Source organism: Corticium candelabrum, chromosome 14 (assembly GCF_963422355.1).
Source record: "Corticium candelabrum chromosome 14, ooCorCand1.1, whole genome shotgun sequence".
Lineage (NCBI taxonomy): Eukaryota > Metazoa > Porifera > Homoscleromorpha > Homosclerophorida > Plakinidae > Corticium > Corticium candelabrum.
In genome coordinates this window covers 224,920-282,453 of record NC_085098.1, presented here as the reverse complement: position 1 = coordinate 282,453, position 57,534 = coordinate 224,920, and the positions used below count along the sequence as shown (strand labels likewise).

Sequence of the window (57,534 nt, the reverse complement as noted above, 5' to 3'; positions counted from 1 at the left end):
GCAACGAGTTGTTCAGACGATTCTCCGTATGTACACAAAGTCTTACTCTCTCGAAGCAAATACTTTAGGTTTAACCATACCAAGTGCTCCTAACACACCCAAAATTCAGTGAGACATGATCTATTAACTAATATAAGAAGGGTCTTCTTCTGAGGTTGTATTGGCACAGTCAATACTTGCGTGATAACTTTGGGGTCCCAGTTTGCTTTAGTCAATAAATCACAACTTGACACCATATGTCTCACAATCCTTACCTTGAAATGTGCACAGGTATCAGTCTTCCTTGCTAACCAACAATCAGAGGTACGCTCATGCCACATACGGGTACTAAACACGCCCACGCAGGTAATTTCAATGCTTTATTTCTTCGTTACGGTAAACTTCTGCAGTAACGATTGCAAAGGGTTGTATCATGAAGTGACAGCTTTCATCTGAGAGATGGTTGATTTTGGTGAGAGTTCCCCTTTAATATCTAGGTAAGTATTGTGGCGATTTTTAAAACGTGCTTTTTTTTGAGATATTAAAGAGACGGCACCTGTAGAGGGGTGCACATGCGGTTGTAAATCTTTACAAAACGATCGCCATTTCATAAATATTTTTCAGTTACAGTCAAGAAAACAACCAAAAAGGTACACAGAACCTAGAATCTAAAAACTAATCAAAACAACTAAGGATCGAAACGCCTGAAAAACAACAAGACTGAGCATCATTCGGTCTTCTCTATTGAGAGTGACAACCCAGTCGTCAAAACAGTCCTGAAGGTCCTCATCTAAGATTTCCTTGTCTGGTAAAGTTGCCCGAGCTCACAAGAACTGGCAGAAATTTCTTTTGGGTCTTTCACAAAGTCAGACATCAGTGAAGAAGACGCTAACCCGTCATTCCCAAAATGGAGACGCTTCTCTGGGTCAACAGGAACACTCATTCACTTCCGTCTAACCTCGTTCAAAACACTTCTTCTGTTTCTGAACTGCTGTTGCTCACTCTGACGCATGGCAAAGAAGATAGGTGCAAGAGTATGACGAAGTTGCTGTGCGACCGCATAGCATTACAACAGTGAAAGGCAGAGCTAATTTTTGCAACCAATCAGTAACAGGCAACGCCCTAATGACAGCTGATCACCATCTTGTATTACTTTCTTCTATAAGGTTCTGTGACATAATTATTACATTACCAGAAAGCGCGCATCAAGGACCATGGCATCTAATTAGCTATCTCGTACGACCTCGGGAGCCTGCGCTAGGCCGCGCCATAGTTGTCGGCATTTATGCATGGAGCTACTGTACAGTTATTCCCTTGTGTGACTAATTGCTTGTATTGAGATGTGGATCAAGACATCTGTTGTGTATGGAATGCTATTTTGCCAAAGCTGCGAAAACCTGACATGACAGCTCTCAATTTCTGGACCTGCAGGTTGTAAAGGTGATTTTTCAGATTTAGTAAATGGCAGTAGGCCACACATGACAGGCGGTGTGTAGTTGGGCATTAAACCTAAACAGCTAAAGTCGCAAAGCAGAAATGACATCATCTTTAATGTTATAACTTAGTTAGCATTGGAATGTGTCATGCTTTAGGCCAGTTCACCTTAAGGGGAACTCCAACGGAAATACAACCTGATCTCAAAATGTAGGCTTTATCGTGAAACTTCTTCATGCTGCGCTACTTTGAGGCCATCCGTCGCTTTGGTAGCGGAGAAAACACGTGTTATGTACAGAGCACGAGCCAAGCTGACACGTCATTAATGCTAAGCTCCGCCTACACCAAATGAATTGCCTCCGTAGCTTAGCTATCTTGCCAGTAAACTACATGCAAACTAAAAGGAATGGTAGCTATAGAGGGACCTTGTGTTTTAAGGCCTTAGAAGAGCTCTATGTAACAAAAGTAGGATGCTAGAGGCCGTGTTTTCCTAGCAGACTTGACCCTCTCCTCTCACAGAAGGTAACGGTGGCACGATAAACTCAACGGTAATTAACGTCAGCTTTCACTCTGTTGACATACGATGAGAAACACGCATAAGGTTCAAGTATGTCAAGGAAGCATAGATGTTCTCTTCGAGACACCTTCGTAGACAGACACGCCCCTCCTTGTTGTTCTCTAGTCCTACGTCCACATGCTCAGCGTGGCTTCTATATGCCTCATGAGCTGCGATCAGAGGATTGAGTATCCGGGAATGACGAAGGGGCGGTATATTGTGATGGTCACGAGTCTACACACTGTGCAGGGTGAAACAACTTAGTACTACAGTACTAGCTACACAGTCTACATCATTGTGCTCAGGTAAAACTCTAAGGCTCAATCAAAGCCATTCTGCACCTCTAACACTTTGCCAAGACGCTGTTTGAAAGGGGCATGTCTGCTTACTCAGATTTCTCCAAGAGAACCTCATATTTGAATTCTCTGAATTAATAGAACGAAGGCTAACGCTAATTATTGTTGAGTTTATTGTGCTAGCCTCCTCTTCGGTGAGAGGAGAGGGTCAAGTGTGCTGGGAGAAAACGGTGTCTAGCATGTTACATTTGTTGCAGAGAGCTCTTGTAAGGCCTTAAAACACAAAATCCCTTTATAGTTACCATTCTCATTAGTTTTCGTGTAGTTTACTGGCAAGATAACTGAGCTACGCAGGCAATTAATTTGGTGTAGGCGGAGCTTAGCACCAATGACGTAACAGCCTGGTGCATGCTCCGTACATAACTCGTGTTTTCTTTGCTACCAAAGTGTCTGTTAGCCTGATAGTAGCAGAGCACGAAGTTTCACGATAAAGCCTACATTTTGATGTCAGGTTGTATTTCCGTTGGAGTTCCCCTTTAAAGTGGTTCAGTTACAGCAAGTATTGGTTGTTTGTCTATTGTTTGTGGTTGTCGTGACGTGAACACTCAGACAACCAATCTTGAACTGCCAAATTTTCATGACACGTCTTTTCATGAGAACAGTCTAATGCATGCTTACAAATCACAGGGCATTGTAGGAATGCACAATTGAAACATACGCATCTGCAACAGCCAATACAAAAGTACTGTTTTTCCTCACTCATTAAATTATTATATGGAAAGTTAACATTGGAATAGCTAGGGGTAACATCTATCTAACTTATGTTTTGAATCTTGTCATTTGACTAGGACAACCAATTTTAGTCATGTTATGGAATTTTATTGTCACATGACAGTTACTTTGTAGAGTTTGCAAGTAGCAAGCTTGGAAGGAAAATTGTGTCTAAATTAGGAATACTTTACGACAAGTACATTGTTTTTTGGAGAGTTTGTAGCTGTGAAAGTTAGGGTGAAACATGGCTTCATTAGTATTTCAGAACAGGCATGTTAATATCTACTTGTTTCTGTAGCTGATTGTGTGTGGAGACTTGTTTAGTAATTGTACATGTCTGTTTTGTAGATGGCTCGGTATTGCTCACCGTTTCATCAACTAAAGATTCAGTATGGCACAAATAAAGGCAAAAACTACACTGAAGATGAAGATCGTTTTTTGGTAAAAATTTGTTATTATGCATGGCTTAAAGGGTAACTGCAATGCAAAAATCAAAAATTCTTTTATGCTGGAAATTGATAGTTCTAGTTGCATACATGACAGGAAAAATGGTTTTAGACTTTTAAGTTAAGTCTTCGCTGAGATATAGCAGGTCAAAGTTGCTTCTGGTTCTTCAAGTTCCAGTAACGAGTTATAATGGGCATGGTGTAGTGTACACGTCACAGTGGGGAGATTCCACGCTAGCGTGTATTGTATACAAAGGAACTTGTGGCAAAAAAAAGAATAGTTTGGTGTTGCGTGGTTGCAGGATGCACCAATTTGCTCAAGTCATACGCAAGCGTGTTTCGATTTCCGAAGATCCCCAAGCTAAGAAGAGGGGAATCGTAAATAAGGAGGACAATTGCAGAGACGTTTGTGTTGTCCGGGCGACTAGTACTGAGTACGACGCATCCTACTGAGTGGACAGGAGTCTGTAGTAGCCACTTTAGCCTGATTTGCTTAGAGATACGTACAGCCAGGTCTATTCAAGAGCTTGGTCTGTGTTGTAGAAGAGCGAAATTAAGGCCACCATTTGTCATCTACCTGCCTTCACACTTCAAGATCGCAGCACTCTTGGAACCTTCGCAAAAGAAAATGAGAGCCACATTTTAGAAGCGGGAAAAATGAGGGTAAAGCAGACTCTCGTGCAGGACTATAAGTGCTGCAAATGGCTAGGAGAGGTCAGACTCTTAATGACTCTATAGACTTGCGTCTATAGTGCTTGATCGTCATGTGTAGTGAATGCAGTTGTATGCATTACAGTATACTGTACAGTGAAGTCAAACCTTGCATCAATGTGAATTCAACGGACGGACTTTAACTCATTTTGTTCTCTTTCTCACTGCAATAACTAAAGTTTTGCATGAACTCACCAGTACACTGTACCACTATTGTCACTAGTATATGATATTATTACCGCGTCATTATTTGAGACAACCTCAAATACACTTTGACAGCACACCCGCACTCCACACGAGTACGTATCCATCATCTCACAACGACCGCAGCTGCACCTGTGATGGTTGTTTACTTACCCGGATGTGCATTGATTACGTTTGCTACTCCTACTTCTACTTGCAATGGTGACAGGCTATCGGGTAGCCTGTCTTCTTCCTCGTCCACTTCCAAGGCAGCAGGCGGTCTCAAAGCTTCAGAGACAGTGTCTCTGAACTCGAACCTGTGTGGCCTAGTCACTTTAATGGCTTCCAGCAGATCTGCTTCATCCTGCGATTCATGCGATGAGGGAACGTTATCATCACCTAGAAACCTCCAGAGGGCTTTTCAGAAGAATAGCAGTTGGTGTCATTGCCTCTACCCTAGCAGCGTTGCCTTGGATCTGAAGATGTAGTCATTTTACAGTCCGCTGACTATACAGATGACACGCGTCTCCTCTCTGTGACGTGTACTACACCACGCTCGTTACCGGAACTTGAAGAACCAGAAGCAACTTTGACTTGGTATTTCTCAGCAAAGACTAAATAACTTACAAATCTAAAACAATTTTTGCTGTCGTGTATGCAACTAGAACTATTGATTTCCAACATAAAAGAATTTTTGATTTTTGGGTTGCAGTTACCTTTTAAGTTTTTTATATTGACATTTTGGTTATGTCTTGGATGTGTTGTTCCTTATATGTCTGTCTGTCTGTCTGTGTTAACATAGCTTGTGTTTATTCAAACAGTTGATTGTGTTTCTTGTTTGCTTACTCTTTAGATCTGTATGCTCTATCACCTAGGACTAGAGAAGGAGAATGTTTATGATGAGCTACGATCTGCTGTTCGGCGTGCACCACAGTTTCGTTTTGACTGGTTTCTCAAGTCACGGACAGCAATGGTCAGTAAGCTAGACTATGGGTTTTGTAAACAGACCAATACAAAAGGGATGCATCAACTCTGATTGAGATGTGCAGAGCAAGCACGTTTGTGTTTTAACTTTATAAACTCATATTTAACCAGAAATCATATGTCAATCACACATATGCTAATACAGTATGTGGTGCAGTGTTGTCGCCAGCGATCTCAAGGCGTGGTGCGCCCTGCTACGCCTTAGGTGAAAAAGTGGGCGTGGGCGCTATGCTTGGAACATGAAGCCCAAACACAAAACGCTAGTGAGTGTTTGTCATCTTTTGTTACAGGTCACAAATTTTGTTGGCAGATTAGTCTCGTGTAGCCAGACCCTTTCCCGCCATGTAATAATTCCGTCATCAAAGTGAATACCAAGCTGTAATGGTTCTTAATGTGTTAATGGTGAACTAAAGAGTTAAAAGATCGGATTCAGTTTCTTAATTGCCTTAACAAAAGACCAGATCGGTATGCACGGCGTGGATACTCTTTCACTTATCTTGTCTTGTTTCGTACATGGTAGTCATCTACGAAGAGACCACTTCTACTCAAAAACTGCAGATTTATTGCTGTTAGTGCATGAAACCTGCATGTCTATGGCAGACAAAGCAACCACAGGAGCGTTGACGTCGATAGGATTTGATCTCGTGCAGTCATGATCAATGTCAGCCTTCTGACTGCATGTGTGCGTATAGGGTTGTGCGCTAGCTGTACTCTCGTTTTACAGCGGAAACTGGATGCATACGTTCTCAATGCCGTTTGACATCCAAAGCGACCTCAAACATTCCAGAGTGGTAGATATCTGGAATAGCTTGAAACAAGATGATGCATGCATACCGATCTGGTCGTTAGTGAAACCAAATCTCTGCATTGTTTAAGCATGCAGTCTCGCTTGCTACGAACAAGATGAGCTTATAACTAGCGGTTTGGAAACTGCTTATACACGCGTCCATTCCTAAAAGTTTTATTTCTTGTTGATATTAACTAAACTTGATTTAATTACTGACATCATTTCATTATGCCTTGAAAAATTCTGGCGACTACCCTGATGTGGTGTTAGACTACCCATGTCAGATGCACTTCACTTTAGTGATTTTGGGATATCCATGATGCTAACTCTAGCATTCCATTTGAGTGAACTTGATAATGTTCTTAGCACCTCTTAGTGTGTGTGTGTGTGTGTGTGTGTGTGTGTGTGTGTGTGTGTGTGTGTGTGTGTGTGTGTGTGTGTGTGTTTTAATTGTGAGGGAGTTCCATTTCAGTGGAAATGTTCGTGGCCTTTTGATTTTAAGTTCATGTTTGGCTGTAGTTTCCTTGGGCAGGGAACTTACTCGCAAATGTCTCCCTCGACTTAGGAGAGGGTAAATGAGTACGTGGTCCATGACTAGGGTGATAGAATCACTGACTGTGGCAGTGCTGTCACAAACTTAGATTCGTAATGTTGGAGTTACACTTGTGGCCAATGCCGCTACGAGTACCTAGCCAAGATTCAAGTGTGTTGCTAGCACTGACCTTAGTTCTCTTAGTGCAGGAGAACTTGTCTTATGATAAGGGTGTCATCTTCTGGAACAGAAGGGATCCATAATCTATCCATACTTTAATGTGCATGTGTTTGTATGATTGTGTGTGAGTGAGTAGTTACTGTAATTGTCATATTATATTGTATTTTACGTATAAGGAAGGGTCACCATATTTGATGTAGGATGTTTCTACAGCAGCAGCAATGACAGCAGTGTTGAATGCATAGAGCAATGCTCATAGGGACATTAGCATGTTTGTTGCATAATGATAAGGTTTTGACACTTTGGACTGACGTTTAACTGTAGCAATAGCTCTTGCTGTTGTACTAATAGTATATGAAGTGGTAGTCTGTATATGCACCAGGTGTTTAGAGACACCATTTTGCATGTTGAGACTGGTGCATGATGAAGTTGGTCTATACAATATTAGAGAATTTGTCAGTTTGTGTCTGCTACAATTGATTTTAGCATTATTAAAGGGAGGCTGCCACAGTCCCAACACGATATGAGATTTCTCTTTAGATGTGTTCTTTCTAGTGTAATGTGCCTGTTTGCAATTTTTCAGAATTTTCTTACGTCATCTTAGCATTATAATAGTGACCTCTCTTTCGCTTCCAGTCAAAGCGAGGATATCTTCTTCCGGTTTCTATTCTTGACGTCACAAGGGGAGCGGAAACAATAGCGAGATGCTGCCGATCTACAGCATAGGGTAGTTAGTAGTACAAATGTTACAATGATCAACATGAGGAACATTACTCAATCATGAAAGCCTAATTCTTGAATTCTGGATGCGTGAGAGAGTTTTGTTTTGCCTATGTCATGAAATATGCAATATTGTACATGTGCACATATTGTTGTGATGATTATCAAACAGAAACAAGTAGCACATAGAGTTCACAACCCCTTCAGATCAGTTGGTGAGTCGTTCCTCTTTATACTTTTTCCAGACCGGTTGACCTTGCTCTCGCAATTCTGTCATGGACATGAATCAGAACAAAAGGCATCAAAGAGACAGTTGACTGCATCCACTCGTGAAGATACCACCTCGTGCAAAAAAAGCGAGGAGCCTATGAGAAAAGGGAAAGATCCAGAGTACGTGCAACCAATAATTATATATGTATTAGCATGTGTAACATCAAGCCATGCACAAAAACCATGCAAGTGATATTATGTGCTTGAACTTGTCTAGTTATTAAGAACAACTGACCTATACTCAACGCCTAGATTCTGCAAGACCTACTTACCCCTGGTAAACGGACACATCAGCAGATGGCAATGAGAGTAGGGACAGTGAAATTGACAATGAAAGTGACAATATCAGTCACAGAACAGTCGGCATCTAGGCTACTCCTTAGAGAAGGAATGTTCGAATTCAGGTCAAGCCCAAAGTGTATTGCACATGCAAGTAATATGAAAGATCATTTCATTCATTGATCAGAGGATTGACTCACACTTTGATCAATTATGTAAGGATCCAAGCCACACCATTATACCGAGACGTAGCAATCCAGTGTGAAATTCTAAGTGCCTTTAAGACCTCTACTCTATCAAAAGCGAAAGACCATTCTCCATTTCACTTGGGCATTTCTGATGTTGAAGAACCATTCAGCTGTGATGACTCATTTCAAAGCTTTGATAGCTATTGTCCAAAACTACCGAGGAGCCAAGTGTAAGCAGTTCCTAAACATAGCTCAAAGGCCCAAATGTGAGAAGTCGAAGCACTTCATGTCTTGTCATTTGAACACTGCAAACCTGAAAAGCATTGTGTTATTGTGTTAACAGTAAAATAGTGAGGAAGAGCAAAGAAATTTTCTTGTTTTTGAAGACTGTCTCAGAGTTTGTCTTGCGTGTCGCCAATTGACTACCAATATACAGAAAAAGTGGTTGGATCCTTTGTACAGATCACACAATCTTGTTGTAATTGTGGCCACCTACACTTATGGGAAAGTGAGCCATTTGTTGGCGACGTACCTGCTGGCAATTTATTGACATCAGCAGCCATTCTATTTAGTGGCTCCATGCCACCAAAAGCACTCCGGATGTTCGAAATTATGAAATGCTATACTATAAGGAGGCGCACATTTGTCCATCACCAGAATGTCTATCTCCAGCATGGTATTGCCGCCACATAGGAGAAGCAACAAGCAGATTTGGTAAACAAGTTACATCAAGGTGGGAAAACTCTTGTACTTGGAGGAGATGGAAGGTGTGACAGCCCAGGTCATTCAGCCATGTATGGAGTCTACTCTGCCATTGAGCTGACATCAAAGTAAGTACTAGACTTTAAACTTGTTCAGGCATGTTTTAGTACTAAATCTTTCTCTACCACAAACAGAGCATGAGGTTGGTGGAAGCTACCACATGGAGAAAGAGGGTCTCTTGCAAGTGATGCAATATTTACAGGATCACAACTTGAGAAATTAAATGCTTGTTACTGACAGTCACAGACATCCTCAAATTGCTAAATGGATGAGAGACAATTATCCCACAGTAAAGCATAGGTTTGATTATGGCATGTCTCTAAGGTTAGGTTCCATGTTATCATAGGTGTATGCTCTTTAATTTTGACTTGATTTTACTACTTTTGGGGACACGGTTAAGAAAGAATATACAAGCTCAATCCAAGCAGAAAGATTGCCATCTTATTGCTAAGTATGAGGAAAGCACTATAAACCACTTGTACTGGTGCGTTGCCTTAACACCAGATGGTGACTCTGATGTCATCAAGGCCAAGTGGCTATCTCTTCGCAGACATGTCCATAATATACACAGTAGTTATGACCAGTACTTCCCCACTTGTTCCCATCCCCCACTGCAAGGTGCTGAAAAATGGTTCAAACGTCATAAGTAGTATAAGTGTTGTTGTTCCCTAGTTACTACACATGCGTCTACAGACACCAGAGCTACTGAAAAGTTTTTCTTCTTTGGTAACAGACAGCAGACTAGTAAAAGGCATATCTCAGCTGTCAACAATTCACCAAACTGCAGCCCTGGAAGCATACCACAGTGTCATCATTCATCTTGCTCCAAAGTCAGTCTCCTTTTCGCACATTGGAATGCTATGTAGGTAAGATTATGAACAATTAGATTTAGAATTCACAATTTACTAGACTTATCTATATGATCGTCTTCATTGTCAGACTACAATGCATTTTAGTGAAAATGCAGCCAGAGAACAAGCTGTGACAAAGGACGGTCAACAACGATATGATATAGTGTTAAGTACAAGAAAGGAGGTCACCTTATTCGACGAGTAGCTGTTGATCCTACTTATGGTGAGGCAAATGCAAGTCTTCTGTTCTTACTGCAGAATAGAGACCACTGACATTACAAAATTCAGACAACTGCTAAGTTATAAGTATCACATCTTCTCCTCTATCTTTGGCAGGGTACGTCGAGTAAGCTGTTCAGAGAACCTTCAAATTCTGCCAACAAAAGGAGTCCTATGAATCTGTCTTATCACTGCCTCCACCAGTATGCAGTACTTATGAAAGACCAGACTAGGAAAGAGCCATTCAAGAGCATAGAACTCAATTTGGGCAAGAATCATCGTAAAGCATTTCATGTATATTATGAGAAAATGGACTTGCAACGCCTATGAGTGTAATTTGAGCAACACTGCCAAAAATTAGTACCTATATCCAACATAATCTTCAGACGGTAATGCTTCCTTTATTCGTACCACTGCACAGCTGGACAGAGCAACTCTCACTGTCCTCCCAAATTGCCTGTAATCCACAGATACAGCAGTTAATTATGTTAGTGTTGTTTTGCATGACAGCTAGCACATTGATGATCTTTTTAGATCTAGCTATATAGCTATAGCTATGTGATAATGTCTGGAACTCACCAATTTTCTGACATTGCGTCTGCATTATTTTCGTACTGTTATCGGTATTGGAGTACGCTGTAATTCGGCAGTGTCCTGAACTACACAGGCCTATACGATGCGAAACTACGAGGTGCAAAATCTAACATCTGACAGCAGTAGCCAATCCAAGTTATCAAGTTTCCATCATTGTCTGACTCTTCATCTGACTCATGTGCCTCTTCTCCTTCTCTCGTACCCCCGGAGGCTCGTATTTGTAAGGTTCAACAACATGAATTGGCGGGAGTCTTTCGTGAACAACATTGCTATATCTTCCGGATCTAGTGGAACTTTCTTGAACTTCTCGAACGAAGAGCTGTCATATGAAAGTCTCAGTGTTGCACTTGATTGGCTGCGGGTATCATGGTAACCACCAAACTCTGCTAGACTGTAGGACATGTGCAGTCTGTGCAGCCTATGTGAGTTTTCCGTGATTGCTACATATATACACTTACGTTTTAGGCTCAAATGCTATTCCAATAGGTATAGTCAAGTGCCATGTAAAGATTCATTGGCAGGTAACCTGTCAAATCCCGATTACCCTGAACATGGTGTGTACTACGGTCTATAGCAAAAATGTATGTTTTACTTGTGTTGCCCGCATTGCTAATTTGCTGTGTAGATGTCAAGTTCAAGTCAAAAGTGCAAGTTTCTTTCCGAAGTTTCGCATTTACTTCGAAACTTCTGCAAATTGAAGAGCGTTGCTGTTGTTTTTCTTTCCCTTGTGACATCAAGGGTAGAAACCGGAAGAAGATATTCGACTTTGACTGGAAGCGAAAAGATGTCACTATTGTAACACAAAAATAACGTAAGAAAAGTCTGGAAAAAAATCAAACAGGCACAGTACACTAGAAAGAACATATCTAAAGAGAAAACTCATATCGCATTGGGACCGTGGCACCCTTTCTTAAATGGTCATGGAGTGGTGGTAACGTAATGTCAATACATCAGTAGATTCCACTCTAAAAGAACTTTGAGTGTTTATGGAGAGATGTCTTAGTTTCAAAAGCAATCATGCGTGTGATTCCTGATAATACTAGTTAGAATTAATCTTTGTCAGTTTTGATTTACAGATGAGGAGCTTTTTTCAATGTTTGAGAAATCATCGCCTCTTCGTGAACATTAGGATCACACATTTGATGGCATTTTACTACTTTATTGGACTGCCTGTTATAGTGTACTGCTTTCTGTCTGCTTGATGATCTGTCTTGTACACTTTTTTTTATTTCCAGTTGTCACCATGGCTTCTGTCGTTGCTAATCCTTAGATCTGTAGTTCATGCATGTATAATACTTAGGACTTGGAACTTACAGAAGATGAAATTTCAAGCTAACTACTTTAGTTTCAATCACTAAATTAGTGTGTAGTAGATGCAATAGGGATTTTAGTCACTCAGAGTAAATAGACTCTACATCTTGTCCAATTTGCAGAGGCTTAATAGTGTTATACGTCTCTTTTTGGTGTGCCAACTTCGGATGTATTGTGTCTTTAGGAACTGCAGCGTCGATGCAATACTCTTATTACACTCATAGAACGAGAAAACCAAGAGCTGGATGACAGGCAAAAGAGAATGAAGCCTGGAGATAATGGACAAACTACTTCAGCAAAGGTTGCCCGTTTATGTGCAATGTGTTTATCTACTTCTAGAATAAATGGAAAGCATGAGCTTATTTTTGTAAGTACTCAACAGACATACAGTTGATGTCTCTCTTATATTAGGCATTCTTGGTATTTGATTAGGCAACAACAGACTGACTGCTTTATGCCACTTGTGTTGGATGACCACAAGTACATATATGGCTGATAGGTGTTAGCTGTTTGTCTTTTGAGGTTGCCTAATCGACTTTTTAAATGTTTGCATGCAATCAAATGAATTTCTCTAAAAAAAAGAGAGAGCATAGCTGCTCAACATGCAAAGTCAAACTTCAACTACTTCGAATTGTTTGAGCATGACTGAATTCTTATACCTCGTTTACACGAGCACTTGTAAATTGGCCAGCCCATGCTGGCTCGGTTTCTATGGTACATGAAAAACATGGGCTGAGCCGTGCCAGCCCGGCTCGGTATTTCAGCCGGGCCAACATGCACGAGTCTGGGCTGGCTCCGGTCAAGTACATCGTGTAAACGCATAGCGTGCTGGAAAACGGGCCGCGCATGCTTATTTGGTAATAGCCAGACCCCTTTCCACCACGTCATACTTCTGCGTGAAAATGGCACAAATAGCGTGGAGCGAGACATTATATATATGATAGAGCGAAAAAGCCGAGCAAGAAGTTTAGCTTTTGAAGTCCATTGCTGCAGTTGCCTTACGATGGCCTACGGCGTTTCGTATATGTCCTACGCATTCTCGATATAACTGTTGTAAAGCCATAGAGACAAACGCGAGCAGCTTGGCTTCTGTCTGTTGCAAGCGTAAGCTAATGCGAGCTATTTCAAGCTCAAGTAACTAAAGCACGTTAGTTACACGTGTTGGCTTCCTCGTATGGAGTGTTTTGTGTAAACGCCGGCTGGCACGGCTCAGCTCACTATGCGTGCTTGTGTAAACGGGGTATTACAAGCTTGATAAACAAGTCAACAGTGTTTAACATACAAGTTTCATGCAAGACAAGGATGGTTTGATTAAGCGTGGTGAATGGGGATTACAATGTACGTTCACATTCAACTTACGTTTAAACCATTAGACTGGACTACTGGATAGTCAGACATTGTTGGTCACTATCCACTTGACTTTCATGAACCTTCTGATAGACAGCTTCTTGTTGGCTCAGTCTCTACAAGTTGGTAACAACAGTGTCGAGACATGACATTAGAGCAGATGTCTTAATGGTCAACTTTGCAATGAAATGCATTATATATTACCCACTGTGTGTGTGTGTATATATATATATATATATATATATATATATATATATATTACAGGGCTCGAAAATAGGTCGTCAAGTTGTCATGTGACGAGTTAAATTTTACAACTGATGACTAACGTTGTAATCTAGGTCGTCAAATGACGACTAACAGACCAAAGCTAGTTTGTAATGGCTCTCTCGATATACAGGCGGATAGCTAAGCTGTATTGTACTGAAACATGCATCGCTTTGATGCTTGCATTGGGACATTTTTGTGCAATGACATTTACGTGTAATACTCCAGCAGCGAAAGTTGACAAACTGCTCATATCCAGGATAATAAACAATTGCTCGATTTCAGGATTCTGACAGAGTAAAGGCATGGAGTGTGTGACCAGGCAGCACGTAAGGAAGTGGAGACAATGGTAAATCCTATAGATCGAAATAGGGTAGATATGATTTTAGTAGCAAGAAACAGACAACTTCCACAATGTGATATGTGGAAGTCTGGTTGAAACCCCACCTTGTTTTGACGAAGAGAGGTGGTATGCATTTAATAGCATTCCTTAAAGTCCCCAAACTCTAATTCAATTACCTATCACTATCATCTTCCTCGTGTTTCTGCAAAGATTTCTGCTCTCAGTAACTCTAACTACTAGGCGACATATTTTATCCTAACTTTCAACATGGTTTACCAGCATATTTCGATGTAACTGTGAGGAACTTGCTGCAGCCGTCATATTTAGTGCAAGCAGCATGTTATGCAGGAGCACCAGGGGAAGTTGGGGAAGATGAGAAAGTCTTACGGCATCAAACGATGGTATCCGCAACTAGACAATAGGTGAAATCTTTCAATTGTGACAGTACTAGATGTAAACGTAATCGCACTATTCCATACTTTGTTTTTGGTTGAAATTACGAATTCTGAACGTACTGCGCACGACCTGTATGACATAACGCAGGAACTGACTGTTTTTGTTTGTCCTGTTGTGGCTTCTCCTGGAGAGTTAATTTCACAAATTTACGTTAATGCAGTTGTAATTTTACTGCATAATTCGTAGATGCTTTACTTTTGTGCAAGCAAGAGGAAGAGTGGACTCAACATCAGAACACAGGATTTTAGCGCATGTTGCTCCAATTTATATTTTGGAGTCTTATCTGACAGTTTTAGGCATTGTACTATTAGAAAGGTTGTTGTGTACTTTTCAGTAGAAGAATGAGCGTCGGAACATTGCAAGTAATCTCTAAAAGTTAGAAAATGTTACTAATTAACCTTTTCCGGTGTTTCCAAAACAGTCAACCTATGTGCGAAATGTTTCAGCTGCCAAAAACTCTAGAGTAAAAGCGCACAAGATAGCATGTCATCTGCTAGTCCCTTTTCAGCTGAATTACACAAGTTTGTTTCGGTTTGCTCGTTCGCTGTAAGTTACTGTAATGCCAAGAGGAAAACAGATCAGTCCCATTAACAGAGGAAGATCGAAGTGCTGCATTCTGTAGGCCATACCACTCGCCAGATTGCAGTGTAAGTGGGAAGATCGAAGACAGCAGTTCATCAATGCCTGCAGAGGCTGTCAAACGGTAGCAGCGACGATGCAACACGTCCTGGTAGAAAAAAAACCCACCGCACGTCAGGACAGGATGTTGAAGCGCCTTGCTATTGAGAACAGGCGAAAGACGTTGAGACAGCTATTCTTTCAGCTGCATCAGGAGGCTGATGTTGCTATTTTCTGCAGTACAGTTAGAAGACGACTGCATGAAAGTGAACTGCATTCTCGGAGGCCACGCAAGAAACCGCTGCTGACGGACGAACACCGCTGGCTCAAACAAGAATGGGTGGCAATGTATTATGACTGGGATGTGGAGGCGTGGACATCTGTCCTTTTTAGCGATGAAGCCGAAATTGCATATCAGCAGATGTCTTTAGCAGAAGAATCAAAGAAGTTTGTGGTGATAACATTCACAAAGACGACGGAGACCTTCAGTCCAGTTGGATTTGTAATAATTTAAAGGGGAGATATGTAGTATTTGCATATCTAGCTAATTATAGAATAGCGTATGACTGTGTCGTAAGCATGCACTTGCCGGTACCGATTGGCTGGGTAGTCATTGGACTGATTATTGTCTTCATTCTCTCGCATGTATTCCGTCTACTGTAGCACGAGTTGAGTTCTACTAGCCTCGTCCTCAGGCTCACAGGAGGTTGAAAGTGTCATACGGGGACCGGACACTGCCAAACTCACGTGAGTCTAAGGAGGAGGCTAAGTTCTACAGTCATGCTCCTGCTGTGTATACTCGTGCACTTTGGTCTAAGGGACGTTGTACAACAACTGACGACAATACAACAGTATGGTAATTTTAAAGACCTCAACAGGTTCCTTCACCATCTCAATATATTTTTCGTCAAGACAAATGTTCTCGTCTGCCACTCATCGTTCCTCTTCGGTTTCAAGGTCTCCTCGATGGAATGTACCGACATTGATTTCATCAAACCTTCGAAGGTAGCACATAGGTATTAGTATGTTTTGGTTTCTCGTACCACTCGCTGTGTGATTGTTTTACCAAGGTCAGTGTTTTTCTCGTCTTAGAGGGCCGGGCTGGTTGTAGACAATGTTCTTCATACTCCAATATAGATCCTCAACGTTGAAATTTATAGAAGGGGCAGTGGGAGGTCCACTCTCCTGAACCGTTTGTCATTAGAGACTTGGCAACGGAATTCAGCAGTTCAAGACTATGTTCTGGCCAGACTCCATATGACTCTACTACCAAAGGATAGAACAAGCAACCATAAGATGAAACATTGGAGTCGTGGTGTTCGTCTTTCTCCAATTTCCCAGCTTGAGCTGCAGTGCCACCAAGAGTAGCCTTGCGAGCCGAGTCTTCCTTCGTGCTCACTGTGCGACCTCACATGCTGTTTGCTTGCTCGCACGTGAGAGGAGGTGCTTGAGCCGGAGCTGCTCATAAGGAGGGAAGGCTTGGTTGCAAATCCGTGCGTCAGCTCATGACTTGCAGTGGCATGTTCACGTCATGAAACTTGACCTAAATACATTGTTTCTATTGGTCGGTGACTTGATGCAATTAGAGTTACTGGAACCTTTTAGCTAGACTGGACACATGTTCAGTTCCTTGTTCTCACTCCACGGGGTGATCATATTGCTAACAGTTTTAAAACGTTGGTCAACGCACCTGCCGTGATTTCTATGCTGTAGTTACTGTCACTGATAATTTCCTACACCTGTTAGTCTAGTAGCATAGCGTCTTCCTTTAGAGATGTTTTAACCACGCACGGAACAAGACTACATTGCTGCGAAGTCTAGCTAGACATGTACAGTTGCCCTTGTAGCGTGGTTGCACACTAGCTCAAGTTGTTGCTGATTGTTGAGGCTGCATCTAAACGTCGGACATTCTTGGACAACTTCAATTGATGTCAGTAAGGTGGAGAAGGGAGCATCCGCTTACTTCACAGTCCCTCTGAGTAGTTTTCCCACTGCTCCAGAATGTAGATGGGATGATGGTGTTACCTGGGTTTGAAATCCAAATTCGAAAAATCCTATTAGAGATTACCTCAGTGACTTGGAGTGAGACTGCATGTAACTCCGTTGCAAAGAATGCTATCTGTCCATTTTGTCTGGTGTCTTCGTGACACTCATTATAATCATGTTAGGTCAATCGTTAATCAAGTTTTAAGGTCAAGTTTCATGATGTGAACTTACCGCTGCACGTCATCAGCTGACCGCTGCATGTCATCAGCTGACATACATATTTGCAACCAAGCCTTCCCCGTGCGAGCAGTTCCGGCTCAAGCATTGAGCACAGAGGAAGGCTTGGCTTGCGAGGCTAGTTAGAGACCTCTTCAACATCTTTGGCATCACTTGCTTCAACACACAATTCTGTGGTTATATACTATAGTTTCTATTTCTCTACATTACTCTAATAGGGTGCAATTTCACTATGCTCTCGCCATGTCTTCACGCGTCTCGGTGCCAAGTGGGGTGTGAGCCCTGACAAAGGAAGACACCATATAGACCACGAGATAGACAACATGTAATCCATGCCTTAGACTCACAAACGGGAGACTGGGGCGGACTAGCACAACTATAGACGATTTGTTACGATTGACCTTGTACAATCTCTGTGGAGCCTATTTCATGCGAGCAGTAGTAGCTTTTTAGAACCCTTACAGAAGGTGTGCCAGAACCGGTACTTTATGTACTGCTCATACATATCTGTAGGGTAGATGTCCATTATTGGACACATGCATACAAGAATAAAATGGAAATATAATGACTTACATGCAGTCAACAATTTGTGGTCTAATAGTGAACCATTTGTTGGAAATGGAATTTGGCAATGCATGAAATGTAAGATTGCAGAAGTTCCATAAAAGGCATAGTAAAATTTTCTTTGTATTCAAGTTACTCACTTGGAGAAACTGGTGTGGGTGGGAGTGTATTTGATTATTGATTGATTATGGAGCAACAGCAGCAGCAGGAGGGTCTATGAAGGTGACCTGTTAATCAATTTCACTGCGTCTCACAATGGATGGAGATTTCTGTAGTGGACTTGTGAAACTTATTAGCAAATCATATCAAGGTGTTATTCATGCAACAACAATAATTTAATAATGTCCCACTGTACAATCTTCTAGATCAAAATGCATCCCAGAGTCTTGATACTTTTAAACAATCTCACGTTTTTGTGTTTCAGACCTTTAGTCGTTTGCAGCAACAGGCTACCACCACTTGCCGAGTGGCCTGACTACTGCAAGCCTTGTATGGCAGATAGCTTGTAAAGCATAAAGGCTTGGACAAAATATGAAGGAGTCAATGCATGTAAAAATCATTTTTCATACACTGAAATCTAAGAAAATATTTTTTGTTCTCTTAATTAAGTGAGTCAGTAGCAACTGTCAAGAAGCAATGAATGGGATGATACTCCTGTAGTTGGTGGGGTGCTTGTCAGTTAGAACATAATGAATATTCAATAAAGGAACCTAATCACTTTTCGAATAGACCGAGAACATCATAGAAATGAATTGTTACTTGTCTAAGCTTTTTTATTGTATGTTTTGATCTTGAGATGATCTATTTTTTAGGCTCAGAAACGCAAAGCTAAAGATGGAACAACGGGTCTTGGGCGTCCTCCCAAAGCCAAGAAATTGGCTCTAGAAGGAACAGGCATGAGTCAATAACTTATAGCTTGCCAGCTAGAATAAGAATCAGTTGCTATGATAACTTAAGATGCTGAGTTATAAATCGTTATAAATTACAGGATCATAATTAATAGAGTCCCGGATCACATCTTGAGCGTTGTCGGACACGTGCACGCCTTCTGTTGTTGCGATCTGCATTTTTTCTGTTGCTGTATTGCTAACTCCAGCTTTGATCAACTTTGTGGCTGAGAAATGTCAGTAACTAATACCGTTGTTCCACAAATCTAGCCCTCTCATAGTGTTTTCGTTGGATGCGAGGTATCTAATCTCGGATGGCTGCTCTTTGCTCTCTACTGCAACTCCAGTATCCCCAACCCTTGCACATGACCTAATCTCGGACACCTTCACTGAACCAGTGTAGTGTTCTGCAATCATGGAATGACAACACTAACTTCTAGTGATTTTGATGGGTTTATTCAAGTTGTTAGGAGCTTGTTGTGAACAGTTAGACCAAAGTCTGGGCATCTGAGGCTAGACGGAGACTGTGTGAGTGCAGACAGCTTGAAGAAGCAAGATCAGGTCTTTTTTGAGACTGAAACATTGAGGTTGAATTGTCATCGTTACCTGTCATCTGAATTACCTCATGCACAAGAGAAAAGACTATTTGGCAACAGCCTTCTAAATTCTAAATTATTGTTTCAAAAACAATTTTTCACTATTGTACTTGCACACTAGTATTTGGAGATGTTATGTGGGCACGCCAATGAAATTCTAAATTAAATATAGTTTTAATAACAGTTTTCACTATTACTTGCACTATTTGGAGATGTTATGTGGCACGCCAATGAATACACATTGTTGTTAGCAGTGGAACTACAATAGGTATCCTTGTAGGTACATGTACTGCATGTACATGTACAGTTACGTGAGTCTGCAAACAGTGTAGACAGACTTTGATAGTCTGCTATGTGTCATTTGGGTGTCATAAATATACTCATAGTGATACATAAATATATGCCAGTGATGCTGTGCGTGTCCATTTGTACATTTGTATTTTAGGAGGGTGTGACTATAGCAGGTACAAGGAGATTTCAATCTTAATTAACATAAATCTTTTAGTGTGTTCCTCTGTGTTGGTTGTTTTGTCCGTTAATTAATTAATGTTGCATACTAAAGTACTGTATAGCAGTATCTGGTAAACTGTAATAAATTATATTAGGCATGATGTGACAGCAGATTGTTAGGTTGAGACAGTCACAACCTACTCAACCCACATGATGTGGTACAGCCCTAGCACACTGAAACACGCTTCTCATGAAATACAGATACCCATATGGTTCTGTAACGGGTGTTCAAATTATTCTGTTGGTGTAAGGTTTGTCAGGACGAATTGAGATCTTCTATACAGTATACTAAGCAACCAACTGTTCACCTTTCATGCATTCCAGAGGTTGTTCACGAGCTGCAAATACAGCAGAAAACTTGGCAAATAAGATTACAGAAAAAGCAAGAGAAAACTAGCAAAAAGTAAATATGAAAAGAAGAGAGACAGGCAAAGGAAGAACCTAGAAAGCTGTCAAAGGAACAAGTTGAATAGTTACACAAGGACCAAAGCAAAGTCATGCACAGACACTGAATCACACAGAGAGAAAACTGACTGTTGCTATATATGGATTACTGTTTTTCTAGAATTGCTTTTGTAAATGGTGTTTGCTGTAGCTAGGTGTCATTAATGACCAGCTGCCTGATACTTCAGCATCTCATCGATTCTTGTTTTGCTTGATATCAAGCAAACAAGAAGCGAGACAACTGGTGTAGAAAGCACCTGATGAGTGTGGGGTTGTTTCATTGAATCAAGTTGGTAGACTCTCTCCATGTGAATAGGAAATCCAACCAACAGCAGATGATTGGGTTATTTGCGCAGAAAGTGCCACTCATGCATGGCATGGAAATGTACTGACATCAGTCGATTGCTAGCTGTTGAGTCATTCTTTTGTGTTCTTATTTGTAACTACGCTCGGCAACTAGATCCATGCCAGTACTTCGTACTGGTTTACAGTACTGTAGCGTTCTGACGGAAGACGTAGACACGTCACGTGCAATCTTTGTTGCGAGGTCCCGGATAAGCTGAATGAATCCGAATCTTGCTCTTTGCGCTTTTTCGGTAGAAATCGACACTCTCCCGTGTAGCGCTTGCTATAGAAGACGTGTTGGTTGGATTTAGTGAAAATGCAATCAGAATTTGGAGAGACGAAGCGGCTAGAGTCACTGAGTAGAAGAGTAAGTTTCATCGGCACGAAATATTCGATTGCTGGAAGCTTTGCGAAGGACGACGACACGTACAGTCTACACAGAACTGGCGTGGGTGTGTGTTCGAATAACTGGAATGCGTAGCGTTTGCGTCATCGAGAAATTTCATGCGAGGGTCGATCCCTCGAGAGGGGACTCTGTACAATTTTTGAAATGTTTTTATGCAAACCTTCTCGGTCAGTGGGTCTTTCGGCCATTTTAAATTTTCAAATTTTAATTTTTATATAAGGTTTTTATTTTTAAAAAATTTGCATTACATTTTCAAATTTTAATTTTTAAAAATCAAAATTTAAAATTTTATTATTTCAAATTTGTAAATTTTTAGGTGCAGTATATTAGAAATTGCTTTGCCGACGAAAAAGCGGATGTTGTATATACTAGTAATGCGTGAACCTTCGTCGAACGTCGCTTCAAATGAAAGCTACGAAGCAATACTCATTGGGAGTAGCTTCTATTCGGAGTGGAGCAAATTTATCTTCCCCCATCTAGTCTCGTGTACGTACACAGAGTGTATCCAAACAACGCGGCTGCTGACTGCTTCTTCTGTCGACCGTAGACAGGATAGAAGCCGGTTCTAATTTTTCAAAGCTATAGCTATAAATTCTGTATGTCTTTGTGTATCGCGTTACGTAATTAGCTACGGTATCGGTAGTTGGCGACGCGCGTTAGCAAAGAAGTCCCGTACGTGAAGCGCGCACTACTCTTCACGTTTGTGCATACTACGGCAGCAAGATTGGATGCTCGTAGATTTTCAGGTAGCGCTACTTGAAATACAACGTTTCTGTTGTTTCTGATCAAAAATTGACGTCTTTCTAGCTACATGTTCTCTCATGTCGAACAGCGCGTAGTGATTGGCTGCCCGGCCATTGTCCCTCGTTGCCGCGTGCGACACAAAGAAGAATAATGCGGCGTGATTGGTCACTCGCTTGCATACCATACATTCCTGAAGCGTGACACCCATATATGGTCATTTTTGGCGTACATAGTCAGCCAGCCACAGAGATTTGGGGCAAATAGAACCCGTTAGTATACAGCTCCTCGCAAGTCACGTGACTTCTTCAAAGTCCCGTTCCTTTGACTCGTAGTTTTCAATGAACTGATGGCCAGCTTTAAACTAACAGAAACTAAACGCGCACCGTTCTCTCAAATAATTTGAGTGCATCAGAAAAGAAAATTGAAAGAACAAGTACGTAGCAGTGTACGCGGTAGGGAGTCATCGATTGGACGTGTAGGGGTGCATTTCAACGCGTGCTGATACGTTGATTCAATTAAACTAGGCGCAGTTTCTGCTAATCACATCAGCACGTGTCTGCTTTCTTCTGTACTGAGTTTCTACACCTGTACGCCGCTTCAGACAGTTAACTGGAAGTGCTATTGTAGCTGAAGGCGCGTCTAGGCATGGTCGCGTCATGAACATGAACTCGATCTACTTGTAGTTGAGCGTCAAAGCACAAATTAATTAGCGTACTGTGCGGCGTGGAGACAGCTATTACATTGTAGTCCAGTCTCTTGCGCTAATTTCATTTCTCTTTAGATATTGTCTCATGCACGCACCTAGCTGTTGATAGAAGAATAGGTGGATAGTGTAGATAGATGCGTAGGATTGGCCAAACTGCAGTTTTGTCTAGAGCACCTAGAACACATGCAACCTGCATGATAGCGCAGATAGAACCAGAAGGCTTTCTACAACCTCTAGATGTACTACACGTATCACCTTAGCTCTAGCTGTCCAAACTAACTCAACAACTAGAGACATGCAGTAACTCTAAAGCTCGCGTCTACAGTACAACGCGGCATACAAATTAGTACGCAACTCGTAGATGTACCTGTTCATTAAGCTGCATCCCACTATTAATTAAAAGTAATGTAATGTAGTAATATAATAGTTTTACGTCTTAGCGCACGTTAGCATATCAGTGGTTATATAACACATCGCTTACTTATAATACATCAGTCTTTTTACCTGCAATCGCCGTGTATCACATTGGTGACAGGAGTGGGATTTTAGAATGCAACGTGATGCGCCTCAGGTTTTCGATGGAACTGGAAATTTACTTTCCTTTCTAGACCGTATCACTGTCTGGATAGCACTTAATGGTTTTAAGGGAGAGAAGAACGCACGCGCCCTAGCGTCCCGATTAGAAGGGGCGGCCTTTGAGAACTATCGACGTCTGGACAGTGAGGAAAAGCAAGATTTTGATGTTATCGTGGTTTCACTAGAGAAGGAGTTCCTCGGTGGGGCAATGGATAGGTGGCTCGCGGTGGAGGAGTTGCGCGGCAGAAAATGGAAACAGTTTGAAGAACCTCCAGCGGCGTTCGCGCACGACATTGACAGGTTAGTACGGCTAGCGTATCCGGGGTGTGATAGTGGGTCCGCGATTACTTTGGCCAGAGACGTCTTTCTAGGTGGTCTACCGAGAGAATTCCAAATTCTGTTGAGAAGAGACAAGACTACTAACGCTAGAGTTGTCAAAGAATTAGCTGAGGAAGTCAACCAACTTCGATTAGCCGGAATTCCATCAGTCAGACCGGCACCGGCAAATGCAAGTCCAGTCAATCAAAGCAGTGTACCGGCTTCAGCAGTCAATGAAGTTTCCGGATGTGACATGAAAATCTATAACGATATGCCATCTACTCGTCAGACAGTTACCGCTTTTGGCAACGACACTTTAGACACCCAAGCGACAGCGCAGTCGATGCGTGGTCGCGGTCGGAGGTGGACACCTAGAAGGAAGTATCAGCAACCTCGAGACCCAATGCTTGGTAAGAGATGTTATATTTGTGGTGATGTTAACCACCTCCGGTCTAATTGTCCTCATTTTCACGATTGTCATCGATGTTTGAGACCGGGCATGTTGCCCGAAACTGTACCGCTGCATCTCCTGCATCAAAGAGAGGAGGTCAGATCACTAATTTAGCCACGGCTCTTCACGGTCTAATTATGGTTACCGCGCTAATATTGAGCAGCAACCTCTTTCTTTTTTGGTTGATTACAGGAGCAGACGTCAGCTTGATACCACTTGATGTTGTTCAGATGAACCACATTACAGTTAGAAGGAATATTGTTCGCTAACCAATAATGGTTGATGGTACTACCTTACAGTGTGAAGGAACTGTAGTTACGTCGTTTCAGTTGGGATCTCAAAAGGTATACAGTTCATTTTACGTTGTGAAAGGAATCGACTGTGGGGTTTTGGGCACTGATAATCTGTCGACCCTTGAGGTCCAGATAGATGTCGCTGATAAAAAGTTGTTCTTGAAAGGGGAAGAAGTGACAACATTCCAACCAGTCAAATCAGAACCAACAAGGTCTGAAGTGCGTTTATTGAAGTTTGATCGGGTGTATTCGCCAAGCAGTGTACTAGTCGGGCCTGGGCAAGAAACCACCATTTGGGGAAATATACACTCCAATGTTACTAGTAAATGGACAGGAATTGTGGAAGTAGTGGATGAGTTATCTGAACGTTCAGGACTTTTGGGATGTACTACCTATTGTGTTGGAGGAAAAGGGAGAGATGTTCCGGTGAGAGTTATGAACGCCTGCACAGAACCTGTAGTAATACATAAAGGACAGAGTTTGGCGGAATTTACTGAAGCAACTGCGTTGGATGGGGTGGATCGAAGACCTGTTGGAAAGAGTACCGATATTTACAAGCCAATGGTTGACATAGATGTGGGTGAGTCATTGAGCTCTGATGAGAAACAACAATTGGAGAATCTTCTAAAACGTCATCGGGACGTGCACGTGTTCGCTTGTCCAGGCAATGAAGGGTATTTAGTGGATGTTGAACATACGATTCCGCTTACTACCAAAACTCCAATAGCTTGCCGCCCTCGACGTCTACCTACAAGATGGAAAGCTGAGGTTGAAGATGAGGTGAGACGATTACGGCGAGATGGGATAATTCGACCATCTACTTCTGGATATGCGGCACCTATATGTCCAGTTAGAAAGAGTGATGGGAGTCTTCGTTTATGCGTAGACTACCGACAGTTAAGTGGTAAAACTAAAGAAACAGCAATACCAACTGGAAATCTTCAAGAGGTGATTGAGTCACTATCAGGAGCAAAATTTTTTAGTATCTTGGTCTTGGCAAGAGGATATTTTCAAGTACCAATCGTGGAAAAGGATAAGAAAAAGACAGCGTTCCGGACACCTTCAGGTTTGTATGAATTCAACAGAATGCCCTTTGGGTTGAAGGGAGCTCCAGCAACGTTTTGTCGAATGATGTCACTAGTTCTGGGACACTTAACACCTATTCAGCTAGTCCTCTATATGGATGATCTCTGTATAGTTTCAGACACATTTCAATTACATTTGGATCAGTTGGAACAAGCATTTACAACTCTTCACAAACACGTACTTCGACTTAATGCGAAGAAATGTCAATTTGTTACAACTCAGGCAATATTCTGTGGATTTCGTATTAGTGCAGAAGGAATTAATCGTGATCTAGAGAAGGTTGCTGCTATTGAAAGAATACCTACACCCACTACTGTCAAGGAGGTGAAGGTTTTCTTGGACATCACTGGTTTTTATCGTCGATTTATTCCACGGTATGCTACAATTGCAGCACCTTTGATATCTATGTTAGCTGGAGAACAGAAACTTCAGTGGTCAACTCATTGTCAAGATGCATTTAATACTTTGAAGCAAAAACTGTCTACAGCACCGATCTTGGCTCATCCTGTTGCAGATAAACAATTTGTTTTGACTACAGATGCATCAACTGTAGGGATTGGTGCAGAACTGGCACAAGAAAGTTCAGAAGGACTACGGCCGATTGCATATTTTAGTAGAGTTTTATCTAAGACAGAGAGACGATACTCTACATATGATAGAGAATTTCTTGCAGTCGTTATGGCAACTCGTCACTTTCGACACCATTTGCTTGGAACAGAATTTTTGCTGCGGACTGATCATTTTCCACTCCAATATCTATATACTGCCAAAGACCCGTGGGCCGTCGTGCCAGATGGATAGCGGAATTACAAGAATAATGTTTTACTACTGAATACATAAAAGTAGATCAAAATAGAGTGGCGGATGCTCTCAGTCGTCTTGGATTTGGTAATGACGAAGAAAAGTTTACTCAGGAAGACAATATAACAAGTCCCGCGTCATTGTTTTCGCCTCAAGGAAGCTCACCAAAAGTTTGTATGTTGAGCGATTGTTGGACGACAAACACTTTCAAGGACTTCCAGAGGAGAGATCTTGTGCTATCAGCGGCATCTAGCCATGTTAGTGGAGATACATCGAAGCAATTGAGTTTGGATCATCCAGAACAACTACAATTACAACGTTTACTACGGGAGAAGTTAACGCTATCTAAAGATGGAATATTTTACGTAGAACATCGTCTCAAGGGCATTCGCAGATTGTCGTACCTATTGCTTTGATACCTGAAGTACTTCGCTGGCGCATGATAATGCCTTCTCAGGACATCAGGGTGTCAAGAAGACATTGACTCGGACATTGGATCGATTTGGGTGGAGCACTGTAAACAGAGATGTAATGGATTACACCAAATCTTGTCATACATGTGGGGAAAGGATGCCACCACATCAAAGAGCGCGAGCTCCATTGAAAGAACGTCCTATAGCAGAGAAACCGTTTGAGAGAGTCGAAATAGACATTAAAGGACCCTTACTGTAGTAGAGTAAGGGACTATGGGACTACCCCTAGTACTCATTAACATATATATATATATATATATATATATATATATATATAGACTATGACACTATATAGTACTTTGTGTAGTCTGGTATAGTATTGCGTACACACTGTAAGCGAGCTGCAATAGAACAATATATAGTCGGTAACGACGCAACAGTGGCGACGAGGATGGCGAGTGCAGCCGCGAATTTGAAACACGGGTTGTTGGGCGAATTTCGAGCAGGAGTAGAAAGCATCGGCGAATACAAGGAAAGGTTCGAGATTTACTGCCTGGCAAACGCAGTACCGATAGGAGACGAGCACGTAGCTCGTAGGAAGGCAATCTTTCTAACGTCTGTGGGTGCATCGACCTACAGTTTGTTGCGGACCTTGGTACGACCTCGCCAACCGCAAGATTTGGAGCTTGATGATATCATTCAGCAACTGAGAAATCACTACGAGCCAAAGAAGATTGTCATAGCCGAGCGATTCCGTTATTACAAGAGACAACAGAAAGAAGGTGAGACTGTTACGGTGTTCTTGTCAGAATTGCGTCGTCTAGCTAAACACTGTGAGTTCGGAGACAAGTTGTCAGTTGCCTTGAGGGACCAATTCGTGTGTAGATTACGAGTAGAAGCCCTACAGCAGAAAATTCTAGCGGAAACTGACTTAACACTCGAGAGAGCGGTACGAATAGCGCAAGCTTTTGAATCGGCAAGACAAGAAACGATAGCTTTGCGAGGAGACACGCGCAGACACGGATCAACAACAGACCACGAGACGACATTTAGCATGCAAAGTAGTAGCAGTGGGAGGTCAAAGACAGCACAATCTGATGTGAAAGTATGCTACAGATGCAATGGCAAGGGGCACGTTCCTGATAAGTGTCAGATGAAATCAAGAGAGTGCTATTTATGTCACAAGAAGGGACATATCGCAAAAGGCTGACGGAGTAAGAAGCAAGGCGATTTTAAGAACAGGAGCGGAGCAACGGGTACCAAGAATACAAAGTACCAGAAACAAGCCACGTTACAAGTGGAAGAAGAGGAAGTATGTTCACTTTATGGTCTGGGAAGTCAGGATGCAATCAAAGTCAATATGACTGTAGCTGGACGAGAATTAGAGCTGATTGTTGACACGGGTGCAACTATTACCGTGATTCCCAGGGAGACCTATGAGAACAACTATCTCATGTCAAACTCCAGAGCAGCAACGTGAAATTACAGTCATATTGTGGACAGACATTGTCTGTGCGCGGAGAAGCGGTAGTACCAGTACGCTACGTAGATCAAGAAATACGAGGTAGAGTAGTTGTCGTCAATGCTGCAAATAAGCCAGCAGTGCTTGGCAGGAATTGGTTGTCGCAACTGAAGTTGGACTGGGCATCTTTATTTAGCTTGAATGTCCTGGATCCGGTACACGAGTTTCCTGAGTTATTCAAGGAAGGAATGGGAAAGCTGCAAGGAGTGCAAGCGAAAATTACTTGGAGTGCCAATGCAAGGCCAGTCTTTCATAAGGCAAGACCAGTACCATTTGCGTTACAAGCTAAAGTGGATACTGAAATCGATCGTTTAGTCAGAGAAGGAGTACTGACACCTGTAGATCAGAGCGAGTGGGCTTCACCGATAGTAGTGATGAGGAAATCTGACGGCAGTATCAGATTGTGTGGTGACTACAAAGTAACCATCAATGAATATTTGGGAAATATTGAGTATTCCACACCAAATGCTCAGGATTTATTTGCTACTTTAGCGGGTGGTCGACGATTTACCAGGCTTGATCTAAAGCAAGCTTACCAACAAATGGAAGTGGATACCGGGAGCCAAGAGTATTTAACCATAAATACTAGGAAGGGTTTTTTTACTTATACCAGAATGTCTTTTGGTATACGAACAGCACCGAGTATTTTCCAGAAAACGATGGATATGATATTGTTTGGAATACCAGGAGTTTGTTGTTTTTTCGATGACATACTGATTGTCGGTTCAATTGATGCTGAGCACGATGCAAGAGTGAAGCAAGTATTACAACGCCTAAAGCAAAGAGGAGTCCGGCTAAAGAAGGACAAATGTGAATTTGGTCAGTCTGAGGTGACATACTTAGGTCACAGGGTAGATCACGAAGGTCTGAAGCCTACAGAAGACAAGGTCAAGGCTACCAGGGAAGCACCTGAGCCAAGAAATGTGACTGAATTGAAGGCATTTCTGGGGCTGTTGAACTATTACAGCCATTTCTTACCGAATCTGTCGAATACTCTACAAGCATTGTATGAGTTACTTCAAAAAGGAAAACAGTGGAGATGGACAAGGAAACACAGGGCCGCATTCAATACAGCAAAGAACAAGTTATTACAGTCTGGTTTTCTTACGCACTATGATTTGTCTCGACCAGTCAAGCTCAAATGTGACGCATCCCCATATGGAATAGGAGCCTGTTTGAGTCACGAGTTTGAGGATGGATCGGAGAGACCAGTGGCATTTGCTTCACGGACACTGTCATCAGCAGAAAAGGGCTACGCCCAAATAGAGCGTGAAGCACTGGCAATCATTTTCGGCGTTCGTCATTTCCACAAGTTCCTCATTGGTCGAAGATTTACACTAGTGACAGATCACAAACCTTTGGTCAAAATTCTGGGACCTAAACAGGGCATCCCAGCGTTAGCAGCAGCAAGGCTGCAGAGGTGGGCACTAATTTTAAGTGCATATGAGTACAACCTGGAGTATATGGCTGGAGAGAAGAATAAGGAAGCAGATATGCTCTCCCGACTGCCAATGGAAGTGAATGTCATAGACCCTAACCAGGAATTGTACCATGTGGATTGCTGTGAAAATCTACCTGTAACAGCAGCAGAAGTAGCACAAGAGACTAAAGCAGATCCAATTTTGAGACGGGCATACCAGTATACATTGTCTGGATGGAACTGGAAAAGTCACATCGATTCAAGGTTACAACCCTACTCACGACGGTCAGATGAACTTAGCGTTGAAGAGAACTGTTTACTTTGGGGAAAACGTGTGATAATACCGCAAAAATTACAGTCAAGAGTTCTAGCAGATCTTCATGAAAATCACCTGGGTTCAAATCGAATGAAAGCATTAGCTAGCTCGTATATCTGGTGGCCGAGTTTGGACATGACGTTGGAAGAATTGTGCAAGAAATGTGAAATTTGCCAAAGTCAGAGGAATAAACCGCCTGCTGGTATTCCTCATCCATGGATGTATCCCACAGCACCTTGGGAGAGAGTTCACGCGGATTTCGCAGACTTTGAAGGTCAACATTATCTTATTATGATGGACGCTTTTTCGAAATGGTTGGAAGTGCATGAAATGGGCACTAGTACAACGGCTAGTAGGACAATAGAGGTGATGAGGCGAGTTTTTAGTTTTCATGGCATTCCAGGACGATTGGTAACAGATAATGGTCCACAATTTAGGTCAGTAGAATTTCGGAAGTTCATGAAAGGAAATGGTGTCAAACACCAACTCACCCCTCCGTATCACCCATCGAGCAATGGACAAGCAGAACGAGCAGTTCAAATCTTCAAGAGATCTATGGAGGCACGACCTAGAGGACGCACTATTCGACATCAAATATCTATATTACTGCGGCAGTATAGGTCGACTCCAAATACCTCAACAGGAAAAACGTCATCCGAATTGCTAATGAAGAGAGTCTTACGAACAAGACTAAGTCTTGTTAAACCTACAGTTGGAGGAGAGATTCGAGACAGACAGGAGAGCCAAACAGAAGCTGCATCCAGACATCGTGAGATGTTACCTGGAGAATCAGTGGCAGTATGGAACCCAAGACAAGATAGTCGGGGACGGTGGCTCTCTGGAACAGTAGTCCAGAAACTGGGACCGAGCAACTATCTTGTAAATGTGAATGGTCAGGCTAGGTATGTTCATGTAGACCATATATTACATCGTGATATCAGAAGTTTTCCACAGGATGTACATCAGGAGCAAACTTCCAATACTCATGATAGTACAGCGACTATGATTTCACCACAAGCTGGAAATTATTTCGAAGTGAATGCTGAGAAGACAATGTCATCAACGGACTCTACCGGGGAAGACTCAGTACCCACTACTCCTAGCCACCCTGAGTTAACAGAGACACAGTCGGAACAGACTGATAACATGCCAACAAAGAAACCAATTGAGAAGTCAACAGAGAGAGAAAATCGACGATATCCCACAAGGAACCAAGGGCGTCACATGGGTCCCAAAAGTGGGGGGGCGCAAATTTGAAGCTGAGATATGTGACGTAATTCATGGCGTCATATATATTAAATTCTTTTTAATATCAACATTACAAAAAGTTTACTAACTATTGTAGAGGAAGACGTCTGTCACAAAGAGCACCAAATTGTGAAACAAGATCATCAATATTACTCTCCAGTTCCTTAGCAATGTCGCATTCGAAGCACATCAGAGCAAGGGACCGGAGGCGCTCGTCAGCCATCCTAGTTCGCAGCCATGATTTTAGTCGCCTTAGAGCAGAAAACGACCGCTCTGCAGTTGAAGATGTAGCAGGAATGCAGAGAAACAACTTGAACAGTTTGAAGACTTGGGGAAACAATTCTGTGCAACGGAGAGAAACAAACTGACGAGCAAGAGCACCTATGTTGCCGGTCTCCACAACGTCTTTAGAAAAGTGCAGTTTAGAATAATTGTAAAATACTCTTATTTCAGACGTGAACTGAGTGTTGTCAAAGTCACCTGTGTAAAAGTGTAATATCTCACTCACAAGCGACTGATCTGGCGCCGATAACGAGACTGACTCGGACAACAACTTCTCAATTCCACAGAACACACGGTAATCTTTGCTACAAAAGCGTCGAGTTAGGTCTGATACCATGATATCCAATAATTCATAATATGCTTGTCGATAACGTTCTTTTGGTGACAGTGGCTGATATTGGGTCGTGCTTCGTTCGTCAATTCGGTGAGAAGGTCGACGAGCTCGAAGGAGAGCTGGTGGAGTCAGGTTTTTTGCTTTACTCTCTTTCTCCGATGACTGCCAGAAATTCTCAAAACTTTCATTTGTTCTGAAACTTTGTAGAGTAGCAATGACGCTATCAGCTGATCTTTTTGCTGCCTGAAGATCTACGTTCTCTCCCTGCAGGTACTGGGATAGATGAGAGATTAATCCTAGTAGAGTGTCTAGAACGGACACATAGAAGAGAAAATTGAATGAAGATACAACAGTCAGTAAACAGTGAGCTTCACTTCCGATCGCAGCATCGTCAGAGAGCTCGTCCAGAGCAATCAGAATTGATGCAAACTGTTGCCTAACAGTATGGACTGCTGCGTGCCTGGAACCCCACCTAGTATGACATGGTCGTTGGAGTACTGCTTGCGGGCCCTTTCCTTCGTTCTGTCTTCGTTGCACATCTTGAAACTTTTCATGTCTCTTGGCTGATCCTTCAAGTAAATTATAGAGACTGGAAACAGCACCTAGAACGTTTCGCACATCTGTAACGTTCTCGCAGCTGTTTTGAAGACTGAGGTTCAATCTGTGGGCATGGCAATGCACATATCCAGCTTTCTTCTCGACCTCCTGAAGCCTGGTAGCTAAACCTGAGTGCTTCCCGCACATGCTTGACGCTCCATCATAACACTGTGCCCGTACCATAGACATTGATAGGCCCGTCTCAAGCAAAACTTGCGTCAGTTGCTGAAACAGACTTTCTCCGTCAGTACCTTTTAAAGGCCAAAATCCAAGAAACCTCTCCTCTACATTCAGGCTGTCTGTTACAAACCTTACATTGACAGACATTTGTTCTACCCTTGATATGTCTTGTGACTCGTCACATATTAGTCCAAAGAAGCCGCAGTGTTTGACAGCTGTCGTAATTCTCTTCTGAATGTTAGATGCAATGAGTTTCAACATGTCGTTTTGGCTTTTGGGGCTTACGTAGTGAAAGTTTCCTTCCAAATGGCGTTTTAAGTCAGGGCAGTACCGTGACAGATATTCAAGAAATTCCAGCAGATTTCCTCTGTTGTGAGAATCTTTAGATTCATCGTGGCCTCTCAATGGGATGTTTTGTCTTCCCATTAAAAAAATTACTTCAAAAATTTTACGTAAATTGCGTCTGTTCAGCTCTACTTGTGTCTGGTAGGCTGTACTCAACTGTTGCATAACACTTCCTCTGGTTGCATCCTGCTGTTGGCTATTCTTCCACACTCCAACATTTGAAATATGACTCAAAGATTCCTCGTGACGCCTCATGTCAGCTACTGCTGACTTCCACTTCCTGAAACCTCTACTCACGAACGCTTGGTCTGGACAACCTTGTTTATCCAGGTTATGCTTTACTGTCAGCCGACAAGGAAAGCAGAACGCGGAATCCGCTGCAGGGCTGTACTCAAGCCAGCAAAATTGTGTGTACCAGTGTGGTTGAAAGGACCTATTACAAGTGCCAGATTTCGTCTGAGGAAATTTCCCATGCGGCAGTTCTTTTGCACAAGGTTGATACGGGCCATTGGTCACAGAACAAGCAGTTGGACCTCGGCAAGGATCAAACGCATGACACACAGAATCTTTCGGGCCAGATTCACTAGCAGTAGTACTAGTAGAGACAGTCACAGTCACGATAGAACTAGCTGTATCGTCGAACCTTGACGTACAAAAAGATGACAAAGACTTGGAGTGAGACGACTCTGGCTGCAGGGAAGTTCTTGATCTAAAAAATTGGCGTGTTACTTTTCCATTTCAACAATCCGCGATACGTTGTTAGTGGACCTTAGAAAGGTGGTAAGGAGTTTCTGTCCTTTCCGCTTTGTGTTCTTGTCGCTGCTGAGGCTGACAGAGCTGCTGCTGTGACAGCTGTCTCCCGCTGACATTTTCCGTATCCGGGTGCTTTAGCCTCGATTTCCAGGCAGTCCTTCATAGCAGTACTACATCTATGCTGAATCAGCTAATTTAGCTAAAGACAAGCTACACTTCTGTTTAATTAACGTTGAAAATAGAATTGACTCAAAATATAGCAAGCCACGCCCTAAAAAAGTGGGGGGCTAGCGCCCTCTCTAGCCCCTAAGACGTGACGCCCTTGAAGGAACAATAGAAGACCTCCAGGAGATATCGAGAGATTTAGTAGAAGGGAGTGTAGTAGATAGAGTAAGGGACTATGGGACTACCCCTAGTACTCATTAACATATATATATATATATATATATATATATATATATATATATATATATATATATATATATATATATGAAGCCTTAGCCTCTTTGATACTTGACACAATAATGCGATATGGGTTAGAGGCTGACATCCTCAGAGGGCAGGGTTACGATGGTGCTGAGAACATGGCCGGAAATCTCAGGGTGTCAAGGCTAGAATTCAAGCAGAGTTTCCCAAGGCAGTGTATGTACATTGTGCATCCCATAAGCTTAATTTGGTCATTGTAGAAGCTTGTAAAATACCAGCAGTAAGAAATGCCATGGAACTTTTAACCAAAGCGGCAGGCTTTCCTGGAGAAGAAAATTTGTGAGCAAGAACAGGATTAGGCCCCCAAAAGAACGAAACTTCTAGGGCTTTGTAGAACGTGCTGGATTTAGAGTATATATATATATATATATATATATATATATATATATATATATATATATATATATATATATATATATAGACTATGACACTATATAGTACTTTGTGTAGTCTGGTATAGTATTGCGTACACACTGTAAGCGAGCTGCAATAGAACAATATATAGTCGGTAACGACGCAACAGTTACCTCGAACCGAAAATGGATCACAATTCATTTTAGTTATTCAGGATGTATTTTTCAAATATGTGGAATTGTGCCCATTGCAACGACAGACAACAGAAGAAGTAAGTTGCAAGGTTCAAGAATGGAATGGTAGATATGGACTGCCAGAAGTAGTTCATTCCAACAATGGAACATGTTTCACAAGTCGAGTTTTTGAACAATTTTGTAGTCAACATGGAATACGACATACTAAGTCAACGGCATATCACCCCCAAGCCAATGATGCGGTAGAACGTTTCAATAGGACATTGGGAGAAATTTTAGCAAAGGTGATAGATTCTAACCATACAACATGGCAAAACCATTTGACACAAGTCCAACTGGCCTATAATACGTCGTACCATGAGTCGATTGGAGACATTCCATATAAGTTATTTTCAAAGAGATGCCTCGAACGTTGTTACAAGCTGCAGCAGATTCTGTGTGCAGGATAACAGAACACAAGACGACATCACCAATGGCTTATGTAGAGAACAGTTTGACATCTGTTCCTGACATATACCAAAAGGTAAAAAAACTACAGTCATAGGTCAATGAAAGACAGAGACAGTACAACAAATCAAAGTTGCACTTCACCCCATACAGTGTTGGAGATCTAGTGTGGATTACACGTCCTAGTGGAGGGAAACAAGTATCTCGTTCTTTCTGTCCACGATGGATGGGACTTTATAAAGTTGTTAAAAAGATATCCGACGTAGTCTACAAGGTTCGTCGACCATATGGGAGGAAGGATGTGACTCTCCATCATAATAGAATAAAACCATATGTACAACGTAACTTGCGTTTTAAAGATATTAGAACAGATGTAAACCAACAGAGGGATCTTTTGGATACTAAAACAAATGTAAACCAACAGAGAGAGATTCTCTCAGATATTTCCACAGACTCTGAGGTTAATCCGGAAGAGTTACCTGATCCCGTTAACTCAGATTCTAACTCAAGTACTGAAGCTCCTCAAGTACTTAGAAGATCTCAACGTCAAAGATCTCGCCCACAATATCTGAATGATTATATTGTAGACTCGGACTTTAGCCCTTCGTCTGAGGGGGAGTGATGTAATGTAGTAATATAATAGTTTTACGTCTTAGCGCACGTTAGCGTATCAGTGGTTATCTAGCACATCGCTTACTTATAATACATCAGTCTTTTTACCTGCAATCGCCGTGTACCACAGTAAAGAAAGATAATTCGCACGCTGTTCAGTCAGTTGGAAGCAACTGCATTGGGTTTTGCTTGTGTTTCGAAGGTTCAATATTGCAGTGATTCTCAACGGCTTTTTTACTTAATTAATTAATTTAATCAAAGGAATTCTTATTCAAATTGTATTTCTGCTGATGATCTGAGTTGTTAAACACAAATATTAAGTTTGAAACGAATTGAATGTTATCTTCATGTAATATTAACCAGAACTCCGGTTATTTGAAATCGGCCATTAATTAAGTCAAAACATATCTGATCACTACTTCTACAAGTTTGCAGTTTTTGAAGTAAAACTGCTCATACAAACTTGTACATACTGGTCGTGGTAATATTTTGACATAGTTTAAATAGATGATATTAATATCTCCATCTCTAATAGTTATTTGGATGTCCATCACTTTAGCTGCAAAGTGCTAATGAATTACAAGGTCTTCGTGGCTTATAATCAAAATAGTTCTAATTCAAATTCTATTTCTGTTGATGATATGAGTTGTTCAACACAAATTTTGATAATGGTTGAATTGAATGTTATATCTTCTTTTATACAGTGTAGTAGTTTTCTCCACGCCGCATAGTACGCTAATTAGTTTGTGGTTTGTCGCTCAACAAGTAGATCGAGTTCATGCATGTAGATCTTCATGACGCGGCCATGCATACACGCGCCTTCAATAGCACTTCCAGTTAATTAACTGTCTGAAGCAGAGTACAGGTGCAGAAACTTAATACGAAAGCTGACACGTGCTGATGTGATTAGCAGAAACCGCGCCTAGTTTAATTGAATCAACGTATCAGCACGCGTTGGAATGCACCCCTACACCGTCCAATCGACTTCCGCGTACACTGCTACTCGTTCTTTCAATTTTCTTTTTCTGATGAACTCAAATTATTTGAGAGAACGGATGCGCGTATAATTTATGTTAGTTCAAATCCGGCCATCAGTTCATATATACAACTACATCCGCTTTCTCGTCGGCAAAGCAATTTCTAATATACTGCAACTAAAAATTTACAAATTTGAAATAATAAAATTTTAAAATAATTTTTTAAAATTAAAATTTGAAAATTTAATGCAAATTTTAAAAATAAAAACGTTATAGAAAAAATAAAAAAATTGAAATTTATAAATTTAAAATTTAAAATTAAAAATGGCCGAAAGACCCACTGACCCTTCTCCTTTGCGTACCGACTGTGCGTGCCGATTTCGGTTGCGAACGGACAAAAGACGTGGCCGCGTATCGCAAACACACACACACACACACACACACACACACACACACACACACACACACACACACACACACACACACACACACACACACACACACCTTGAACCTTGAAGCCGCCCATAGTAAAAAAAACTATGATAGCGGAGCCCTTGGATTGTGCTCCTGGGCAACTGGCAAATTAGTAGGACAAAACCGCCTGTGTCTTGTGAGGTCGCCGTGTCGTCTAAATGATCTTCTACATTCACATAAGAAACTTTCTCCTTGGAATCGTACATTCGCTGCACATCTGCTTTTCCCACGATTTGTGACTACCTTCTCAACACCTCTTTGACAAAGACTGAACCACCCATTCCGGTCTTGGCACCTCTGGTACCAGATGTTTTTGGTATCTACTAATTGCAGATCTTGACTAACTAGATCTCTCCATCTCTTTCTTGTTCCATGGCAAGGTCTTGTCTTCCTCAATTCCTCAAACATAAGTTTCTTTGAAAGTCGTTCTTCATTCATTCTACCCACATGACCCAGCCACTTCAATCGCTGCTCCATTATGATGTCAGGGATCGTCCAATGGATGCCAAAATTTTCAACTAAAACTCGTGTTGTTAACCTCTCCTGCCATTGCTCAAATCTGTTGACTCCAAGTATGGTTCTTACACAACGATTGTGAAAGACATTTAGCCTTTTTGTGTGTTGAGCTTTTAGCACCCAAGTTTCAGTTCCATACAATAGCACTGCCAAAACCAATGCTCTGTAGACTGCTCTCTTGGTAGCCACTGACAAGTTAGAATTGTTGAAAATAGGACCTCTCAAATCTCCAAAAGCTTTTTGCAAGCCTTTTCGATTCTACTGGTAACATCTAGTGTGACATCTCTATCTCTTGATAAATTAGACCCCAAGTACGTAAAGCAATCCACCATCTCAATTTCCCCTCCATCAACTTGTACCGAAGCCATATCCATGTCATCAATCGCTCTCCCTATTACTATTCCTTTTGTCTTCTGAGTGTTAACAGTCAACTCCCATTTTCTTGCCTATCAACAAACTTTCTAGATGCCATTTCATAGTCCTCACGAGAACTGGAATACAGAGCCACATCATCTGCAAACTGTGACTCAGTCACCCTCACTACTTGCAGCCTTGACTTTCCAGTTCTATCTCCAACCAGCTTTCTGCCATGTTTGAACAGTACATCAATTCCAGCCTCTGCACACTCATCTCGCCAACATGTTACCATAGCATTGAAGTAGATGTTGAATAAAGTAGGAGCCAAAGTGCACCCTTGTCTAAGACCATTTTTCACCTCAAATGCATCAGATAGATCTGATGCCACTCTGACCTCTGCTCTCATACGCTGATGACACGACTGAATAATGCTGAGCATTACTGTGGGCACACCACATTTCTCCAACACTCTCCATAAGGCTTGACGAGGTACTGAGTCATAAGTTTTCTTTAGATCTACACACACACACACACACACACACACACACACACACACACACACACACACACACACACACACACACACACACACACACACACACACACGACAGAGACAATTTGAGCTCTAGATACACACATTGAGTTTACCAGCGGTGCCTATTACACACTAGCTAAATTGCCCGGCTTCGCCCGGGTGCATTCATTGTCATCAATTGTGTAGTAACTACCAGCGAGTTACAATTCGATTCCGTATGCCGCTCGTTAGCTTTGGCTAAAGTGACAGCTGACTCAAGTTGACGTCAATTTAGTTCTAATTTAGAAAACTTGCAAGAAAGAAATGAAGCGCTCCTTGAAATGCTCTTATACGTACTAAATGTACGTCGTCTCTTGAACTCTAGTAAAAGAAACCAATAGCTAGGTAATCCATTGTGGCGTCAATTCACAGATTTAGCAGCCCGACAGAATTTTCATAAAGTTAATTAACGTTGTATACAAATTCATGTTGTTGCATGAGTTCACATACATGTTTACTCCGTTCTGAAAAATTAGCAGCCAGACAGAATTCTCATTCAGGGTTATATCCCGTTCAATTATATCCCGTTCGGAGAAATTAGCAAGATTCGATTATCTCAATGTATGCAAATCTATTCGATGCTGTTGCACGAGTATCTCGTTCTAGTTTAATAGGGGAATTAATTAGGTGTATCTCTGAAGAATTAGCAGCCTGACAGAATTCTCATGAAGAATTTCGTTCAGAGTTCTATCCCGGTCAATGGTATCCCGTTCTGATTGTTATATAGATAGTATCCCGTTGAAGACAAAGTAATGTAACGAAGGGTCCCGTTTCCAAAAATCCCGTTGGATTAGTGATTGGTTGAAGCCATTTCGACTTGGACGCCGCGTTACTTCGAAGACGTTGCTGCCGAACAGGTGTATCGACTTTGGCAACTATTCGACGCGAATCCCGTTCGGAAATACATATCAGAGCAGCACTAAAAGTCACGTGCAACGTACTCACCCGGATAATTCGTTCCCCGTATATAACCATACAAGTCTTGACGCGTGTCGACTCTCTCTATTACGACAATCCCGCTAAACGTCGTCACTTCGGGGACATTGCTGGCATTTCGGGAAACATGTTTATCGAACGCGGCAGCTCTTCGCGTAGGTGGGCGTATTTTTTCAAGACCCGGATATCTGCAAACTACTATTTTTTGTTTTCCGACTCGTCCGCAATAAACGTGCGTACCGTCCGACGTCGGGAACGGGCAGTTTAAATTCTGTGCAGATCCAATACGCCGTTACGGAGATACTCGCGAGCGAGCGGAGGCGGGTTCCGTCGGCTAGAAATTGCGTCGCCGCGGGAAAAGCCCAGAAGACGACGACAGCTTCACTTTCGACCGTTAGGAATTCGGCGTGCGCGAGCCAAATTCGGTAGAGATCGGACTCGCTCACACACGCACACACACACACACACACACACACACACACACGCGCGCGCGCGCGCACACACACACACACACACACACACACACACACACACACACACACACACGGTTCTCCTCTAGATAGAGAGAGATACAAATGTAGCGTGTGCAACATTCTAGTGAATGATACCCCGCGCGCTAAAAGTCGATAGCTCCAATTACACAGAGCTGTATGTAGCTCCATGTCTACACTAGGCTCGAGTGTCCAGCCGGTCACTCCGCCCGTGGAGGAGAAAGACCTAACAGCTAACAGTTAATTAACAGGTGTCCGAGTATTTGATCCTAGCCTCGCCCCAGACACTACTGGCCCGCACGCTCGTAAATCGACGTAAATAGCACGTAAATCGAATTTACGATCATCGTATTGAAACCGTAAATTACGCCGATGGTGCTCGTAAATAGGCGTATTCATTCGTAAATAGACGTATTTGTTTGTAAATGGCCACTTTACGTTTATTTACGGTCATTTACTTTGCAATTACGAGTCATTTACGTTGCAATTACGGGTCATTTACGTTGCAATTACGAGTTATTTACGATTGTTTTACGTAGGGGTTACGACTCAATTTACTCTAACTTACGTCAATTTACGTTGTGAAAACGGTTCATATACTGGGCTTTTACGTAAAATTTACGTCTAATTACGGCCTAATAACTTTTCAATTACGGTTATATACGTAGCAGTTACGTAGCATTTACGACTGAGTTTCTGTATAGATGCACGCAGTTACGCGAAAGTGCAAATCGCCACACCGATATGCAAATTTCCTTTATTATCAAAATAATTATGTTAATTACAAAATGATATAATACAAATTACAAAATCACAAGATAAATTAGTTGACAGTTTTCTTGATTCCATATAATTTTTCCTGCTGAATGAAGAGATCAATGATAATGTCATGAACGTACACATGTAGATAATGCTAATACATTTAGTGCCCTTGATGGCAGTTGTCTTCTTCTGCTTCCAGGTAGAATCGTCTTCCCATCGATAATTTGAATTATTTCAATCAAAAAAGAATCTGTATCAAAAAGATGTCTAATTGTAAGTCAGAATATCTATATATAGCTATTTTTAGAATACCTGTCGTTTAGCTAGAAGTCCCAGCGCCACGGGGCAGTCCATTGTCATGATTGTTCAAAAGCATGCACCTGTTGCTTGGAAGTGGGTACGCTACCTGCAGCTGTCGCTAGCCCTGCAGCTTGGAAATCTATTTCACCTGTTACCACAAATTGAATTTAAATATTGTGATAATGAACTACAATTGTCACGTGCACGACAAATACGTAGTTCCGAGCTTGCAATTGGCGACAGCTGCAGGTTTCCCAAACCTTCATCACCGACTGCCTGTTCATGATCAAGAGATGGATGTTGTGATGAGTACTGCGTTGGTAACGTGGCGCGACATACGGATCTGGAATTCCTAGGATGACGAGGCCGTCGCGATCCTCTAGATGCACACGGGACAAAATTTATCCCCAAAATGCATACAACAGTGCAAAACGATAAACACTTACGCTGTGTTACATTCATGGCGTTTTATGCGCTGCCGAATGTCTTGCATAATACCAACTCTACAGTAGACTTTGACCACAGGCCTGTCAACATATTTATGCCTACTACATCACCAAAAACTTATCATGTTGACATTACTTTTTGAATCGAAGTTTAGCTCATAGAAGCCTTTTTGTACGTCTCCTCTAGAGAAGGTGTTGTCAATACTATAGGCAGCTAATCGAATTTCAGCCTAGAGAATGCACGATGTAGTCCACCTAGATCAATTTTTGTCAGTCATACACTACATAATTAGATAGCTAGATTCTTAATTGCTTACCGTGTATTGCAACCGGTCTTTGTTGCCTTTCACCAGTTCTAGCGAACCATCCATTCTTGGCACGAAGCGTCTAATGACAGCTCAACCCCTATCAACCACAATTGTACACTGCGTAGACCTCCCATGGGCGGAACCTTCAGTTCACACAGATTGACGGCTCCGTCAAACCTTTGGTCTCTAGCCTTGTGTAGTACTCTGTATACGGCTTACACACATTTGCATGTACTGAACGGCGGTATTATTCTTAATTAATTAATAAAGATGCATGTTCAAGAGCTCCTAGACCAATGTCAAATGATGGCTTGTAATCACACACTGTGACAGTGCACGTGTCATTATGACCTAGCGATGTTGCGTAAATCAACGTATCTAAATAAGACGTAAATAGACGTAAAATACGAAGACACGTAAATCTTTCGTCATTTACGATCTTCGTAATTTACGTCGCAAAGAGCATGCGCAAAGCTACACTTCAGACGTAAAATACGACCCAGGATCGTAAATTACGAAAAAATTACGTGCCTTCGTATTTTACGTCGATTTACGAGCGTGCGGGTCAGTAGTGAGACGCAGTGTGGATTGCAGCCCCGGATGCGCCGCCATCACCACTACGTCTGGTGTAGTACCGCCCCTTGCGGTCAACGTTAATCATATCCCTACGGACATGATTAGTGTCAGTTACAAGTGTACTTTGTCGGCGTCGTAGTAGAAGCATTGCAGTAGAAGCATAAGACGCATTGCAGCTTCAACTGAGAACCCGTGTACGCGTTCAAAGGCGTATGATGTACTGCAAGTGCCATTTCTGATCTGCCATTTCCCCGCTACGCTCTCTAACGTAGCTGCAATCACTTACTAACGCTTGACAGCGGCCTAAAATCGCAATATTGACAAGTACAAAGGCTAGAACAACGTCAAAGTCCAATCGAAAGCTCAGTTCCTAGCTAATAACATTGGTGTGACACGCGCTGTGGAATTTGATTTACATCCTTACTCCCGCCCAGTAAGGCGGTAGTAAGGGTAAGAGCGCCTAATTGGGAACGCCTACACGTACTTCCGCCTGTGTCTCAAGTTCTTTACTGAAAAACGAATCTCACTGCACCTAACGAACCATAGCGTTGAAGCTTGATCTTCACTCTACACCCTCTAAGCAGCTGGCACGCTAGCGATCTACCGTGTTGACACAAGAGCTGCTAACGAGTGGAAGGTTCACATTACTGATATCGACGAGGCGTGTCCTAATTGGGAACAGTTCGTTTCTCGTTGACTAATCCTTCCAAGAGAATTATAAGATTGTGATCCAGTAGTCTAATATCTTCTGTGTCATCAGAATTTTTCCAGGCATTGGAAACTTTTGGTCTTCCCTACTACGATCTTATCTAGCGCGTGCCTAAAGTAGGTCTGCTGTGTGAAAGGAAGAGAAATGACTGTCACCAATTGGGCTTGACGTGAAAGGGTCGCAGGAAAGGGTCTTACTTTTACATAATTGTGGCAAATCAATTGCAATTTCTTACAGAAACGGCATATCCATGTGAGTGAATGTGGTCAATTCCGTCCTAGAATGGCATCCTCTTGTGTAAATGATTGTCCGACGTGTAGTTCAGCTTTGCAAACGTCCATACATACAATAATATATGACTACAGCTCATACAGTAGCGTAACTTATGTATTAGTTGCACCTCCTACCAATAGATCTATACTCCAAGCGCATAGGACCCTAGACGGTCTAAGGCAAGTGTGCAAGAGGTCTTTCGTCTTGTTTTGAAGTAGCGGCAAACGTTCCTCTACATTGAGTAGTCAAATCTCGCAACCTGCAAACCTATTTACTAGAGTTCCCACAAGGACAGCGAAAGCACGCCCTGTAGGTGGAGTTTGCTATACGTTGGCTAGTCATTAGCAGTTCAAATGGCTGGAGAGCGCAATTCTGTTAGAGCGTATGCGCCAGACACGATAAAGCAAGCAATAGAGTATGTAGAAGTGCAGGGATTGTCATACCGACAAGCATCAGCAAGAGCTGGTTGTGCCGCCACCACCCTATTCAAACACAAACACCAGAGAGTCAAGTACACCAGCGTTGGACGTCCTACTGCCCTCACTCCTCTAGAAGAGAAGGTTATTGCTCGATGCATTATAAGCCTTGGAAGTTTTGGCCATCCACCAACTCGTGACATGGTTGGCAGTGTCATCAAAAAATACTTCGATGACTCTGGCATGCAGAATCCATTTCCTAGTGGCTTCCCAGGCAAGAAATGGTGGAAGAATTTTTTCACAAGATGGCCAAGTTTGAGTGAGCGAAAACCAGAGCACTTGACCATCCAGCGTGCAAAAGCAGGATCGACTGAAGTAGTGGATAAATTCTTTTCCAATCTAGAAAAGATCTTGCAAGAGGAGGGTCTCCTGACTCTACCATACAGTGAATTGGGGAGACGTCTGTGGAACTGTGATGAGACTGGACTATGTACATCTGTTACATCAAAAAAAGTAATAGTACGAAAAGGCCAAAAAGATGTCTATGAGATTGGCACGGGTTCTGGCCGTGATAACATCACAGTTCTTGCTTGTGAATCTGCGATAGGAGAATGCGTCTTGCCATATGTTGTCTATAAGGCCAAGACTACAAATCCTAGCTGGATGCAAGGTGGTCCCCACGGTTGCATGTTCAGTGTCAGCAACTCAGGATGGATGGAAAGCGCTCAGTTCTCTGAATGGTTCATTCAGATGTTTTTACCAGCAACAAAGCTTCTTCGACTGACAGCTCCTGTTGTTTTACTTCTTGATGGCCATGGCTCTCATGTCACGTTAGAGCTAGTAACAGAAGCTGCAAAACAGAATACTATCATCATTTGTCTACCACCCCATACAACACACATCCTTCAACCACTAGATGTCTCTGTTTTCAAATCTGTAAAGCATGTGTGGGCACGACTTTTGAAAGAATTCAAAAGTGAAAAGTTTGAGGCTGTGGTCTCTAAACGTAGTTTTCCATCCTTGTTGAGTCAGCTGTGGAAAGAGAGCTTTTTTCCTGAGCACTTAGTAAGTGGATTTCGTGCCACTGGCATCCACCCCCTTAACAGAAGCATAATTAGAGAAGATAAGCTAAAGCCATCGGAAGCCTACTCAGGTACATCTATAGAACAACCCTTGTCAGCTACTCCTGTAACAGAACGTGTCACAGGAATTTTTAAGAAACACTTCCAAACAATTCAAGAGACAAAAGCTAATGTGAAAGGAAGTAGATTACAACCAGGCTACTATGGTGAAGCGCTAACAAGCGAAGCAGCTATTGAAAGACTAAAGCAGCGAGAAATGCAAAAGTCAAAGGCTAAGTCTAAGTCTAAACAGCAAGTAAAGAAAACAGTAGCAAAAAGTCCTCACATTGATCAGTCTGAGAGCACATGTCAAGGCTGTGGTGCACACTATGACAAGGACACCAAACAGGAGCAGAAACATTAGATTGGCTGCGACAAGTGCTGGAGGTGGTACCATTACCATTGTGCAAACTTGTCAACGTACCCAGACCTTGAACAGTTATGGATGTGTCCAGAATGTAGTCATTGAATTTAACAAGTAGATTACAAGACAGCATGTTGTAGCAGCGGTTCCACATGATAATAGTAGTGTAGCAAGTTTTGTTACTGCAATGTTGGATGATAGTAAAGCTGTTAGTTTTTGTTCACGCCAGTGTCTAGGTGAATTCCAGGAGAATGTGGGAATACCTTCAACAATTCATAGCCACAGTTCCTTCCAACTAGTCCGTTTGCGACGTTTCGCAACTTGTACTTGAATATCAATACAAATACCATCATGTTAGGCCCTTCAGAGTCTTGATTCTCCCTTTCTCTCTCTATCACATGCCAATCCAGCCCCTAGAGGAAATTGGAGCGTACGCTCACAGTACAAAGACAAAGAGAGCTAACGATCAATCAGTACAATACAGAATTGATGCTCTGCAATGTTGTAGCGCTGGCTTACTCCACCGCTGCACGATCGTCAAGAACTCTGCCGTTCCCAATTAGGGCACTTTGCGCAGATATCAATATCTCAACGCGCGTACTTCTAGAAGCTCTACCTAGACAATGGAAATTTTCTAGTCTGCAGTTTTCAGTTCTTGTTTAGCCTAAAAACTAAGCTTCAAGTTCATGCGCTACTCAGTGCACAGCTGTATGGCTTTCAAGTGAAATCTGCTGGAGAAGGCGGAAATGAAAGTAGGCGTTCCCAATTAGGCTCCCTTACCCTACCATACCAGACGTAGTGGTGATGGTGGCACATCCGGGGCTGCAATCCACACTGCGTCTGGGGCGAGGCTAATTTGATCCGGGACTGACGAGTCCTTGAAGTTCCGGACTGCGCGCGCGACACTAGGCCGTTTGTGTTCACTTTACAGTCTCGTTAGTCAGTTCTCAATCCTGGTTTGACTCCTGAATGCTGAAACGTAGCTTTGGAACGCTTGGCAATCGTCTTATTTACTGCTGTCGTACATGTTTTTCTCATAGAAGCACCGATCATCAGACGGTTCCCGTTCGACATCATCGTCGACATGTTTTGATATTGTTGACGTTTATAACGTGTATGACAAATGCCTCGTTTTGCATTCTTTTTCCTTTCTATCCCCAAGAAGCAGCCGAGAGGCAGGGGGTTGACAATCAAGAGAAAACACCAAGCGCTGACGTCGGCTTTGTGTTGAGCGCAAGCTCCCTTGCGTACTTTGTCTTCGCTCTCTTCAGTGGACAATGGATTGATTCTGTGGGAGCAAAACCTATTATAGTGTGGGGAACTATTGCTTTAGGTGCTTCTACTGTTGTGTTCGGATTTCTAGCGCTTACTTCAGACTACCTTTTATTCATATGGCTGTCTTTTATTGTTTCTGTTTTACAAGGTTTGGCTGGAGCTGTTGCAGAGACGGCCTGCTTCGCTCTCGCTTGTCGGGAGTTTCCTGACAGCGTTGGAATGGCTGTTGGAGTGCTGGAACAAGGTATAGGAGTTGGAATGATGCTTGCATCTCCTCTAGGTGGTGCTCTCTACAGCTTGGACGGCTTTTATTTACCATTCTGTTGTTTGGGGTTGATTCTATTAGCTTGTGCAGCTTTAACGGTTATTGTCATTGACAGTGAGCCTGAAGAAACTCGGACAATGAGGTCACAACCTCCAGTGAATATTTTGTTGTTAGCAAAGGATTTTCAAATTTCATTGTCTGCAAGTTGTGGAGTCAGCTCAGCAGCTTTATTAGGATTTCTTGATGCAGGGTTGGCAGCCTACTTGGATAACAGATTTGAATTGACACCTGCCAAGATAGGGATGGTATTTGTATTGAGTAGAGGCTTATATGCCTTTTTGGCTCCCTTTGTTGGGAAAGCATCAGACAGCTGTGGTGCAAGGCATATTCTAGGTTCTGGATTATTAGTCTGTTGGATTGGTTTCTTTCTTATGGTCAGCACTAATGACTTTTGGGTATTTGTAACATCCCAGGCTGTGATTGGTTTGGGAATTGCAATGGCGTCCATACCTTGTTTTGCTGACATCATAGCTATTCTATCATCGGCAGGTCACAAGGATTCGGTTGCAGTTAGTGGAGTCATTTCGGGAGTGTTATCTGCATCATTTGCAATGGGAGAAGGGATTGGTTCTCTCATTGGTGGAAAACTGGGGGAATCACTAGGATTTATTGGTACTGGTATGGTGTTTGGTTTGGTGATGTTCTTCCACTGGATAACATATCTCACATTTGCAATCTGTTTCCGGCCATCTGAAGTGAAGATAGGTGATGCGGAATCAAAATGGGAAGTTGTTAATCACATTGATGTTTAATCTGTGACTTTTGGTTTGTAATAATTCAAGATAGTTTCTATAGGGATTTTGTGTAGATGGAACTGAATTACGAACTCAAAATAACATGTAACATTGACAGAATTATATATGCATCTTTGTTGCACATATGGTACTGCACTGATGCTAGTGCCTCTAGAAGATAGAACACCTTGCAATTACACCATCCATATATATATACATATATATACAAATTCTATTTTTTCTTTTGTAGCAGCTAGCGCACTTGGCATCTGGTACCAGTGACGACTAACAGTACATAGTGAAGAGAACCCTCTCGTTTGTTGCAAAGACTGAAATAGATTTAGTTTGAAGATTGCAAGGCATTTCTGTTCAGTCTTCAACTTGTTGTCACGTGGCCAAGAGCAAGTCTAGAACTTCATGTTTTGCTTGTAATATTTAGCTAAAATGAGATCTCGTTTGACTCTTATTAATTAAATAGTAATAACTAGCCCACCATCCCGTTTTTCAGATTAGCTATTAATATTAATGGTAGTAAAGTTAATTAGTTTAATGTCTGCAAATTGATGTTGTTAGAAGACGTTGCTGGCGTTGCGGGGAACAGTTGTATCCAACGTGGCAGCTCTGCGACGGGCGGCGGGCAAACGACTGTGGGCGTTTTTTCGAGACCCGGATATTAGCAAAAATATCTTCCCTTTCCCGACGTTGCCCGCAATAATCGACACGCTCCGCGCGTACCGTCCGACGTCGGGAACGGACTGTTTAAATTCGGTGCAGATCAGACACGCCGTTACGGAGATATTCGCGCGCAAGCGGAGGCGGGTTCTGTCGACTGGAAATCGCGTCGGGAGAAGTCTGGAAGACGACGGCAGCTTCACTTTCGACCGGTAGAATTGGGCGAGCCAAATTCGGTGAAGATCGGACTCGCCCTTCTTTACACACACACACACACACACACACACACACACACACACACACACACACACACACACACACACACACACACACACACACACACACACACACACACACCACAGCTAGAGATAGTAGAAAATTTAATCACTAGAAGACCTACTTCAAAAAATCGTTTTCATGTCCGACTACAGATCCCTAGAGGAACGATTCGTGCAAGTGACCAAACGGCGACGAAAAAGCCTCATGAAGTTCCGTCGCCGTACACTCACAGTGACACACTTTTTTAAATATCCGGGATTTCTTATCCGGGAGCAACATGTTCCCTTGACACTGTACGATAAACTTTTCTTTTCCCATACGATTTAGTCTTTGCTTTTGCTGCTGTTCAGTCATAGTCTTAGCGATGTCTGCACATCAAAGCTTGTCCAGCAACTCGAGGCAACGCACATTCATTACCGCAGACTTTACATCTTCGGTAGATCTTACTGCAGCGTCGCTCAAGCTACTGGAAGAAAAATGTTCTCCCAGGAATTCGAGTTTGGAAATAAACAGGTTGCAAGTGACATCAAAGAGTGCAACAGACTTTGCGTCAGCAAAGAGGAAAGTTTCGCACGTTACCTTAGATCCGGGTTCTTCATCCGAAGTACAGTTGCAGGGATGGGCAGGTTGGCTTTTGCTTGCAAAGTTTGTGTTTACAATTTGTTATATGCTTTTGTGGCTTGAATTTTGTAACGTAAGTTTTCACTTTATGCAGCTTTGTCAACACATGACAGCAAGCTAAGTTGACTAACTAATTAACTACTCACAGGATTGATCCATAATAATATTCAGTGATTTCGTTGTTAAGTATTATAAGATAACATCTCTCGCAAACCAACACATGTCTAAATACCGTACGACGCCGTATCACATCATTTACGGTCACGAGAGTGCTTTGGCGACAACTGTCTACCGACTAAAACATGTTGAAGAACAACTTGTACAACAGAAGAACAATCTCCATTTTCTTTTGCGATGCAGAGATAATGAAGTAACACCTAGAGGCTTACAGCTGAATTGTTACCACCTTTCTAGCACAAAGGCAATGCGGACAATTTTACAACGATGTGAAGAGAGCACTGTCCATTCGCGCATCAAGGAAACACGCCGCAAGTTAGCAATACTTAAACAGAATATATTCAACAACTTTACGAACAGATAACTGAAATCACATTGGATAGAGCTCAATCTATGAAACTGTTTGAATGGTGTTCAAGTTGTGTTAACTTAATTTTCTTGGAAACCAAGCATAACAACTGAAGAAACTCCAGCGTCTACTTGATCAAAAAGAAACAATATTACAACTTAAACCCAAACCAAGCAGATACAAAGAATACTGTTATCAATATGAGTGACAAGAATTTGATGACATTGAGGTCCAAGTTGAGTTATGGTCTAAATTTTACAATAACGTCAAAGAAAGTAAATATTGATAACATCATTGCTGAAGTTGAGACAACCGCACTGTCTTTACCTTCATCTACAGCTATAGAACTTCGTGAAGGCTTCAAGACAATTCTAAGAACAATAAAACCAAATAGACAGAATTTGACTCCACAATCAATTAAAGCTTTGAGAAATCTACAACAAGACACTACTATCACTATCCTACCTGGTAAAGCCATTGTTGTCATGAACAAATTGGATCACATAAAAATGCAAGAACTGCTGCATGACAGATGGAGCATACAAACCAATGGTAAAAAAACCCGGCAAACAAATTGGAATGAAGGCTCAGTGCTTTACTAAAAGGTCTTGAACAACAGAATAAGATTGATTCAAAGCAACGAATACACATCTTTTGTGGAGGCCACGTAATTCCAAGAATATACGGTCTACTCAAAATACACAAGCGAAACATTCCATTGCGACCTATTGTTTCCAGCATCAACTCAGTGACGTACAGTTTATCAGTAGAACTGTGTCAAATTTTATCACCAATAACAGGATGTGCTGGACTCACTGTCGAAAACTCGGAGCAATTTGTTTGCCAACTACAAAATGTACCAATTCAAAACGAACAAGTAATGTACAGTTTTGGCGTACAATCTCTCTTTACAAGAGTTCTTATTGAAGGAGCTATAAAAGCTGTTGAATCTAGATTAAAAGAATATCCAGAACATCTTTCATCTGTTTCCAGCCTTGAAGCATCTGACGTCATTTCCTAACCCTAACCGCAAACCAACCAATACCAACAGATATCTTCACTACCATTCAGCACATCCTCCATCAACTAAAGCAGACATAATTAGATGTCTACACCTTCGAACAAACAGAATCTGCAACGCTGATGAAGCCAAAAAATCTGAGACCAACGACATTTTAAACATCTTTGAAAGCAACGGATATCCAAAATTGTTTATCAAAAACAACTTATACGATCAAACCATCAAGAAGCTAAACCACTTGAAGAAACAATCCCATGTTTACATCTAGCCTATGTACCACAGCTAACTGGACGATTCAAACACTTCTGTCATAGACTTAACATTTGCTTGGTTAACAAACAACAGCAACAATAAGATCATTGCTATACTATCCAAAAAATTCAGTACCAACCTTAAACAGAACCAGTGTGGTCTATCAGATTTCGTGCAAAGACTGTGGAGAGTCTTACGTGGGAGACACCAAAGAATGCATGTTTACAACAGAGACAATATGAACACAAATTGGCTATTTGTCAGGGTGACATTAACACCAATGCAGTAGCTGCTCACTGTTGGGAAACCAATCACGATATGGACTAGAAGAACAACAAAGCATTAACAACAGAAAGCAGGTGCTTCACTAGACGAGTCAAGGAAGCCATTTGGATTCAGAGAAAAGGAAAGCTAAATCAGGATAATGTAGAAATAGTTAAAGATCATTGGTCTACCTTGTTATGATGTCATAGACACTTTAATTTTTTAAAACCTTTTACAGTAGTTGTAGACGTTTTTTGGTTGACCTATGGGTCGAAACATCCCAAGTATATCTTGATCTATTTACGGTAAACATCTCTTGCAAACCAACACAATATATATATAATTATATATATATATATATATATATATATATATATAGTCTGCATTTTCTACTACCTCCTTTGGTACGGCGGAGGTTTTGTGGTCTGTTGACCTCCTTTCACCAGTTCGATTACTCATTGATCGCAGGCATTAGAGCAGTCTGCATTATCTACCATTCCTGGTACGGCGGTGGCTTTCTTGTGTGCTATCAAACTGTCAGCTTTCATGTTGTTGTGCATTTACAGCGTATCTTCGTGGTCTTGGTATCTTTGACAGATTTAGTTGTTGCAGTTTTTTCTTGATTTCTTGGTATTGTGTTCCGTCCATAGGGTGGTGATATATAGATATATTATGTTTTTAAAAACTAACCCAAAACCAACCCAAACCCCCCACTCTACAAAAAGTCTAGAACCTCATCAGAGCAATCTACAGACAATCTTTCTAGAATTATCTTTGCATTATACAACCAGAGTTTAATAGAAAGCCTTTGGTGGAAATAGGACGTGGCCTGGCTCATTGTGAGGTGACTGTGGAATGTTGTTCTTCTGCAGATTGATTTTAAAATCTGGAGACTAGACGGCGACCACAAGCCCAGACTTTCAACAACTAGTGGATAAAACACACCTCCATTCTCACTAACAATGTCTTTATATGAGCTGTCTTTCTCTCTTTCTCCAGCTTCTGCCGCAACCCCTGCTTGACAAGCTGCCTTTACAATATATGTTGGTTGGAGAGAATTTCTTACTGTGATGTCAAAGTAAGTCGGTCGCTCTCTCTCAAAATCTGGATGGTATACATCTTCTGGTCTTGCATTTGAGTCACCACAAAGCCGTTGCTCACGACGACAATTGGCATTATCAGATAATATTGCTTCAAATACTACGTCAGCAAGAGCATTGTGTCGTCTATTTCTCCAGTTTCCCTCTCCGCAGCCCAGTAGATGGTCCCCATAACTGTCTAAAATCTGTCCATATATATATATATATATATATATATATATATATATATATATATATATATATATATATTTGACGGCACACAACCGGCATTTCAGGCAACGGATCAGGTCTCACTGGAAGTCTCCAAGCAACCACTTAGAGCCAGAGAATTGGCTCCGCCAGTTGAACAGGAGTCTTCTTTGGAGAACACTGCAGTGCAATGTTTTGTCGCAAAAAGTACGGGCACAAGACTTTTGAATGTCATCTGAAAGCGAATAAGCGATGTTTTTGCTGCAACAAGCTCGCAGCCATGGCCAAGGACTTGAATTTCAGGGGCCAGATCTGGAAATGTGGAATTTGACAGGGGCCACTAATGCACTTACCAATGGCAAGCACTAATTAATTAGTGCGTATGTAATGAACACACTGAACTACCATTGGTATTCCCGTACAGGTAGCTGTCTGTTAGTAAATATATACTAATGTAACTAATACAAAGGAATTCTCCACAAACTGTTTAACTAAATGCTGTCAAGATCTTGAAATGGAAAAGACGAAAGAGTTCTAGTGTCCATGAAGACTGCCAAGCGACTTTCCAGGTTGTCTTAGGTCATTCTTGTACTGCACTTGTTATTTGTCAGATTCATGCTCGAAAATGCACTTTCACATTCAACCGTATCAGGGCTCATACACATGAGCATTACCCCAGCAATCCAAATTGGTCATATTTCACCATCTGCATTAATCTGCTGAAGAATGTATCAGGCTGCTTTTCACATTGCAGAAAGATTTAATCCATCGACTCATCATTCCTGTAGACGCTATATTGCCTTTTTGCAACAGGACCATTCAAACTGTTCCTGCAGTACTTTCTGACAACTGCTTCTATGTCACATTTAGAGTACTTGCGGTTTGCTGGGTTCAAAAAGCTGACGTTTTGGACAACAAAGTCCAGTTCTGGAAAACGGGAATCGAGTGATCTGCCTATAGCAACTGTGAAGTTGAAGATGTTCTTCATCACTTCATGCAACTGAGCATAGGAGAGCTGGCCGGATGAAATTACCTTGTCCTTGAAATCATCAAACTGTGTACAGTCATAGTCTATATTGTCCACGTTCTTTCGAATGTTACTTTCGTGAAGACTGCCTTCCACTTCATGGAGTATGGGCTCGAGGAACGTTTTCTTGAACCCAGCTATTTTTTGATATGATGTGAAAGGGTCTTGACCTTTTGTTTGAAGCTGAATATTTATGCCAGGTAATATAGGTAGACGACCCTGAAGAAAGTAAAGGTACAGTTGAAATTTGGGGTCAACTAACTCGTCATACAGTTCACTCCGTCGAATTGAGGTGATATGAGCCTCTAGTTCAAAATATGACACAATCTCTGGTAGAAGATCAGCAAGTCTTTGAACGCAGACATTCAGAGACAACCATGTTACTCTGTGATAAGCCACTAATTGATGATATTCATGCCCTTCATCACTCAATTCAATGATAGCTTTTAGTTTCTCTCTTCGAACATGACTGTTTTGAAATGTCTCATCACACCATCCACAATTCTATGTACATTATCAGGGAGTTCTTCAAGCCTGCTCTTGGCTGCCAATACTTGTCTATGGACAATGCAATGCTGAAGAAAAATACTCTGATTATAGTTTTGTCTGAGATGTCCAGATACTCCTCTTCCTTCTGATGTCATTACTGAAGCTCCATCACTGGAAAAAGACACCAACTTCTCTTTCAGTAGATCTTCCTTGTTTACAAACCGGTCAAAAGTTTGAAACAAGTTTTCAGCATTAGGGCTGCCTTCTATTCTTAGGATAGTCAACAATCGTGTTTCAACGTGGCATGCCTCCACGTCAACATATCTGCAATAAATTACTGCCTGTGCAAAGCCTCCCTTGTCTGTACTCTCATCCATCTGAATTCCTCAACATGGAGACGATCGGATGTTTCTTCTGTTTTCTTCCTGAATAAAATCACCCATTTTAGAAACGCGGCGTGTAAGACTTTGTCTACTGTTTGAAATGTTCTTGAAAACCTTGGACTCCTTGTCACATGACTTTGCCCAGTCAACGACTGCTTCTCCAAAACTAAGTGGCTTGTGGTGTTTTACAAGTGTATGAGAAAGTTTGTATGCCGCCAACTGCTGTAAATTGTTTGAGTTGAACGTTTTCACAAATGACTGCTGCATTTCTTCTTTCTATCTTCTTCGTTGCTTGCTTCACAAAAAGTTCCTTTTTCTTAGTACTCCATGCTTTAGTATCAGAGCGGTTACTCTCGTAATGCCGCTGAAAGGTATATTTCTTCACGGTCTTCAGTGTCTTATTACACTTCAAGCAGACACATTTATTGCATTTGTCGTCATAATTTACAAGATACGCTGTTCCCCATTCAGAGTGCCACAGACGTCTACAGTCGCCTGGCTTTCTATGACGTCGATGATCTCCTCCTGATACTGAGCCGAGTGTTACAACGGTCTCATTTGACATTGAACAGTCAGATGCGACAGAAGAGAGGCAACGCGATTTTGCTGGTGGCCTCTCAAAACAATCGGAAGCTGGATCAGGTGTCCCCGGTGTCCACACTGTCGTCGAGGCCGCTACAAAGTCCTCATCTGAGGCTGGCCCTGGCTGGTCCGACAGTAAACATGACTGCGTTTGTTTGTCACTGCAACTGCTAACAAACGTCTCAGATTCCACACTTTCCTGCACTGGTGACGGCTGGTGTGACTGAGTCTGTCTAGGCGACTGTGGTGGTGCAGCATCGGCATACCTGATGGATCTTGGCAGATACACGATAGGACTACTACTCGTCTGAGTCTCACGATGGAACAGTCTCCGCGCATCTCTATTCATGGCGAGAGCAATCACATTCGGGTGTAACTTGCCGACAGACACTATTTCCGCCTTTGGAATACTGCATAATGTTCTTTACCCTCGGAGCCCCAGGGCCTCTTAATGCAAGGAGGGAAAAGACCTGCCAGGCTGGGATGCAAGACAGGATAAATGTTCTTTAGAAAGGAAGTGTCTGAGGGGCCACAAAAATGCCCATGGGCCGCATTTGGCCATGGCTGGCTCGGTCACGAGGCAAGAGAATTTACCTACTGTTGACACAAGGAAACCTATTACAAAAGCTTTAGGAGCTGTGCAAGGTCTGAAATCACGTTCAACCAGTCCAAATAACCACAACTACTCTGAGGAGGTCAATGCTGGATTTGTGGTTGAATCGGGTGCCTTACCTAAAGTATCTCGTCAGTTAGTTGACTAGCGGCCGCATAAGTTTATGGGAAGTTAACTTTAATGGATGGCAGTAAGGTCCCGATTACAAGTAGTTCTCAACTCTGGTTGCCACAGCAACTACAACCCTGGGCGATGCCGGTAGTGCGCTGTAAGGTTGGTGATGTGGATGTGAGTGTTTGCAGGACACTGGCTGCAGTGGAGTCATATTAAAGTGACGCTTTGTACGTACCTGATGACGATTTTACAGGGAAACACGCTTTTATGCAGATGGTCGACAACACGGTCAAGAGGGTACCGGTCGTGACTGTGAGTGTAAGTGCGCCATATTTACTGGTGTAGTTGATGCTTTATGCCCTGCAGATGCTATTTTTGACTTGATTATTGGTAATATCCCAGGAGCTCGTTTCTTGGTCTAAAGCAGGTGCTGTTACAATGAGATTCCAGGAAAGACAAGGTGAACTATCGCTGTTAAGGGTTCCTTGCTCCAAGTTATGGAAGATCGTTGACAAGGATAAGCTCGCGCAGCTACAACGTGAGGATCCATCGGTGCAGAAGTATAATGGATGAGAGAGTCACATGCAGAAAGGGGAGGAACAGTCTCATTTCAGGAGAAGAGAGGATTCTTATACAGGCTGTATTGCCATCCGAATGTCAACCAAGGCAAGCCGGTTAGACAGGTCATCGTGTCTGTCTCTTTATGTCGGCGGGTGATGGAATTGGCTTACGACTCTTTGATGAGCGGTCATTTGGGAGTGAAGAAGACGACGCACCGTATCTTGACGGCATTCTATTGGCCGGGAATTAGAAGCGATGTCTCGCGTTTTTGCCGTTCGTGCAAGGTTTGCCAGAAAACTGTATCCAAAGGTAACATTCCAAAGGCTCTGTTGGGGAGGATACGCTGATAGACATGCCTTTCAAGCGTGTAGCCATGGACCTGATAGGACCGATGCATCCACCCATGGAAGAAGGTCACATACATATTTTGACACTCATTGATTATGCCACTCGATATCCTGAAGTGGTTCTGCTAAAGTCCATCAGCACCGAAGCCGTAGTAGAAGCATTGGTCAACTTGTATAGCCGGGTAGGCATTCCAGAAGAAGTGCTGAGTAATATGGGCGCGCAGTTTGTATCACATTGTATGGCAGAAGTGTCCAGGCTTCTCTACATCAAACAGTTGGCCACGATGCCGTACCATCCCGCCTGCAATGGTCTTGTGGAAGTACTGCGAGGCACCTCAGGAATCCACTGGTTATTTGCCTTTTGAAGTCTTGTATGGAAGGACGGTACAAGGCTCTCTGGTGTAGGAAATTGATTGAATGGAGAAAGTCAGAAAGGCAACACAACCAAAGATGAAGAAAGAATTGCGGTCACTTCTGGGACTTACCGGCTCTTACAGGGAGCATATTCCAAATTATGTAGTAGTTGCCGCACCGTTAACTGATATGCTAAGAAAAGGGCAACCCAACAAGCTTCTCTGGGGAGATGCAGCGGAATGCGTCTTCTGCAGCCTCAAGCAGTCTATTACGAGTAAACTGATTCTCCATTTGATGGATCATAGCAAATGCTTCGTATTGCGCATGGATGCGTGTGACAAGAGTCTAGGAGCTGTATTACTGCAAGAACATGATGGTTGCTTATATCCAGTAGCATTCGCCAGTTGAAAGTTGTTGATTTGGGAAAGGAATTACTCTACGAGCGAAACAGAGTGCCTGACCATTGTGTGGAGCATTCAAAAGTTTGCGATGTATCTCTACGGTAGGGAATACATCCTACAGACAGATCACGAGCCTCTGATATATCTTCGACGCTCAACGTTTACCAATAACAAAGTAATGAGGTGGGCTCATTTTTACACTGTCACCCTTTCCGAATACAAGCAGTCCAAGGAACCGAAAACCGTGGTGCTGACTTTATGAGTCGGATGA

General features: G+C 42.1%; 5 protein-coding genes and 1 long non-coding RNA gene across 7 annotated transcripts; 4 read left to right on the top strand and 2 right to left on the bottom strand.

Annotated features, from left to right (window-relative positions):
• The first annotated feature begins 3,376 nt into the window (after positions 1 to 3,376).
• LOC134190085 (SWI/SNF-related matrix-associated actin-dependent regulator of chromatin subfamily A member 5-like) lies at positions 3,377 to 18,885 on the top strand. Its single transcript, XM_062658505.1, has 4 exons — positions 3,377 to 3,477; positions 5,230 to 5,349; positions 12,238 to 12,354; positions 18,681 to 18,885. The coding sequence occupies exons 1-4, from the start codon at positions 3,385 to 3,387 to the stop codon at positions 18,774 to 18,776; spliced, it is 426 nt and encodes a 141-aa protein (XP_062514489.1). The 5' UTR covers positions 3,377 to 3,384; the 3' UTR covers positions 18,777 to 18,885.
• An 8,919-nt stretch (positions 18,886 to 27,804) lies between these two features.
• LOC134189856 (uncharacterized protein K02A2.6-like) lies at positions 27,805 to 30,959 on the top strand. The gene is made up of 2 exons (XM_062658252.1): positions 27,805 to 27,861; positions 27,912 to 30,959. The coding sequence occupies exons 1-2, from the start codon at positions 27,805 to 27,807 to the stop codon at positions 30,957 to 30,959; spliced, it is 3,105 nt and encodes a 1,034-aa protein (XP_062514236.1).
• Positions 30,934 to 33,717, bottom strand: LOC134189855 (zinc finger MYM-type protein 1-like). The gene is made up of 2 exons (XM_062658251.1): positions 33,457 to 33,717; positions 30,934 to 33,397 (listed from the first exon to the last, which is right to left on the bottom strand). Exons 1-2 carry the CDS (start codon positions 33,555 to 33,557, stop codon positions 31,039 to 31,041), a joined length of 2,460 nt encoding a protein of 819 aa, XP_062514235.1. The 5' UTR covers positions 33,558 to 33,717; the 3' UTR covers positions 30,934 to 31,038.
• A 6,953-nt stretch (positions 33,718 to 40,670) lies between these two features.
• LOC134190167 (uncharacterized) lies at positions 40,671 to 41,949 on the bottom strand. 2 transcript variants are annotated; one of them, XR_009971603.1, is made up of 6 exons: positions 41,685 to 41,949; positions 41,504 to 41,622; positions 41,368 to 41,448; positions 40,934 to 41,300; positions 40,780 to 40,871; positions 40,671 to 40,718 (listed from the first exon to the last, which is right to left on the bottom strand). It is a non-coding gene; the product is annotated as an uncharacterized LOC134190167 (long non-coding RNA). The 2 variants fall into 2 exon arrangements; XR_009971602.1 differs by having other exon boundaries at positions 40,688 to 40,721.
• A 1,425-nt stretch (positions 41,950 to 43,374) lies between these two features.
• LOC134189852 (uncharacterized) lies at positions 43,375 to 45,134 on the top strand. The gene has a single exon (XM_062658247.1). The coding sequence runs from the start codon at positions 43,587 to 43,589 to the stop codon at positions 45,132 to 45,134; it is 1,548 nt and encodes a 515-aa protein (XP_062514231.1). The 5' UTR covers positions 43,375 to 43,586.
• A 904-nt stretch (positions 45,135 to 46,038) lies between these two features.
• LOC134189645 (MFS-type transporter SLC18B1-like) lies at positions 46,039 to 47,642 on the top strand. The gene has a single exon (XM_062657989.1). It carries the CDS (start codon positions 46,104 to 46,106, stop codon positions 47,484 to 47,486), a length of 1,383 nt encoding a protein of 460 aa, XP_062513973.1. The 5' UTR covers positions 46,039 to 46,103; the 3' UTR covers positions 47,487 to 47,642.
• The last annotated feature ends 9,892 nt before the right edge of the window (positions 47,643 to 57,534 follow it).

What these genes read in the sequence shown, in the direction of transcription:
- LOC134189645 (XM_062657989.1), top strand. Translation starts at nt 46,104, where the DNA reads ATGCTGAAACGTAGCTTTGGAACGCTTGGCAATCGTCTTATTTACTGC.
- LOC134190085 (XM_062658505.1), top strand. Translation starts at nt 3,385, where the DNA reads ATGGCTCGGTATTGCTCACCGTTTCATCAACTAAAGATTCAGTATGGC. An exon ending in AAGATGAAGATCGTTTTTTG is followed by an intron (nt 3,478 to 5,229) that starts GTAAAAATTTGT and finishes CTTACTCTTTAG; the next exon opens with ATCTGTATGCTCTATCACCT. An exon ending in TCAAGTCACGGACAGCAATG is followed by an intron (nt 5,350 to 12,237) that starts GTCAGTAAGCTA and finishes TTGTGTCTTTAG; the next exon opens with GAACTGCAGCGTCGATGCAA.
- LOC134189856 (XM_062658252.1), top strand. Translation starts at nt 27,805, where the DNA reads ATGACTGTAGCTGGACGAGAATTAGAGCTGATTGTTGACACGGGTGCA. An exon ending in ACACGGGTGCAACTATTACC is followed by an intron (nt 27,862 to 27,911) that starts GTGATTCCCAGG and finishes GTCAAACTCCAG; the next exon opens with AGCAGCAACGTGAAATTACA.
- LOC134189855 (XM_062658251.1), bottom strand. Translation starts at nt 33,557, where the DNA reads ATGTCAGCGGGAGACAGCTGTCACAGCAGCAGCTCTGTCAGCCTCAGC. An exon ending in CTCCTTACCACCTTTCTAAG is followed by an intron (nt 33,398 to 33,456) that starts GTCCACTAACAA and finishes CCAATTTTTTAG; the next exon opens with ATCAAGAACTTCCCTGCAGC.
- LOC134189852 (XM_062658247.1), top strand. Translation starts at nt 43,587, where the DNA reads ATGGCTGGAGAGCGCAATTCTGTTAGAGCGTATGCGCCAGACACGATA.